At 38.6% G+C, this 72089-nt stretch overlaps 2 protein-coding genes across 3 annotated transcripts in view; both read right to left on the reverse strand.

Moving 5' to 3' along the window:
* Window positions 1-21191: 21191 nt before the first annotated feature.
* On the reverse strand, window positions 21192-48052 carry HAVCR1 (hepatitis A virus cellular receptor 1). The gene is made up of 8 exons (XM_030834236.2): window positions 47954-48052; window positions 45760-46092; window positions 42247-42588; window positions 39040-39138; window positions 35481-35536; window positions 32330-32444; window positions 31435-31471; window positions 21192-23816 (listed from the first exon to the last, which is right to left on the reverse strand). The coding sequence occupies exons 1-8, from the start codon at window positions 47997-47999 to the stop codon at window positions 23714-23716; spliced, it is 1131 nt and encodes a 376-aa protein (XP_030690096.1). The 5' UTR covers window positions 48000-48052; the 3' UTR covers window positions 21192-23713.
* An 18349-nt stretch (window positions 48053-66401) lies between these two features.
* The window catches only part of HAVCR2 (hepatitis A virus cellular receptor 2), a 21107-nt gene continuing 15419 nt past the window's right edge, over window positions 66402-72089 (reverse strand). For both annotated transcript variants that reach the window (XM_060296537.1, XM_030834239.2), the window contains one exon: window positions 66402-70577. In XM_060296537.1, coding sequence (XP_060152520.1) covers window positions 70418-70577 — 160 coding nt within the window. In that variant the 3' untranslated portion in view covers window positions 66402-70417. The remainder of the gene's footprint in view (window positions 70578-72089) is intronic.

The raw sequence follows: 72089 nt of genomic DNA on the forward strand, positions 1-72089 counted from the left end.
AGATGGCTTCACAGGTGAATTCCATCAAACATTTAGAGAAGAGCTAACACCCATCCTTCTCAAAATCTATCAAAACACAGCAGAGGTAGGAACACTCCCAAACTCATTCTACAAGGCCACCATTACCCTGATACTAAAACCACAAAATGATGTCACAAAAGAAAAAAACTACAGGCCAATATCACTGATGAACAGATACAAAAATCCTCAACAAAATACTAGCAAACAGAATTCAACAGCACATTAAAAGGATCATACACCATGATCAACTGGGGTTTATCCCAGGAATGCAACGATTCTTCAATATATGCAAATCTATCAATGTGATACACCATATAAACAAATTGAAGGATGAAAATCATATGATCATCTCAATAGATGCAGAAAAAGCTTTCGAAAAATTCAACACCCATTTACAATAAAAACTCTCCAGAAAGTAGGCATAGAGGGAATTTACCTCAACATAATAAAGACCATATATGACAAACCTACAGCAAACAACATACTCAACTGTGAAAAACTGAAAGCATTTCCTCTAAGATCAGGAACAAGACAAGGTTGTTCACTTTCAACAAGTGGGCAACAAGGCAACAAGGTTGCTCACTTTCAACACTATTAATCAACATAGTTTTGGAAGTTGTAGCCACAGCAATCAGAGAAGAAAAGAAATAAAAGGCATCCAAATCAGAAAAGAAGAAGTAAAACTGTCACTCTTTGCAGATGACATGATACTATAGACAGAGAATCCTAAAGATGCTACCAGAAAATCACTAGAGCTAAACAATGAATTTGGTAAAGTAGCAGGATACAAAATTAATGCACAGAAATCTCTTGCATTCCTATACACTAATGATGAAAAATCTGAAAGAGAAATTAAGGAAACACTCCCATTTACCACTTCAAGAGAATAAAATACCTAGGAATAAACTTACCAAGGGAGACAAAAGACCTGTATGCAGAAAACTATAAGACACTGATGAAAGAAATTAAAGATGATACCAACAGATGGAGAGATATACCATGTTCTTGGATTGGAAGAATCAATAGTGTGAAAATGACTCTACTACCCAAAGCAATCTACAGATTCAATGCAATCCCTATCAAATTACAAATGGCATTTTGTACGAAACTAGAACAAAAATTTGTTTGTATGGAAACACAAATGACGCCGAATAGCCAAAGCAATCTTGAGAAAGAAAAACGAAGTTGGAGGAATCAGTCTCCTGGACTTCAGACTATACTACAAAGCTACAGTAATCAAGACAGTATGGTACTGGCACAAAAACAAAAATATAGGTCAATGGAACAGGATAGAAAGCCCAGAGAAACACCAATGCACATATGGTCACCTTATCTTTGATAAAGGGGGCAAGAATATACAACGGGGAAAAGACAGCCTCTTCAATAAGTGGTGCTGGGAAAACTGGACAGGTTCAAGTAAAGTAAAACATTAAAATTAGAAACTTCCTAATACCATACACAAAAATAAACTCAAAATGGATTACAGACCTAAATGTAAGGCCAGACACTATAAAACTCTTAGAGGAAAACATAGGCAGAACATTCTATGACATAAATCCCAACAAGATACTTTTTGACCCACCTACTAGAGAAATGGAAATAAAAACAAAAATGAACAAATGGGACCTAATGAAACTTCAAAGCTTTTGCACGGCAAACGAAACCATAAACAAGGCAAAAAGACAGGCCTCAGAATGGGAGAAAATATTTGCAAATGAAGCAACTCACAAAGGATTAATCTCCAAAATATAAAAGCAGCTCATGCAGCTCAATATCAAAAAAACAAGAAACCCAATCCAAAAACGGGCAAAAGACATAAGCAGGCATTTCTCCAAAGAAGATATACAGATTGCCAACAAACACATGAAAGGATGCTCAACATCACTAATCATTAGAGAAATGCAAATCAAAACTACAATGAGATATCACCTCACAGCAGTCAGAATGGCCATCATCAAAAAATCTACAAACAATAAATGCTGGAGAAGGTGTGGAGAAAAGGAAACCCCCTTGCACTCTTGGTGGGAATGTAAATTAACAGAGTCACTATGGAGAACACTATGGAGGTTCCTGAAAAAACTAAAACTAGAATTAGCATATGACTCAGCAATCCCACTACTAGGCATATACCCTGAGAAAACCATAATTCAGAAAGAGTCATGTACCACAATGTTCATCGACAGATGAATGGATAAAGAAGATGTGGCACATATATACAATGGAATATTACTCAACCATACAAAGAGATGAAATTGAGTTATTTGTAGTGAGGTGGATGGACCTAGAGTCTGTCATACAGAGTGAAGTAAGTCAGAAAGAGAAAAACAAATACCATATGTTAACACATATATATAGAATCTAAAAAACAAAAAAAGTGGTTCTCATGAACCTAAGGGCAGGACAGCACTAAAGATGCAGAGGTAGAGAATGGATGTGAGGACGTGGGGAGGGGGAAGGGCAAGCTGAGATGAAATGAGAGTGGCATGGACATATATACACTACCAAATGTAAAATAGATAGCTAATGGGAAGCAGCCACATAGCACAGGGAAATCAGGTCAGTGCTTTGTGACCACCTAGAGGGGTGGCATAGGGAGGGTAGGAGGGAGACACAAGAGGGAGGGCATATGGGGATATATAGTCACATATAGCTGCTTCACTTTGTTATACTGTAGAAACTAACACAACATTGTAAAGCAATTATACTCAAATAAAAATGTTAAAAAGAGAAAGAAAGAAAAAAACACTATAGATAAATCAATTCTAAAAAATGTTCAAGTAAGCCACAGAAGGCAAGAAAAAGAAAATAGAAAGAGGGCTCTCCTGGTGGCACAGTGGTTAAGAATCCACCTGCCAATGCAGGGGAAACGAGTTCGAGCCCTGGTCCGGGAAGATCCCACATGCCGCGGAGCAACTAAGTCTGTGCGCCACATCTACTGAGCCTGTGTTCTAGAGCCCACGAGCCACAACTACTGAAGCCTGCATGCCTAGACCCCATGCTCCACAACAAGAGAAGCCACTGCAATGAGAAGCCCGTGCACCGCAACAGAGAGTATCCCACGCTGGCCGCAACTAGAGAAAGCCCACAGCCAGCAACCAAGACCCAACACAGCCAAAAATAAAATAAATAAATTTATTAAAATAAAAAAAGAAAAACAAAGAATTGGAAAACATATATAAAATGGGAGGCTTACACAATTTTGTAGCCTGTGGAAGGAAAAACACATTCACAGACAGATGGACAAAATAAAAAGGCAGAGGACTTTGTACCAGATGAAGGAATAAGATAAAACCCCAGAAAAACAACTAAATGAAGTGGAGATAAGCAACCTTCCAGAAAAAGAATTCAGAATAATGATAATGAAGATGATCCAGGACCTCGGAAAACGAGTGGAGGCAAAGATCATGAATATGCAAGAGATGTTTAACAAAGACCTAGAAGGATTAAAGAACAAACAAACAGAGATGAACAATACAATAACTGAAATGAAAACTACACTAGAATGAATCAATAGCAGAATAACTGAGGCAGAAGAACGGATAAGTGATGTGGAAGACAGAATGGCGGAATTCACTGCTGTGGAACAGAATAAAGAAAAAAGAATGAAAAGAAATGAAGATAGCCTAAGAGACCTCTAGGAAAACATTAAACGAAGAATATTCGCATTATAGGGGTCCCAGGAGGAGAAGAGATAGAGAAAGGATCAGAGAAAATATTTCAAGAGATTATAGTTGAAAACATGGGAAAGGAAATAGCCACCCAAGTCCAGGAAGCACAGAGAGTTCTAGGCAGAATAAACCCAAGGAGAACTATACTGAGACACATAGTAATCAAACTGACAAAAATAAAGACAAAGAAAAATTATTAAAAGCCACAAGGGAAAAATGGCAAATAACATACAAGGGAACTCCCATAAGTTTAACAGCTGATTTCTCAACATAAACTCTGCAAGCAAGAAGGGGGTAGCATGACATATTTAAAGTGATGAAAGGGAAGAACCTACAACAAAGATTACTCTACCTGGCACGGACCTCATTCAGTTTCACCAGAGAAAACAAAAGCTTTATAGACAAGCAAAAGCTAAGAGAATTCAGCATCACCAAACCAGCTCTATAATAAATGCTAAAGGAACTTCTCTAAGTGGGAAACACAAGAGAAGAAAAAAATCTACAAAGCAAACCCATAAAAATTAAGAAAATCATCATAGGAACATACATATTGATAATTACCTTAAACATGAATGGATTAAATGCTTCAACCAAAAGAAACAGCCTTGCTGAATGGATACAAAAACAAGACCCATATATATGCTGTGTACAAGAGACCCACTTCAGACCTAGGGACACATACAAATTGAAAGTGAGGGAATGGAAAAAAATCTTCCATGCAAATGGAAATCAAAAGAAGGCTGGAGTAGCAATACTCATATCAGATAAAATAGAATTTAAAATAAAGAATGTTTCAAGAGACAAGGAAGGACACTACATAATGATTAAGGGATCAATCCAAGAAGATATAACAATTACAAATCTATATGCATCCAACATAGGAGCACCTCAATACATAAGGCAACTCCTAACAGCTCTAAAATAGAAAATTGACAGTAACACAGTAATAGTGGGGAACTTTAACACATAAGTTACACCAATGGGCAGATCATCCAGACAGAAAATTAATAACGAAACACAAGCTTTAAATGACACAATAGACCAGATAGATTTAATTGATATTTATAGGACATTCCATCCAAAAACAGCAGATTACACTTTCTTCTCAAGTGCACACGGAACATTCTCCAGGATAGATCACATCTTGGGTCACAAATCAAGCCTCATTAAATTTAAGAAAATTGAAATCATATCAAGCATCTTTTCTGACAAAAACACTATGAGATTAGAAATCAACTGCAGGGGAAAAAAACGTAAAAAACACAAACACATGGAGGCCAAACAATACGTTACTAAATAACCAGGAGATCACTGAAGAAATCAAAAAATACCTAGAGACAAATGACAATGAAAACACGACGATCCAAAACCTATGGGGTGCAGCAAAAACAGTTCTATGAGGGAAATTTATAGCAATACAATCCTACCTCAAGAAACAAGGAAAATCCCCAATAAACAATCTAACCTTACACCTAAGGAACTAGAGAAAGGAGAACAAACAAAACCCAAAGTTAGTAGAAGGAAAGAAATCATAAAAATCAGAGCAGAAATAAATGAAATAGAAACAAAGAAAACAATAAAAAAAATCAATAAAACTAAAAGGTGGCTCTTTGGGAAGATAAGCAAAATTGATAAACCTTTAGCCAGACTCATCAAGAAAAAGAGGGAGTGGACTCAAATCAATAAAATCAGAAATGAAAAAGGAGAAGTTACAACAGACACAGCAGAAATACAAAGCATCATAAGAGTCTACTACAAGCAACTCTATGCCAATAAAATGGACAACCTGGAAGAAATGGACAAACACTTAGAAAGGTATAACCTTCCAAGACTGAACCAGGAAGATATAGAAAATATGAACAGACCAATCACAAGCACAGAATTTGAAACTGTGATTAAAAATCTTCCAACAAAGCAAAGTCCAGGACCAGATGGCTTCACAGGTGAATTCTATGAAACATTTAGAGAAGAGCTAACACCCATCCTTATCAAACTCTTCCAAAAAAATTACGGAGGATGGGACACTCCCAAACTCAGTCTATGAGGCCACCATCATCCTGATACCAAAACCAGACAAAGACACTACAAAAAAAGAAAATTACAGACCAATATCACTGATGAATATAGATGCAAAAATCCTCAAAAAAATACTAGCAAATAGAATCCAACAACACGTTAAAAGGACCATACACCATGATCAAGTGTATGGTTTACCCCAAGCATGCAAGGATTCTACAATATACGCAAATCAATCAATGTGATACACCATATTAACAAACTGAAGAATAAAAACCATATGATCATCTCAATAGATGCAGAAAAAGCTTTTGACAAAATTCAACACCCATTTAAGATAAACATTCTCCAGAAACTGGGCATAGAGGGAACCTTTCCTCTAGGATAAAGAACAAGACAAGGATGTCTACTCTCGCCACAATTATTCAACATAATTTTGGAAGTCCTAGCCAGGACAATCAGAGGAGAAAAAGAAATAAAAGGAATACAAATTGGAAAAGAAGAAGTAAAACTGTCAGTGTTTGCAGATCACATTATACTATACATAGAGAATCCTAAAAATGCCACCAGAAAACTACTAGAGCTAATCAATGTATTTGGTAAAGTTGCAGGATACAAAATTAATGCACAGAAATCTCTTGTATTCCTATACACTAACAATGAAAGATCAGAAAGAGAAATTAAGGAAACAATCCCATTCACCAGTGCAACAAAAAGAATAAAATACCTAGGAATAAACCTACCTAAGGAGGTAAAAGACCTGTACTCAGAAAATTATAAGACATATGAAAGAAATCAAAGATGACACAAACAGATGGAGAGATATACCATGTTCTTGAACTGGAAGAATCAATATTGTGAAAATGACTATACTACCCAAAGCAATCTACAGATTCAATGTAATCCCTATCAAATTACCAGTGGCATTTTGTACAGAACTAGAACAAAAAGTCTTAAAATTTGTATGGAGACACAAGAGACCCTGAATAGCCAAAGCAGTCTTGAGGGAAAAAATGGAGCTGGAGGAATCAGACTTCCTGACTTCAGACTATACTACAAAGCTACAGTAATCAAGACAATATGGTACTTGCACAAAAACAAAAATATAGATCAATGGAACAGGATAGAAAGCCCAGAGATAAACCCATGCACCTATGGTCAACTAATCTATGACAAAGGAGACAAGAATATACAATGGAAAAAAGACAGTCTCTTCAATAAGTGGTGCTGGGAAAACTGGACAGCTACATGTAAAAAATGAAATTAGAACACTCCCTAACACCATACACAAAAATAAACTCAAAATGGATTCGAGACCTAAATATAAGATCGGACACTATAAGACTCTTAGAGGAAAACATAGGAAGAACATTCTTTGACATAAATCACAGCAAGATCTTTTTTGATCCACCTCCTAGAGTAATGGAAATAAAAACAAAAATAAACAAATGGGACCTAATGAAACTTAAAACTTTTGCAAAGCAAAGGAAACTACAATCAAGACAAAAAGACAACCCTCAGAATGGTAGAAAATATTTGCAAATGAATCAATGCACAAAGGATTAATCTCCAAAATATATAAACAGCTCATGCAGCTCAATATTAAAAAAACAAACAATCCAATCCAAAAATGGGCAGAAGACCTAAATAGACATTTCTCCAAAGAAGACATACAGGTGGCCAAGAAGCACATGAAAAGCTGCTCAATATCACTAATTATTAGAGAAATGCAAATCAAAACTACAATGAGGTATCACCTCACACCAGTTAGAATGGGCATCATCAGAAAATGTACAAACAACAAATGCTGGAGAGGGTGTTGAGAAAGGGGAACCTTCTTGCACTGTTGGTGGGAATGTAAATTGATACAGCCACTATGGAGAACAGCATGGAGGTTCCTTAAAAAATTAAAAATAGAATTACCATACGACCCAGCAATCCCACTACTGGGCATTTACCCAGAGAAAACCATAATTCAAAAAGACACATGCACCCCAATGTTCATTGCAGCACTATTTACAATATCCAGGTCATGGAAGCAACCTAAATGCCCATCGACAGACCAACGGATAAAGAAGTTGTGGTACATATATAGAATGGAATATTACTCAGCCATAAAAAGGAATGAAATTGGGTCATTTTTTGAGATGTGGATGGATCTAGATACTGTCATACAGAGTGAAGTAAGTCAGAAAGAGAAAAACAAATATCGTATATTAATGCATATATGTGGAACCTAGAGAAATGGTAGAGATGAACCGGTTTGCAGGGCAGAAATAGAGACACAGATGTAGAGAACAAACGTATGGACACCAATGGGGGGAAAGTGGTAGGGGGGTTGGTGGTGGAATGAATTGGGAGATTGGGATTGACATGTATACACTAATATGTATAAAATAGATAACTAATAAGAACCTGCTGTATAAAAAATAAATAAAATAAAAATAGAAAACAAAGGGAGACAGGCTTTAATGTATCAATAATTACATTAAGTGAAAATGGTCTAAATACATATTTTTAAGAAGAAAGATGGGAAAAGTGGATTAAAAAGCATTACCAATTTATACGTTGTCTACGCTTCAAATATACAAATATAAGCAGGTTGAAAATAAAAGGATAGAAAAATACACTGTTATGGGCTGAATTATATTGCCCCAAGTTAATGCTGATGTTCGAATCTGCAGTATCTCATAATGTAACAGTACTTGGAGATAGGGCCTTTAAAAAGAAAACTAAGTTAAGAGGATCATTAGGATTGGCCCTAATCCAATATGGCTGGTGTCCCTAAAGAAGAGTGAATTAGAACACAAAAATACACAGATGGATGACCAAGTGAAGACACAGTGAGAATTTGCAGCCATCTATAATCAAAAGACAGAGGCCTCAGAAATAAACAAACATGCTACTACCAGGTCCCAGACTTCTAGCCTCCAGGATTGTTAGAAAATAAAGTTCTATTTTTTTAGCCCCCCAGTCTATATTTTGTTATAGCAGCCCTAGCCAACAAATATAGATACCAAGCAAATACCAATCTAAACATTAATCAAAGAAAGCATGAGTTGTTTTAATACCATCACATAAAGTAGATTTCAGACCAAAGAATATTACCAGACACAGAAAAGGACATTATATAAAGATAAAAGGACCAGCCCAGAAAGACATAGTAATCCTAAATGCATATGCATCAAACAGTAGAGCTGCAAAATATGTGAAGCAAAAACTGACGGAACATAAAGAAGTAGAATATTTCACAATTATAGTTGGAGACTTCAACACCACCTCTCAATAACTGAAAGAATAACTAGACAGAAAATCATCAAGGATACAGAAGAATTCAACAACATTATCAGCCAACAGGATATAATCAACATTTATAAAACCCATAAATAGCAGAATACACATTCTCATCAAGTTACCACAAAACACATTTCAAGACAGACTATATCCTAAGCCATAAAACAAACTTCAACACATTTAAAATAATGGAAATCATATAGAGTATGTTCTCTACTCACAGTGGAATCATACCAGAAATCAATAATAAAAAGATAACGGGAAAATTTTCAACCACTTCGAAAATAAACAACAGACTTCTAAATAAACAATGGATCAAAGAAGTATCAAAGAAATTAAAAAATATATTGAGCTGAATAAAAATTATGTCAGAATTTGTGGGACACAGCTAAAGCAACATGAATAGGGAAATTTATAGAAATTTTACGCATACATTAGAAAACAGGAAAAAACTCAAATTAGTAATCTAAGCTCTAAACTCAAGAAGGTAGAAAAAGGTGAGAAAAGGAAACCCAAAGGAAGCAAAAGAAACCCAAGCCAAAAGAAGGAAGACAATAATAAAGACAGGAATTGAAATCAATGAAATTTAAAACAGAAAAACAATAGAGGAGATCAAGGAAACAAAGAGCTGGTTTTTTGAAAGGTCAACAAAATTGAAAAACCTCTAGCAAGAACAACAAAAAAAAATAACAGAAAAGAAACAAATTGCCAATAACATAAATGAAACAAGGGCTATCACTATAGGCCCTGTAGCCACGAAAATGATAATAAGAACAAACTAAGAATAACTTTACAGAGTTAAACTTGACATTAGATGAAATGGACAAATTCCTCAAAAAACACAAACTATCACAACTCACACAATTTGGAATAGATAATTTGAATAACTCTACAACTATTATGGAAATTGAATTCATAATTTAAAAATGCCTCCAAGGGACTTCCCTGGTGGCTCAGTGGTTAAGAATCTGCCTGCCAATGCAGAGGACATGGGTTCGATCCCTGGTCTGGGAAGATTCCACATGCTGCAGAGCAACTAAGCCTGAGCGCCACAACTACTGAGCCCACGTTCAACAATTACTGAAGCCCATGCCCCTACAGCCCATGCTCCACGACAAGAGAAGCCACCACAATGAGAAGCCTGCATACCACTACGAAGAGCAGCCCCTGCTTGCCACAACTAGAGAAAGCCTGCGTGCAGCAACGAAGACCCAATGCAGCTAAAAATAAATAATTAATTAATTAAATATTTATTTATTTATTAAAAAAATGCGGGCTTCCCTGGTGGCGCAGTGGTTGAGAATCTGCCTGCTAATGCAGGGGACACGGGTTCGAGCCCTGGTGTGGGAAGATCCCACATGCCGCGGAGCAGCTAGGCCCATGAGCCACAACTACTGAGCCTGCGTGTCTGGAGCCTGTGCTCCACAACAAGAGATGCCGCGATAGTGAGAGGCCCCTGCACTGCAATGAAGAGTGGCCCCCGCTTGCCACAACTAGAGAAAGCTCTCACACAGAAACGAAGACCCAACACAGCCAAAAGTAAAATAAAATAAATAAATAAATTAAAGAAATGCATTCCATTAAAAACAAATACCTACAAAAGATTTCCAGGCACAGATGATTTCATTGGAGAATTCTACCAAACACTTAGAAGAGAATTAGCATCAATTCTACACGATCTCTTCCAAAAAATGAAAGAGGAGGGAACATTCCCAATTCATTTCATGAAATTGGTATTACCCTGATACCAAAACCAGGTAATGACTACAAAAAGGAAACCACACTCAAGAGTACAGATACACAAATCCTTCATAAAATATTAGAAAATACAATTCAGCAACATATAAAAGGAATTACACATTATTACCAAATGGGGTTAATTTCAAGGGTGCAAGGCTGATTCAACATTAAAAAATCAATGAATGCAATCTACCATATCAATAGGCTAAAGAAGAAAACTCATAAAAGCACATCAATTGATCCAGAAAAAGTACTGGATAAAATTCAACACCCATGTGTGAATAAAGCTCTCAGACATGTAGGAAGAGAGGAGAAATTTCTCAACTAATAAAAAGCATGTACAAAAGAAAAAAAATCCCTACAAATAGATCATACTAAAGGGAAAAGACTGAATTTTCCCCACTAAGATTGGGAAGGAGGGAAGAATGCCTACTCTCTCCATACTTATGCTACATAGACCTAAAGTTCTATCCAGGTCAATAAGGCAAGACAAGGAAACAAATGATATACAGATCAGAAAGGAAGAATTAAAACTGTCCCTGAGAACCCTCTTGCACTGTCGGTAGGAATGTAAATGGATACAGCCACTCTGGAGAACAGTAGGGAGGTTCCTTAAAAAACTAAAAATAGAACTACCATACAACCCAGCAATCCCACTACTGGGCATATACCCTGAGAAAATCATAATTCAAAAAGAGTCATGTACCACAATGTTCATTGCAGCTCTATTTACAATAGCCAGGACATGGAAACAACCTAAGTGTCCATCAACAGATGAATGGATAAAGAAGATGTGGCACATATATACAATGGAATATTACTCAGCCATAAAAAGAAATGAAATTGAGTTATGTGTAGTGAGGTGGATGGACAAAGAGTCTGTCATACAGAGTGAAGTAAGTCAGAAAGAGAAAAACAAATACTGTATGCTAACACATATATATGGAATCTAAAAAAAAAAAAAGGTCATGAAGAACCTAGGCTCAGGACGGGAATAAAGACGCAGATGTAGAGAATGGACTTGGGGACGCAGGGAGGGGGAAGGGTAAACTGGGACGAAGTGAGAGAGTGGCATGGACATATATACACTACCAAATGTAAAACAGATAGCTAGTGGGAAGCAGCCGCATAGCACAGGGAGGTCAGCTCGGTGCTTTGTGACCATTTAGAGGGGTGGGGTAGGGAGGGTGGGAGTTAGATGCAAGAGTGAGGGGACATGGGGATATATGTATACATATAGCTGATTCATTTTGTTATACTGTAGAAACTAACACAACAGTGTAAAACAATTATACTCCAATAAAGATGTTAAAAAAACAAACAAAAATACCTGTCCCTATTTGTAGATAACATGATTGATTATCTATGTAGAAAATCCCAAGGAATCTTAAAAAAAAAAAAACCTCCTAGAACTCCTAGAACTCATAAGTGAGTTCAGCAAAGATGCAAAATACAAGATAAATATACAAAAAAGTTTTTATTTCTATATTTTATTTCTATTTACTAGCAAGGAACACAGAGACACCAAAATTTAAAATATACCATTTAAAATTGTTCAAAAAAGAGAAATAGGTGCAAATCTAACTAATATATATGTGTGTATATGTATGTGTATATATATATATGACTTGTATGCTGAAAACTACAAAATGCAGAGGAAAGTGATCAAAGAAGATTTTAATATATTGAGAGATATACTGTGTTAATGAGTTGGACAACATAGTAAAGATGTCAATTCTCCTTCCCCAAATTGCTATATAGGTTTAATACTATTCTTATCAAAATCTCAGTAATATGTTTGTAAAAATGAAGATTATTCTAAAATTTACATGGAAAGGAACTAGAATAGTTGAAAAGATTTTGGAAAAGTAGAATAAAGTGGGAGGAATTAGTCTACCCAATCTCAAGATTAATTACATACCTACAAGATTAATTACATAGCAAGACTGTGCAGTATGGACAGAGGGATACAAACACAGACCATTAGGACCAAATAGAGAACTCAGATATCTGATTAGGGGTTAATATCCAAAATATATAAAGAACATATAATAACTCAATAGCAGAAAAAACAAATTTTTAAATGGGCAGAGGATCTGAATAGACATTTTTTCAAAGACATCCAAATGGCCAACAACTACAGCAAAAGAAGATTAACATTACTAATCATCAGGATAATGTAAATCAAAACCACAATGTGATATCACCTCACACCTGTGAGAATGGCTGTTACCAAAAAGATAAGAAATAACAAGTGTTGGAGAGGAGGTAGAGAAAAGGAAAACCTCGAGCACTGTTGGTGGGAATATAAATTGGTATGGTCACTATGGAAAAATGTATGGAAGTTCCTCAAAAAAATTAAAAATAATAAAACTAACATATAATCTAGCAATTCTACTCTGGAAATTTATTTGAAGAAAAATGAAAACACCAATTTGAAAAGATATATGCACCCTCATGTTCACTGCAGCATTATTTTCAATAGCCAAATATGGAAAAACCTGAGTCCATCAATGGAGGAATGTATAAGAAAATGTGATATATATCTACATATAACTGTGATATATACTACACACACACACACACACACACACACACACACACACTGGAATACTATTCAGCCACAAAAAAGAATGAAATCTTGCCATTTGCAACAATACGGATGGACTTTGAAGGCATTATGCTAAGTGAAATATGTCAGAGAATGACAACGTATGATCTCACTTCTGTGTGGAATTAAACAACAACAAAAACAACAAGCCAAGCTCACAGATACAGAGAACAGATTGGTGGTTGCCAGATGTGGAGGATGGGGGACAGGAGAAATGGGTGAAAGTACAAGAGCTACAAACTTCCAGTTATAAAATAATTAAGTCATGGGGATGTAATGTACAGCATGGTGACTATAGTTAATAACACTGTACAGTTTATTTGAAAATTGCTAACAGAGTAGATCCTAAAAGTCCTCATCACAAGAAGAAAATTATTTTCTAACTGTATATGCTGATGGATGTTAACTGGACTTATTGTGCTGATCATTTTGCAATATATACAAATATTGAGTCATTATGTTGCACTCCTGAAATTAATATAATGTTATATGTCAAGTATACCTCAATAAAAATAAATAAAGGACCTAGAAATAGACCCACACAAATATGCTCAGTAGAGTTTTTAACAATGGTGCAAGTGCAATTCAGTGGAGGAAAGATAGGCTTTTCAACAAATGGTGCTGGAGCAATTGGATATCCATAGGCAAAAAGATGAACTTCGCCCTAACGTCACACCTTATACAGAAATTAATCCGGGGGATGCAGCTGTGGGAATGGAAAGGAGGTGATGGATTACAGAGACAATGAGGGGATATAATCCACAGGCTGGACTAATTTTTTATAGGGGATGGATTAAGAGCTTTAGGCAGGAGTGAAGCAAGAGGGAAGAATCCAGGATGAACTTGGTTGTTGGACTAGAAGCTATTTGGGAGAGTGGGGCTAAAAGATGATATGTCCAGATCTGGACATAGAAAGCTCCAGCTGCCTATAAGATATCCTGGTGGAAAAGCCCAGTCAACAGTTCACAACTGAGCCTAAAGCTCAGGAAAGACATGTGACTGTACTAGAGATCTGGGGGTCGCCAGTAAATAGGGAGAGGATAACAAGAAAAAGGCAAGCAGTGGATTGAGTCCTGGGAACATTAACACTTAGGGAGATAGAGAAAGAGGATCCAGCCACAGGTAGTAAGAACAAATGCAGAAGGATAGGAAGAAAATCAGGATAAATGGTACCACTTCCTGAGAGCAAAAGGGAAGAGAGAGTTGTAAGAAGCATGGCTTGGTCAGTGGGGTCAAATGCTACAAAGAAGTCAAATATGATAAGAATTGAGAAATAGCCACTGCACTAACATTGAACTTTTGCTTGATAGCTTCAATGGAGGAGTAGAGCCAGAAGCCAGTTGCATTAATTTAAGGAGTAAATGGGAGGCAGGGAAGTGGACATTTGGGACAGAAAAGTTTGGCTCAGATATAAAGGAAAGAGGAAGGGGAGTAGCTAGAGATTGTGAAGGCATTAAAGGGTCAAGGGAAAGTTGTTAGGGGGCATTGTTTGTTGTGCTCACAGGCAGAGGGGACGATTCCAATAGAAAGCAGAAGGCTGGAGATATAGATGAGACTGGAATGCACATATATCAAGATATCTTATAAAATTCTCATAGTCATGGCTTTTGTTCAAAGCCTGAACTAGGTGCTTTTCCACTAAGATCAGAAACAAGGTAAGGATACCCCTCTTCTTTTCAACACCATACTGGATTCAAGCTAATGCAAAAGGACAAGAAAAGGAAATAAAAGGTATACAGATTCAGAAGAAAAGCAAAACCCTTTGTTCACATGACATGATAGCCCATATAGAAAATTCCACAGAAGTGACCCAAAAAAATCATGAAACTAATAAGCAATTAAATCAAGATTGCAGGATACAAGGTTAATATCCAAAGTCTATTGTTTTCCCAAATAACAGCAATGAAAAATTAGAACTTGAAATTAAAAACATAATACCATTTATATTAGCGCACGTGAAAAAATACTTAGGCTTAAACCTAACAAAATACGTTAAGATCAATATGAGGAAGTCTACAATATTCTGATGAAAGAAATCAAAATTGGGCTTCCCTGGTGGCGCAGTGGTTGAGAGTCCGCCTGCCGATGCAGGGGACATGGGTTCGTGCCCCGGTCCGAGAGGATCCCGCATGCCGTGGAGCGGCTGGGACCATGGGCCATGGCCGCTGAACCTGCGCGTCCGGAGCCTGTGCTCCGCAATGGGAGACGCCACAGCAGTGAGAGGCCCGCGAGCCGCAAAAAAAAAAAAAAAAAAAAAAAGAAATCAAAATTAAATAAATGGAGAGCTAGTCCATGTTCATGGATCAGGAAGCTCAATATTATTAAGATGTCAGTTCCTCCCAACTTCATCTGTAGACTCAATGCAATTTCAATAAAAATCCCAGAAAGTTATTTTATGAATAATAACAAACTGATTCCAAAGTATATATGGAAATGCAAAAGACTCAGAATAAGTCAACACGCTATTGAAGAACAAAGTCAGAAGACTGATACTACCCAACTTCAAGATTAATTATAAAGCTACAGTAATCAAGACAGTATGCTACTGGCCAGAGAATAGAAAAATAAATCAATGGGGCAGAATAGAGAGCCAAGAACGAGAACCACACAAATAAAGTAAAATTATCTTTGACAAAGGAGCAAAGATAATTCAATGGAGAAATGATTGTTTTTTCGATAAATGGTGCTGGACTAACTGGATATCTACCTCAAAAAAATGAATCTAGATGCAGAGCTTATAACCTCCACAAAAATTAACTCAAAATGGGTCATACTCCCAAATGTAAAACACCAAACTATAAAACTCCTAGATTATAACGTAGGAGAAAATCTAGATGACCTTGGATAGGGCAATGGCTTTTTAGGTACAACACCAAAGACATGACCCGTGAAAGAAAAAAATGAGAAGTTGCACTTCATTAAAATTAATAACTCCTACTCTGTGAAAGACACTGTCAAGAGGATGAGAAGACAAGCCACAGATTGGGAGAAAATACTTGCAAAAAAACATATCTGATACAGGACTGTTATGTAAAATATACCAAGAACTGTTAATACTCAGCAATAAGAAAATGAACAACCTGATTTAAAAAATGGTCAAAAGACCTAAATAGACACCTCACCAAAGAAGATATACAGACAGTAAATAAACATATGAAAACATGCTCAACATCATATGTTATTGGGGAATGCTAATTAAAATGAGACACTACAACATACCTATTAGAATGGTTATAATCCAACACCAATTGCTGGTAAGGATGTGAAACAACAGGAACTCTCATTCATTGCTGACGGGAATAAAAAATGGTATAGCTATTTTGGAAGACAGTTTAGTAATTTCTTACAAAACTAAACAAACTCTCACCATACAATCCATCAGTCATGCTCATGAATGTTTACAGCAGTTTTATTCACAGTTGCCAAAACTTGGAAGCCACCAAAATATCTTTCAATAGGTAAATGAACAAACAAACTGAGGTACATTTAAACTATAAAATATTATTCCACAGTAAAAAGAAATGAGCTATGAAGCCACAAAAAGAAACAGAGGAACCTTGAATGCATATTGGTAAGTGAAAGAAGTCGACCTGAAAAGCCTATGTGTTGTATAATTCCAGCCACATGAAATCTCGGAAAAGGTAAAACTATGGAGTCAAAGGTCAGTGGTTGTCACAGGTTTGGGGGGAGGAAGGAATGAATAGGTGGAACATAGAGCAGTAAATAGGGCAATAAAACTATTCTGCATGATACTGTAATGGTGGACACGTGTAATGATACATTTGTCAAAACCTGTAGCATGCACCTCACAAAGTGTGAACCCCAATTTAAACTATGGACTCCAGTTGATAATGATGTGGCAATGCTGGTTCATCAATTGTACCAAATGTACCACGCTTGCGAGAGATGTGGATGGTGGGGGAGGCTGTGTATTGTGGGGAGAGGAAGGCGGCCATACGGGAACTCTCTGTACTTTCCGCTCAATTTTGCTGTGACCCTGACACTGCTCTAAAAAATAAAGTCTATTGAGAAATATGAGCAGCGTTCATCATCCAAGTGTCTTGTTTAGGCTCCAGCAGGTGCAGGAACCGCCAGACAGAGCATACCCCATGTCAGCAGTTGAGAGCACAAAACAGAGAAGGTTACCTTAGAGCACTTCCCCAGAGGCCAAAGGGGACTTTCTTCTTTGCTTATTTTTACAACTGGTGGAAGAAAACATTTAGTTCCTTGGAGGCCCAGGGACAGTCAAACGAGGCAGCTGTGGGCCAGCTTTCCGAGAAGCCTTACAAAAGCATGGCAGCATCCAGACTTCCTGTTCCCAGGGCTGCCATCAACATCATGCCATTGCCAAGGAAGCCAGATGGAGGACAGATCAGCTGGCACCCGGCGTCGGGCCATTTCCCTACTTGGTCGTTCACCTGCCCCAGCCCACTGTTGATGTGTTCCTGTTTTGGTTGTATCTTTTAAGCTTTTCCAGAGCGCTTGTCACACACAACAAGAAAACATGCTGTCCCATTCCCTCTCCAACTCTCTCTAGGTCAGTGGTGCTCAACCTAGGCTACACATTGAAATCATCTGGGGAGGCTGAAAAGGCTGACACTACCTGGGCCCCACCTGCTGAGATCCTAATTTGATTGGTGTGGCAGTGGGTTCCCACGTGATTCTAATTTGCAGTCAAGGTTGTAAATTACTAGTCTCAGCGGGTCCGTGGGGTTTACACAGACTCCTACACTCCACCCAGCCATAGGAAGGGGGTTGTTTCTGGTTTCAGAGACATTCTTCCATGCCCCATCCCATCCCCAGCACACACAACAAGGCTCTAGGAAACATTCTTTCAGTTGATGTATTCACTAATCGTCATGGATATGTATTGAGCACCTACTACGTGTAAGCTAGATGCTGGGAAACTACATACACTTCCCTCAAAGAGCTCAGTATAAAAACATCATCAACCTAAAGACCTCTTATACAAAAGATTAAGTTCTAGGGTCACTATTTAAGGTGACAGTTTGTAGAGATTCAATTTGACAAGTCTCCGCCCTGGCTCAGGGCTCTGTCAGCCAGAAGGAGGAGGAGGCCTCTTTGTAATTCACCCAAGGTACCACACATGCTAGCTGGGGTGCTGGCCTCAAGCAGAAGGACCTGAGTCAGGCACTAGCACCATGCCTGGTGCATGGGAGGTACTCTGTATTATTCATTGAGTGACTACAATGGGCTGCACAGAAGCGTTCATAAGAGGGATTAATTCTGTCTACAGGGATGAGGTTGAGAAAGTATGAAGAGGTAACAGTTGAGCTGAACCTTGAGGAACGGCATGCCTGGTGGGGAGACAGGAGACACGCATCCCCCCAAGATGGGTTGAACTACGGAGTGGAGAGTGGGTATCTGAGGCATTTATATCTGCCGGAGCACCGCATGGAGGGGCTGCGTGAAGCAAGCAGACAAGGGAGAAGTTGTGAAGGGCTTATGATGGAGTAGGGACTTGTACCCACTGGGGAGCAGTGGGAGGATTTTCATCTCACATGTAGCACAATCAGACCTTGGTTTCTTCGATTACACTGGTAGCCATGTGGAAAAGAACGTAACCAAAGACTCCAACTCAGAGTTGCAAAGGCCCTTAGGAGCCTTGAGAATTCCCAAGGGAAATTTAAAGTTAGATCCCCAGGAATTCTCAGGATTCAACTCTTCCTCCCTCAGTCTCCATACACCCTGCTCACACTCTACACCAAGGCTACTAAAGGCGCCATCTGGGTTTTTGTTGGCTATTAGTACCTTTGCAGTGGGTGCAGCAATGGCTTTGTCTATACTTCTTCAGATGATCTGAGGTGATCAAGAGTCAAAGAAGAAACAGTCTTGAGAGGATTTGTATCCTGAGACTTCCCCCATCAAAGCTGTCCACAACTAACTGACAGAAGACCTTGACCAGAGGGAGAACAAATGATAAATTTTGACGAGTATTCCATTCCTCCTAGAGAGCGCTATGAATCTTGAAGAAACACTTCTGCAAAACCAGAGAGAAAATATGCTACCCTACATTTCTTAGGGTGTTCCTATATTTTAGGGACTCAAGAGTGAGCAATTTCTTTTACCCTCAAAAGCCCATCAGATACCCACACAGTCTAAATATAAAGTTGTCATGTTCATTTCATGAAATGTACTGCTCACATAAGTAGAAATGGAGGATTATCGCATGCTCTTCTTTCTATATATTCTTTCATGAATTCTGAATGTTTTTGTTGAAATGTAAAATAATTTTTAGTAGCTTATCTTCTGTAATTTAAACCAACAAAAAATAAACTCCTAGGGCCCACCTCTCTTACTGAATCAGAATCTCTAGGAGCAGAGCCCAGGAATCTGTATTCTAAGGAGCTCCCAGTTGATCTAACTCATTGCCTCCCTGACTTCAGGCATCTACATAACCTTTGCCATAGTCACAGTGCCCTTTTGCTATTGTTCACTCAAGTTGTTTTAGGTCAACTTTAAAATTGTATTCATCCTAAATAATATCCATTAAATCACGGTTTTGATGCATCGTGTTCTAAAAATGTACATTAAAACACCTAACTATTTAAAAAATCCATTGTGGACTAGCTGAAGGCAGCCCCTGCTCCACCCCACTAATTCAAACTAATTAGAAAGAGTGGGTTCAGCTGCGTCCGGGCCCATGTGATTCAAACTTTGGAGTCTCTTCTTCCAGGACCCCTCTTCCTAGGCATGGGTGCCCTCACACAGCCCTGTGGAAAGCCCCTCACTGCCAGGATGCACCCCTGTCCTTCCCCCAGCTACCCTCTCCTGTCGCTCCAACCAAACTGGCTTTTTACATCTGAACTTCGGACGGTATCACTACAGCACGTTAATAAATGTTAAAATAAAATTTGCAGGTTCAACCCCTAGTAGCAAAATTGCTTTGTTTTCCAAGAATGGGATTCTTCTCAAACGGATATGTTCATACAGCCCTTTGCATCAGCACCTAAAAACGGCACCCGTTTCTCCAGCTTCATTTCTTTTCAATCTTCCTCACTCACTCTGCCTCAGCCACACTGGCTTTTTTAGTCCTTGGAACACACCATACTTTCTCCCTCTTAACATACAAGCTTATTCCTACCTCAGGGCCTCTGCGTTTGCTGGATTTCTTCACGTCACTGCCACCTACACATTCTTTCGGTTTCAACTCAAACGTCACTGCTTTCCCAGAGGCAGCTCCTGACCAACTCAGCAAAAGTTACACCAATTCCCCACAAGCGCTCCCCTCCAGGCATCCTCTATCACAGCAGTTTTCAACCAAGGGTATTATTGCCTCTCAGGAGACGTTGGTAATGTCTACAGACATTTGTAGTTGTCACTACCTGGGGGTCACAAGTGTTCTCTAGTGAGTAGAGGCCAGGGATGCTGATAAACAATCATGTAATGCACAGTACAGCCCCCTACCACAAAGGGTTATCTGGCCCCAAACGCCATGTTTGAGAAGTTCAGCTCTACCGGTGTATATCTTTTTTTCCTTATCATTACCAGCACCAGAATTGATGGTGTGGGGTTTTCTTTCCTACTGAATTGGAGCTCCTTGGGAACTGGAGTTCAGCGCTGTTCTCTGTTCCACCCACAGCACCTAGAGGAATGTCAGGCACACCTGACTCTCAAATCGTGCCCCATTTGCCCTTGTCCTGAGAGTCCACAGCAAGTTGAAGATGGCTGGCCTTGACTAAATGATGAGAATAAGAAAACAAGTCAATTTCCAAAATGAAAACAAAAATGTGTTTTATTAATGAGTGTATGTACAAATCAAGCTCATGATGAGGAGTCCCTCACACTTGCATGTACTCACAAAATTATCTTCACAGCCATCAATGAAAGATTGGTTCCTCTACTTTTAAAGATGTGCAGAATTTCCTAAGTTCAAATATATAGCTTTAATTATACCAGTGTCCTAAAGCCCCAAGATCGATTGTAGAAAATGGAATCTCGATGGTCTCAAAAGATCAAAAACAAAAGTAAATTCATTATATAAAATTGGTACTTTTACAGAAAAGAATTTAATATTAACTAAGTACCTCCCCTTCCTTCCCTCTAACCCATGCTCCCTCTCAGTTATTGACAAATTTTTGTACAGTTTAAAATGATAGCCAAATTACCCAATATCAACTTTTCAAAAACAGAAACATTATTCAGAAAAATAATAAAAGGTACCATATAGCAAGAGACTTATGAATGCAACACCGTTGAAATTATTTACTGAGCACTGATGCTAGATCTATCACTACCAACTCCACACACACACAAAAGAAACCTTTGCATTTCTGTAGTGTTTTTCACTTTTATTTTTCTCACAAAGAATATGTCATTGGAATTACCACTATACACCAATGTATGTTTGGAAATAATTCTAAGAGGTGTAAAAAAAATTTAGCACAACATTGTAAATCATCTCTACTTCATTAAAAAATATATTAAAAACTTAGGCATAAAGAATGATTTATCCTAATGTCATCAATGTTACTGGTAAGAGTTAGGATTAGAACTCAGGTCCTATCTCTAATTCTGTGTACCATCCGCTTTCTCCCAGTTTCCCCATCTTGTTTCACAGAATGCTACTGGGTATGCCAGTAGTCATGGTGCTCAGGGATTTTAAACAAATTTTGGAAATGCTGGATTGAATAAAGTCGATCAAATTCCCACAACCTGTAATGTGTCATCACAAAACTCCAGGAAGGATATGGAGAATAGAGCACGCATCAAAAAATTCAAAGCCCCACAAGCCACAAAGCAGGTAACAAACGTGAGCCTGCAGGCAAGGCAAGGGCTGGGGCGGGGCCGAGGGATGTGGCGCCATCTAGTGGGGCCCTGGCTGCATAGGGATGCAGCCCGATGTTGTTAGCTCTTTCCAGAGAAGTTATCCATCTTGACATTAATTTGAAATCACTGTGGTTATGCATGTTGTCTTGAATTTAAAAAAAAAAAAAAATCCCTGTAGTTGGAATATAATTTTTTAAACTAGATCAGCCTGGTCCCACTTGTGAAAACTAGTATACAATGTTTAGCAATCTTCTTTGCCCCATAACCTTTATTCAGAGGTCCTGTTAATTTCCCAGAACTCCGCAGAAGTGTCAAAAACATTGCCTTCAAAAACGAGCATCCAGCCCTCATGGACCACTTTGGTGAGAGTAGCTCTGAACACCTCCCAAATAACTCAAGCATGAGTTGTTTCAGGGTTTGCTCAAATTGAAATTAATTTCCAGTCTTGTTAACTGTTCATGTAGAAATGCTCCTAGTGATTAAAAATATCCTTACCGTTAGCCTTTCTCTAACTCTTCTGGAAAAACCAAAAATTTAATTGAGCTGTGAAAAAGATATAACACAGGAATTGATTCAATATGAAAAAGACCCTTTATCCTTCCAAAACAATTTTAAAAATCAAAGTGGTTCGAGGACAATTTAGCATTTCGGTTGAAACTGGTAACACTCTCAAACAACACTATTATATTTGCAAACTAGCTTTTCTAAGTCAGAAAGCCTCTTTTACTACTCCCTCCCCCTCTTTTTTCCTTTTATTTCCACCCTACCTCATTCTAAAAATTACATCAGAGAGTCTGCCAGTTGTCTGCATAAGTGCCTAGAACTGTGGCACCAATGTAGCAGAAACAGCATAAATCATGTGGCAATTGATTTTCTTCCCCTGGTGTCTCCATGGTCCACTCACTACGCTAGCTTCTTCTAACTGCTAAAATACCCATCCTGGTCCCAGGGAAAGCAATTCTATTTCCAGAGCCCTGAGAAACCAGATCTACCTATAATGGCAAAATCACACTCACATTTTCCCATTGTGTAAATAAAAACCTGTACACTCCCATGATTTGAAACCCTTGGGGGCCCTAAGGAATATAACATTTGAAGTTACTTGATTAAAAAAAAAGACAATCATGAAATGCTTCCAAGTTAAGTCCTTTAAGTCCCAAATTGGATTTGCTGATTTTAAGTGGTATTCAGCTCTTCTTGACAGCTTTGGTAACTGAGGTAGTAGTGTTTATTCTGTCTCCCCAAGGAGAATTCTTGATAGAAAACAGGATTCATAGGGTCTAAAGAGAATGTACAATTCTAAGGAATAAATTTCATGTTTTGGAGAGAGCTCTGCAATGACCAGAAAGATTGAACCAGTTTTAGTATAAAAAATTAGGACAATGTTACAGAGGTTGACGGTACACAGATGAGCTACACTCACTCTACCCAATATCACCGACTGGTTGGAATGCCATGGGAAACTGACGGAAAAATTGTCCTGCTTCATGAAAGGACTCTGGCACAGTGATATCTGGTCACTGTCTTCCACAGTCAAGGGCATAATGCCTTAGAAGGCCACTGGATCCATGACTTAATGAAGGTCATCAATAATGTAGATATTGTCTTCTGCTCGGACAGGCTTCAGAGCTGCATTTTTCAAAGCTCCAATGTGAGAGTCCCTCAACGGAATCACACTACAGAAAGAATAACATGAGTAAGAGAAAAGCAGACCACTTCTCAAGTATGAGCAGTGCATTTGTTTATATTCAAGTAAGAATGGGTATTTGCATTTCCCAGAACCCCATTCACACAGCCTATGAAATAAATAGAAGCTTTCAGAGTTGTGAATATGAAATTTCAGGAAAGTCTGTTTAATAAGCAGGTAGAAAACCTCAGCAGTAGTTTCAGAAACCTCAGACTGGTCTCCTTCTAGAGTCTCATGTAATAGAATACAAAAATTAAAAATCTAGGGACTTCCCTGATGGTCCAGTGGTAAAGAATCTGCCTTCCAATGCAGGGGACGCAGGTTCAATCCCTGGTCGGGGAACTAGGATTGCACATGCCATGGGGCAACTAAGCCCGTGTGCCAGAACTACTGAGCTTGCAGGCCTCAGTGAGAGAGCCCTCATGCTGCAAACTACAAAGCCCACACACTCTGGAGCCCACGTGCCACAACTAGAGAGAGAAAACCCGTACACCACAACTAGAAAGAAGCCCATGCACTGCAACAAAAGATCCCACATGCCTCAAAGAAGATCCCATGTGCCACAACTAAGACCCGATGCAGCCAAATAAATAAATAAATATTTTTAAAAAAAACAAAGAAAGAAAATCTAAGAAGACAAACATCAGACATCAAATTGAAGTACTAAACCAGTATACATATTCTCAAAGACGGCTAGGAAATGGTTTGGCTAGTGTTTTTCCAACTGTGGACTGTGACCCTTTAGAGAGGGTTATTAAATCTATTTAGTGCTCTATATCCTGTTTTTAAGATAAATATATATAAGTATACAAAATATCAGAGCATACTGGTATAGTAAAATAGTATTGTTTCATCAAAGTGTATACTAGATCATGGAGTCAAAAATCTTACCATGCCTTAATGGTCAAAATTAGAAAGCCATGGGTTAAATGACTTTTATAACACATATGCTCACACATCAATATGAATAGGTCATTTGTGGAGTTTTGATATTGCTACTCTTTTATAATTTGTAGTGTATACAGTTACTACTTTTTATTAGTTAAGCCTGCCCAGAAATGATATGAAATGTACTACATCTTCATTCAGCTCTGATCTTTAAATGGATTAGTCACACATGTGTGGAAACCGTTTAGGTGTCAGCAGCTCAAAATGAATCAATGTGATATAGGTGCACCAAAAATAACTTCATGGGGAAATGCTCAGTTTTGGTTTTGTTTTGCTTTGCTTTGCTGTATTATACAGTATTTCCTACAATGAATATTTTCTTTTCTAATTAGATGACAAAAAGTGAAACTTTAAAAAAACGTTAACAGCAAAAGGACAAAAATAAACTAAAAGGATGCTATCTTTCATGCTTTTCTGCCTGTAGGGAGTATTTTTTTTCTGCCATTCCTGGAAGCAGATAGTCAAAAATTTCTATAAGTATAGGTTTTGGACTCTAAGAGACATAAGACTGAGTCTTTTACCTGCTGTGGTGTGTGACCTTGGATGTTGCTTAACATCTCTAAACCTGTTTTCCAATCTGTAGACTAAGAATAATAATAGTGCCTATGAAGGGTTTACAGGTTCACTGCTGTGAAGGGCATGACTGCAATAATAAAAGCCAATGTTTATGGAACACTTGCAATATGTTTGGCATAGTTCAAGGCATGTTCTGTGGATTGGCTCATATGATTAACTCAGACATAGGAAAGACTATGTAATAACATCCAATGAAAGAGAACTAGGAATAACATCTGGCAGCTTAAGAGGGATGGATTTGGAATCGAAGAAAGACCTGTTTAAAGCCCAAGCTGGACAATCACAGAAAGACAGACAAAATGAAAAGGCAGAGGACCATGTCCCAGATGAAAGAACAAGATAAAACCTCAGAACAAGATAAAACTAAATGAAGTGGAGATAAGCAACCTTCCAGAAAAAGAATTCAGAATAATGATAGTGAAGGTGATCCATGACCTCAGAAAAAGAATGGAGGCAAAGGTCAAGAAGATGCAACAAATGTTTACCAAAGGCCTAGAAGAATTAAAGAACAAACAAACAGAGATGAATAATACAATAATTGTAATGAAAAATACACTAGAAGGAATCAATAGCAGAATAACTGATGCAGAAGAACGGATAAGTGACCTGGAAGACAGAATGGTGGAAATCACTGCTGTGGAACAGAATAAAGAAAAAAGAATGAAAATAAATGAAGACAGCCTAAGAGATTCTCTGGGACAATATTAAATGCAACAGCATTCGGATTATAGGGGTCCCAGAAGGAGAAGAGAGAGAGAAAGGACCAGAGAAAATATTTCAAGAGATTATAGTTGAAAATATCCCTAACATGGTAAAGGAAATAGCCACCCAAGTCCAGGAAGTGCAGCGAGTCCCATACAGGATAAACACAAGGAGAAACACACCAAGATACATAGTAATGAAATTGGCAAAAAGTAAAGACAAAGAAAAATTATTGAAAGCCACAAGGGAAAAACGACAAATAACATACAAGGGAACTCCCATAAGGTTAACAGCTGATTTCTCAGCAGAAACTCTACAAGCCAGAAGGGAGTGGCATGATATACTTAAAGCGATGAAAGGGAAAAACCTACAACCAAGATTACTTTACCCAGCAAGGATCTCATTCAGATTTGATGGAGAAATCAAAACCTTTACAGACAAGCAAAAGCTAAGAGAATTCAGCAACACCAAACCAGCTCTACAACAAACGCTAAAGGTACTTCTCTAATTGGGGAATACAAGAGAATGAAAGGACCTACAAAAACAAACTCAAAACAATTAAAAAAATGGTCATAAGAACATACATATTGATAATCATCTTAAATGTGAATGGATTAAATGCTCCAACCAAAAGACACAGGTTCACTGAATGGATACAAAAACAAGACCCATATATATGCTGTCTACAAGAGATCTACTTCAGACCTAGGGACACATACAGACTGAAAGTGAGGGGATGGAAAAAGATATTCCATGCAAATGGAAATCAGAAGAAAGCTGGGAAAAAAAAAAAAAAAGAAAGCTGGAGTAGCAATACTCATATCAGATAAAATAGACTTTAAAATAAAGAATGTTACAAGAGACAAGGAAGGACACTACCTAATGATCAAGGGATCAATCCAAGAAGAAGATACAGCAATTATAAATATCTATGTACCCAACATAGGAGCACCTCAATATGTAAGGCAAATGCTGACAGCTATAAAAGAGGAAATTGACAGTAACACAATAATAGTGGGGGACTTTAACACCTCACTTACACCAATGGACAGAACATCCAGACAGAAAATTAATAAGGAAACACAAGCTTTAAATGACACAATAGACCAGATAGATTTAATTGATGTTTATAGGACATTCCATCCAAAAACACCATATTACACTTTCTCCTCAAGTGCACATGGAACATTCTCCAGGATAGATCACATCTTGGGTCACAAATCAAGCCTGGGTAAATTTAAAGAAATTGAAATTGTATCAAGCATCTTTTCCAACCACAACACTATGATATTAGAAATAAATTACAGGAAAAAAATGTAAAAAACACAAACACATGGAAGCTAAACAATATGCTACTAAATAACCAAGAGATCACTGAAGAAATCAAAGCAGAAATCAAAAAATACCTAGAGACAAATGACAACAAAAACACGATGATCCAAAATCTATGGGATGCAGCAAAAGCAGTTCTAAGAGGGAAGTTTATAGCAATACAACCCTACCTCAAGAAAAATCTCAAATAAACAATTTAAACTTACACCTAAAGGAACTTGAAAAAGAAGAACAAACAAAACCCAAAGTTAGTAGAAGGAAAGAAATCATAAACATTAGAGCAGAAAAAAATGAAATAGAAACAAAGGAAAAAATAGCAAAGATCAATAAAACTAAAAGCTGGTTCTCTGAGAAGATAAATAAACCTTTAGGCAAACTCATCAAGAAAAAGACTGAAAGGACTGAAATCAATAAAATTAGAAAAGAAAAAGGAGAAGTTACAACAGACACCGCAGAAATACAAATTAGCATAAGAAACTACTACAACAAACTCTATGACAATAAAATGGATAACCTGGAAGAAATGGACAAATCCTTAGAAAGGTATAACCTTCCAAGACTTAACCTGGAAGAAATAGAAAATATGAACAGACCAATCACAAGTAATGAAATTGAAACTGTGATTAAAAACCTTCCAACAAATAGAAGTCCAGGACCACATGGCTTCACAGGTGAATTCCATCAAACATTTAGAGAAGAGCTAACATCCACCCTTCTCAAACTCCTCCAAAAAATTGCAGAGGAAGGAACACTCACAAACTCATTCTACGAGGCCACCATCACCCTGATACCAAAACCAGACAAAGACACTACAAAAAAAGAAAATTACAGACCAATATCACTGATGAATATAGATGCAAAAAATCCTCAATAAAATACTAGCAAACAGAATGCAACAACACATTAAAAGGATCATACACCATGACCCCATGGGATTTATCCCAGGAATGCAAGGATTCTTCAATATATGCAAATCAATCAATGTGATACACCACATTAACAAATTGCAGAATAAGAACCATGTGATCATCTCAATAGACGCAGAAAGAGCTTCTGACAAAATTCCACACCTGTGTATGATAAAAACCCTCTAGAAAGTGGGCATAGAGAGAAGGTACCTCAACATAATAAAGGCCATATACCACAAACCCACAGCAACATCATTCTCAATGGTGAAAAACTGAAAGCATTTCCTCTAAGATCAGGAATAAAACAAGGATGTCCAGTCTCACCACTATTATTCAACATAGTTTTGGAAGTCTTAGCCACAGCAATCAGAGAAGAAAAAGAAATAAGAGGAATACGAATTGGAAAAGAAGAAGTAAAACTGTCAGTGCTGGCAGATGACATGATACTATACATAGAAAATCCTAAAGATGCAAAGTAATCCTTATCAAATTACCAATGGCAATTTTTAAAGAACAAGAAAACTACTAGAGCTAACCAATGAATTTGGTAAAGTTGCAGGATACAAAATTAATGCAAAGAAATCTCTTGCATTCCTATACACTAACCACGAAAGATCAGAAAGAGAAATTAAGGAAACAATCCCATTCACCATTGCAACAAAAAGAATAAAATACCTAGGAATAAACCTGCGTAAGAAGGTAAAAGACCTGTACTCAGAAAACTGTAAGACATTGATGAAAGAAATCAAAGATGACACAAACAGATGGAGAGATATACCATGTTCTTGGATTGGAAGAATCAATATTGTGAAAATGACTATACTACCCAAAGCAATCTACAGATTCAATGTAATACTTATCAAATTACCAATGTCATTTTTTACAGAACTAGAACAAAAAATCTTGAAATTTGTATGGAGACACAAAAGACTCTAAATAGCCAAAGCAATCTTGAGAAAAAAAAAAACCAAAAAACAGATCTGGAATCAGACTCCCTGACTTCAGACTATACTACAAAGCTGTAGTAATCAAGACAATATGGTCCTGGCACAAAAACAGAAATTTAGATCAATGGAACAGGATAGAAAGCCCAGAGATAATAAACTCATGCACCTATGGTCAACTAATCTATGACAAAGGAGACAAGGATATACAATGGAGAAAAGACTGTCTCTTCAATAAGTGGTGCTTGGAAAACTGGACAGCTGCATGTAAAAAAATGAAATTAGAACACTCCCTAACACCATACACAAAAATAAACTCAAAATGGATTAGAGACCTAAATGTAAAACCGGACACTATAAAACTCTTAGAGGGAAACATAGGAAGAACATTCTTTGACATAAATCACAGCAAGATCTTTTCTCACCCACCTTCTAGAGTAATGGAAATAAAAACAAAAATAAACAAATGGCACCTAATGAAACTTAAAAGCTTTTGCACAGCAAAAGAAAGTATAAACATGATGAAAAGACAACCCTCAGAATGAGATATTTGCAGACGAATCAACGGACAAAGAATTAATCTCCAAAATATATAAACGGCTCATGTACCTCAATATCTAAAAAACAAACAACCCAATCCAAAAGTGGGCAGAAGACCTAGATAGACATTTCTCCAAAGAAGACATACAGATGGCCAAGAAGCACTTGAAAAGCTGCTCAACATCACTAATTATTAGAGAAATGCAAATCAAAACTACAGTGAGGTATCACCTCACACCAGTTAGAACGGCCATCATCAGAAAATCTATATTACCATATGACCCAGCAATCCCACTACTGGGCATATGCCCAGAGAAAACCATCATTCAAAAAGACACGTGCACCCCAATATTCATTGCAGTGCTATTTACAATAGTCAGGTCATGGAAGCAACCTAAATGTCCATCGACAGATGAATGGATAAAGAAGATGTGGTACATATAGAGAATGGAATATTACTCAGCCATAAAAAGGAACGAAACTGGGTCATTTGTAGAGACATGGATGGACCTAGAGACTGTCATACAGAGTGAAGTAAGTCAGAAAGAGAAAAACAAATATCGTATATTAATGCATATATGTGGAATCTAGAAAAATGGTATAGATGAACCAGTTTGCAAGGCAGAAATACAGACACAGATGTAGAGAACAAACATATGGACACGAAGGGGGGAAAGTGGGGGTGGGGAGGGATGAATTGGGAGATTGGGATTAACATATATTCACCAATATGTATAAAATAGATAACTGATAAGAACCTGCTGTATAGCACAGGGAACTCCACTTCGCTGTACAGTAGAAACGAACACAACATTGTAAAACAACTATATCTCAAAAAAAAAAAGTCCAAGCTGGACCAAATGAAGCAGGCTATTTGGATTTGGAAGTAGGCAGATGTTTCCTACCATTACAGACAGGTGTTTGGGGAAATGACTACATGAATGCATATAAAGAGGATTTCACTTTCCCTGGACAATGGGGTAGATTTGCAAAAAATTCAAGTGCTATGAGGCCCAACAACTAATGTAAAGGAACAGAGCAGGCTGGGCATGTAACAATGGGGATGGTGGGAAGGGGGGGGAGCTGGAAGCACGTGCCTTAGCCTGTGCCTTTGTATGTCTTCAGCCTGGAGTCATCTTCCTCCAGATCTTTGCAGAACTGCCTTCTGCTCCGTTGGGGCTCACTCACATAGCCTATTGCCTTGCTCTGTATTCCCCATGGCATTTCTCTGCAAGTTCTAAAAATACCCTGCTTATTCATTTATACGTTTCTGTCTGTTTTGTCCATCTCTTTGGAATTTAGTAGGCATTCAATAAACACTCAATAAACAAAGCCCTGAATGAAATCAAATAACAAACCAAACAACCCATTCAAATGTCCCATCAAACAAAATCTGCAATTTAGTTCTCTTGCTCTAGCGGTCACGTTTGAGGTACTGTTTCTGGAGCAGTTCTGGCGCAATTCCAGGGAAATACAGAGATGCTAAAAATATCACTGGAAGGTTGGACGGCAATGGAGGTGTCCTATATACTAGATTTTTCAGGATCCAGAGTATAAAATGGAGAGTTCAGAAGGAAAAGAGAGGGAGAGAGAAATTATCCTTATTTTTACTAGAGTAAGAATATCAAAAAGCATTGACATAAACTTTCAACCTTACCGTAGTAGCTCCACCTTGCTACTCAGGCAAAAATATCCTAAATTGGGGAAGAAGTGAGAGAAAATTAAACATGTAAGACACAGAGTTCATGAGATTTTTTTTCCAAACAAGTATATTATTACTGTTATTACTTTGATATGAACAAAATCTGTACAGACCTCAGAAGCTGAAAAAATTAATTTACAAGAAAATATTTTTAAAAAGAAGGGGAAAAAACCCAATCTGGACCCTCGCCTGATAACTCCAGGTAACTTTTTTTGAATCTGTAGGAGCCAAATAAGCCCCTTAGTGTAAAGTATCTCATGTTTACTAATAGTTTAGTGTATTCACCCACATGTCCCAACTTACTTTAATGCAATTATATTTCACTGTAAAAAAAATGGGGGATTGTGTTTCTTCCATAGGTGACAGGTTTTACACACACGCACAACTGGTGGAAGGAGACCAGGAGGCCCTGGATGGCTGCCTTGTGAACCCCTTTGTTCTACTCTTAGCCCTGAAATCATGTATCCCTCTCAATGTCCCATTTGCTTCTTCTGTTAAGTGGGTGTTGTAACACCCTCAACAATTTCACCCCCTATAGGGCCAAAACTTGGTTCTTGAGGGAAGGGGGAAAGGAGGAGTGAACACATCTTATATATTACAATGGTTTGCTACCTTCCAAACCCCAACTCTACCCAATCAACACTTATTTCTCCATATTTAATTTCTCCTATGGAGAATTTAAATATCATGTTTCTCTCTATGGGACAATAATTTTAAGATAAAGAAAAAATAAAAAAAGAACAAGGTAAAAACCAAGGAAGTTATGTGAAATTCAAATCATGTGGTGTGTAGGGCTACAGGCAGTTTGGCTCAAGAAAACTCCCGCAGGTACAGTCCTGAGGTGACTTACTTTTGCTAATCATGAAAACCAAAAATGTGAGCAATGATACCAAGGCAGTAACACAGACTCCAATGTAGACTCCCTTATTGGTGCTCATCCATGGATCTTGTGCCAGCGTCACAAGCTAAGGAAACATCAGCAGACCAAAAAAAAAAAAAAAATCTTCTTAGAATTATGGGTAGAAAACATTTCTGAAAATAATGTACACAGACACACTTATCTTTATTGGCCTTTGGCTAGTTCCGGATCATGAGGGGAAGACCAAATGATTTAAAGTTATAACCATGTGGTGAAATTCTAAGACAATTTAGAATTCAAAATGTATTTGGGGATGGTGGAAATGTTTTATCTCTTGCTTGCGGTGGTATTTACAGAGGTGTATACATTTGTCAAAACTCAAACTGTACACTTCAAATGAGTGTGCTTTATTATATGTAAATTATACCTATTTTAAAAAATTAATAAGCTATTTTCATAAATAATCCTCTTATGATATTAAAAAAGAAAACAACAATTTTTGTTCCTATATAAGTTGACGTGGTGGTGTTATCTCAAGCTATGTGAATGTGTTCAATTATTAAAATTGGCCCTTGATTACAAAACTTTTTTTTTAACTAGAATTCAAGATTCCATCTATGTATTTATAAATGGACTTGAAAGTAGATGCTCATATACATGGCCCTGCTTAACAATTAAAATGTTGCACAACTGGAAAGAAATACAACTTTATTTAAATCTCCTAGTATGGTTCATAAGGGATCATCACCTCCCGGAATAAAACTGAAATACGCCATGCATCATGTTCAGCCCCTTTACATAACTTAACTCTAATCCTAAAGAGGCCCCATGGGGTAGGTATTTTAACAGAAAGGAAGTGAAGATCAGAGAAAAAGATTAAGTCTCAAATCTCTTCCTGCATAAGAGTTTAATCTCTGGAGTCAAAATTCCAGCTCTTTTACTTAGTTGCTGTGTGACCCTAGACATGTTATTTATCCTCTCTGAACCTCTGTTTCTCTGTCTGTCAAATGCAGATTAAATAGGGTTCTTGGGAAAGATAATTTAGGTACTTCCTGATCAACACTATGAGGAACACAAAGGATGGTGACTTACAATATGAGCTGTCCTTGCTTAAAGGGGGAACAGCCAGTGTCTTGGGAGGAAAAAGCTGTGTAATTACCTTACTTGTGGGGGGTAAAGGGGTTACATGGAACATGGAGTTACAGGAAGCAGGCTTTGCTTCCTTTTTAAAAATATTATGTTACATGAAAACTGCAGTTTCATTTTAGAATGTGCAGCTAAGCATAAAGAAAGGAAAACAAAAATCAACCATAATCCCAACATCCAGAAACAGCCACTATTACCATTTTTCATTACATACTCTTCTAGAATTTTATCCTAGTGTTTTTCTTAACAGAAGTAGTTACTATATTCAATATATACTACAGTATATACACTACACACACACACACACACACACACACACACACACACACACACATTTTTTGGTCGTGCTGCACGGCATTTGGGATCTTAGCTCCCCAACCAGGGATCGAACCAGCACCTGCTTCATTGGAAGCACAGAGTCTTATTAACCACTGGACTGCCAGGGAAGTCCCTACACTATTTTAAAAGTTAGTTTTTTCATTTAACAATCAACACTGTCTTCTCATGTCAGTAAATGCACTGCAGTGACAACATGTTTAATGGCAATAAGCGGGCATGCTTAACTGACTAAGTAATTAATCCCTTATTATTGAACATTTAGGTTGTTTATAACATTTTCATGAGTACAAATAACAGCAATGAACATCTTTTCTTATACATCTTCACATATTTGTTCAATTCTCTCCCTAATATGGAGTTCAGGATGTTGATTTACTGGGTCGAAATATATGCTGCTTGGTTTCAGGATACCTGGGAGACACCTTGACATCTTCAGAGTCAAGACACAAAAAGCCCACGATTTTGCCTGTTGTGAACTTGCTTCTACTTGCTGCTAAACATACCTGTCCTGCCGGTAACTGAGGTAAAGAACAATCTCATCGTTCAGAATGTTTGTTTCTTTTTTCTTAATCCAGCTATAACAATATAACAGTCATTTACGTTGTGGCAGTTCTGCTATTTAACAGGCATATACAAATTCAGCACATATCCATCAGATCAATCAGGGCCCATACCATAAGAGCTGTTAAAATCTTCAATATCATTCCTATGTAGTGGTGCTCTCGTTGTCACTAAGGTATGTAACATAAGGCCATTTGACCTCACACTAATAACCCCACTTGCCTGAGCTTGAATTTCTCTTACAATGGCCATGCTGCAACTTCTCACCAATTGTGATCAGGATGACGCTCATACCTGAAGCTCTTTAGGTTTGTTGCTTCTAAGAATTATTTGCACGTGGTCAAAGGAAAGTTGGTTCACCCAAGGGAGCCAAAAGTAAAGGACCTATTGATAAATTCTTCTAACTTAGGAAGATGAGGTTTTGATGAACATTACAAGAATAAAGCCCCTTAGATTTTTCTCAATCTAACTGTGGAAAAAGTATGACAACATCCTACAGAATCACAAATTTTTTCAAGATGTTAGGACCTTAATAAGTCATCATATGGGGAGGTTTATGTATAGAAAGACTCAGAAGTGGCCTCAAAATTTCTATATAGGAGGACAATTGGGTTGGAAAAGGATATTAGGGGGCCTATGTTTAAGCAAGCACACTTTCATTTATGTAATACTTTTAGTTGGGATGGTCCCCATTCCACCACATCAATTCAAAGCGCGTTACTTCTCTAACGATCACTGAAGCCGTCCTTGGTATGTAACATTAACGCACGATCCTTGAATTAATTCACTCATTTTTTCTAATTTTCTGGGCAGGAGAAAGTCTGTAGTGTGTGTGTGTGTGTGTGTGTGTGTGTGTGTGTGTGTTTGTGTGTGGAGAGAGAGAGTAAAATATCACTTTTCAGGTATTTCTGACAACTAGTGCATCTATATAAACTTTTTAAGTTAATTAAAGCATCCTTATTTAAGAGTCAAATTCTTTTCTTCCTTTATTTGAAATGTGTGGACTAGTCTTACAATAACAATCTCTAAATGTAACTTGCTTCCAGGGAGACATACAAGTGAATCTGGCTAATAAAGTAGGAAGGAATATGCTTACAGTTTGATTGTTATGCCAAAGGGCATCTGGAGACTGGGTCACAGTGCCATACCCATCTGCTCAACAAGAAGGAAAATGAATTAGAAAGACAAAAAGTATTGAATTTTCACTGCAAACACCAAATATATTCACATTGCCTTCTGGTAATGAATGAAAAGTTGAATAATCATATAGCTAAATGTTGTAGACTTGCAAGAGTTATACCAAGTTACTAACATTTATTAATTTAACCTGTAAGGTTGTGCTTCTTAAACAGTTTTGTCATGGACCCTTCCAAAATGAACCCTTTTTTTTCTCTCTGTGGAAAAAAATGCACGTACACAGAAAGTTTACCTACAATTTTAGAGCAGTCATAGTGGCCCATCATCAGAAGTAGGTTAAAAATTGCCACTTAAAGTTATGTAATTAATATTTTCATGACAGCTAAGAAGCTGCCAGTGAGGATGCTCAGAGGCCATTGCACATCCAAAGAGCAGAACCACCCCGTTCAAAATAGTTGTTACATTGGTTTTATATCCAAAATGTGTGTGAAATGTACTAAGATATCTGAAATAGGTGGCACCCAACTCCTACATTATATGCCACAGTGCCTAGACATTGTTGCAGAAGTGCTTTGGAAAATACGTTATATCAGCCCCAAGGCCAAAGTATCTTATACTACCTAAAACCCCAATATAAAAGGATATTATGCCTTAAAGTTTTGAATATCCAAATTTTAATAGTGTTTAAAATATCTCGTTTGTCATACAGAACATATACTGTTGGCCCTCCTAAGCAACTATAGGTCAAATACAGGTTTCTTTTTACTGACCACTTTACATCCTTATACCAATTTTTTAAACCCCATTTTATAGATGAGGAAACAGATCTGAAATGGTTAAAGTTTCCAACTCTAGTAAAAGACAATAGCCTCAGCTCATAACCACCACACACATTGCATTCCCATTCAGTGAAAATACTGCAGGTCTTACGAATTCCCTAACTATTGACAACGCTATAAAAATGTCACTGTCTGGGCTTCCCTGGTGGCGCAGTGGTTGAGAGTCCGCCTGCCGATGCAGGGGACACGGGTTCGTGCCCCGGTCTGAGAGGATCCCACATGCCGCGGAGCGGCTGGACCTGTGAGCCATGGCCGCTAAGCCTGCGCGTCCGGAGCCTGTGCTCCGCAACGGGAGAGGCCACAACAGTGAGAGGCCCACGTACCACAAAAAAAAAAAAAAAAAAATGTCACTGTCCAGTGGCAATGAAACTGGACTAACTATATCCCCTCAAATTTTTACACTTTACATTACTGTGTCTACATTTTATTCATTCCGACACTACTTCTTAGAGAGCCAAAGACAATATCTACAGTCTAGGCTCTGTGTATGACTTGTGTTATAACCTTAAGTAAGTACTTCAGGTACAGAATGGGTGATGTTGCAAAAACAGCATAAAAAATAAATAAATAAAAACAACATGGACTTGGGTCAGATAAAACTTGACTTCAGTGCTGACAATGTCCCTTGGCAATGTGACCTTGATCAGGTCCTTTGCATATACATTTATGTATGTATGTATGTATGTATATATATATATTTATATTTCTAGCTGGGGTAACCTTGAACTACAAGCTGTTGATAGCACTTGTCTGTCTCATAAAGTTGTCACATTAGAAGATGCACTAAACACCATATTAGACAAATATCAGCTATTACTATTATGTTATAATGAAAGGAGCAATAGGGGGAGGAACACAGTGCAATGGACTTTCCAAACATCACGTCCTTCCTTCCTCACAAACACGCAAAATGAGGAATGCAACAACTGCCCATGGGCATGCAGCCAGTAACTGGCAGTTGAATTGGAAGCTATCAATCCCCAAAGCAGAACTAAAGAGCCTCCCCAGTCTGGCAATGGCAGTAAGGAAGGTCTGCCCTGAAAGAATTAAATGAGGTAATATATGACAGTTTGCTGGCACATCCATCTGTCAAAAGGTGGGTAGCAGGCCATATGATGCCCAAACTTCCTTCCAGATTAACATTCTTTGCTTTGTGAGGCTTTAACCCACGGAATTCTGACTGGGGCACTGTAAGGATTTGGCTGGAGAGCCTCACAGACACTGACAAGATGGCAGCAGTCACAGAAGTCATGGGGACACAGCTGCTCCAATGTCTGTTCCATTCTGGAAAGCTCTACCCTGATCAGGTTTCAGTGACATATTTTAGAGAACGATTCTCCACTCCTACTTTCTTCTTCCTCATCGCATAAAAGTGTGGGTTGCAGCTGCTCCTACTGCTGTTACTTTGTATTTTAATCTACTTTCACTTTGTTTCTGTGCCCGGAAACAGTTCACACTAAGGAGTCTACTTTCAAAACCAAATGTCACCATTAGCTAATCCCAAGTGAATTGGTCCCTCTCTGAGTTTCACTTTGGCTCCATTTTAAACTAGCTAGCTTGCAGGAATGACTGGCAAAAGGTAGGCCATACTGGGGGTCCACTACAGATTGGCAACTCCTGAGCACGATGAGTCATGTGCACGGGGAGTCTTGCAAAGCTTCACCTTGTTTGGATGTATCACAGGCACAAGGACACATAAGCTAGCTCTGCATTACAAAGGGGTTCTGCATGTGGCACTCCCCAAATTTACCACCATAGGTAACAGAGGTAGCTGGTAAAGATGACAGGACTCAGCATCACCTTTCTCCATCACAGGAAAGACAGGTCAATCTTACATCTCAAAAGAATATGTACCTACCCAAATTGGGGAGAGTGGGGAAGACTTTTGTTAATTATTAATTAAATTAATATTTAATTCCTTGAGGTCCCTTTAAGGTGACAGTACTGTCCAATGTCTGAGTCTTGGTAATGAGCCCCAAAGCAATGTTCTTGGTACCTTGGCTCCTTCTGCAGTGGGGTGGAATAGCAGAATCTCAGCGGGGCATGCCTCTTTGGTGCCAGTGTCATGTGTCCTCAACCCATCTCAAAGTGTCCATGTGAAATGAAAACTTGACAAGGCAGAAGGGGAGCCTTCTGGCTCTACATAGCCTCTGGGTCTTAGAGGAAGCATAAACACAGGTGACCAGTTTGGTCCGGACCAGCGTAGTTTGGATTTAATTGTTTTAAGGCTCTGGCCCAAGGGAGTAAGCCCAATACTAAGTTTGAAGTCAAAGCTGGTTCATTTAATTTAGAAAAATACTGATATGCATGTGGATGTTCCCAAATCATATAAGCTGTCTATGCCGCTCAGTTGTATGTATTTCTGGACATTCTAAGTAATAGTCATAATTGCCACTAAATCTATCACTTACCTTTTAACTGTGTCCCAAGATCTTTATCTTATTTAATCCTTGCAAGAATTCTACAAAATCAGTAACATTCCATCCATTTTACAAAGGATAAAAACTGATTGATTCAAAGAGGGTAAGATGTTTGTTCAAGTCGCATAGCTGACTGGAGTAGCCAGTGTTGGCACTCAAGGCAGATCTGTCTTATTCCAGAATATGTGTTCTTAACAATGTGCCGATGTTCATCAAAATTTGAAAGCTCCCAGGTGTTCAGGAAAGAAACGGAAGTTACCTGTTGAGCAAGAGTGCGATGGGGAGCCGGTTATATTTGTTTCTTGCTGTGTGGTAGGCTGGGTTTCCGTTCTCTGCGTAGGAGAAGATAAAGAAGCTACTGGAATGACAAGAATGGAAGAATGGTGTTCAATTTGTGGAGGAAAATTTCCACCCCCAAGAAAAATAAAAAACAAAACTACAATCAGGAGTTACCCTTTGACTTTCTTAGAAAATATTCAAGGATGGCCTTCAGGCAGTATACTGCCACATAGGTATTTCATTATCATGAATAAATCTGATCTAGAGAATGATCTGGAGAGCTTATCAATAGACAGAATTATTTCACTTTTTATACTCCTAGGATCCCCCTGAAGCCTACAACAGTGCATCTTATGTAGGACAACCAATTAAACTTTTATTCATACCAATGGCGTTGCACTTTTGTGGACCAGGGCCTTGAGGTGGGCACTAATCCACTCTCCCCGCTTCACAAGAACCCCAATCTGGTTTTCCTCACCTTATTCAAGTTCCTAATTATCCATCCGCACATCTTTCCAGGGAGATGCACACACTGACCAGCATGGAAAACATACTGAGAATATTTAATTCCTTGAGGTCCCTTTAAGGTGACAGTACTGTCCAATGTCTGAGTTTTGGTAATGAGCCTCAAAGCAATGTTCCTGGTACCTTGGTTCCTTTTGCAGTTGTGTTTTGGTCACTCTTTTTTTTTTTTTTTTTTTTGCGATACGCAGGCCTCTCACTGTTGTGGCCTCTCCCGTTCTGGAGTACAGGCTCCGGACGCGCAGGCTCAGCGGCCATGGCTCACGGGCCCAGCCGCTCCACCGCATGTGGGATCTTCCCGGACCGGGGCACGAACCCGTGTCCCCTGCATCGGCAGGCGGACCCTCAACCACTGCGCCACCAGGGAAGCCTCCAGTCACTCTTTTTATAAGACTGATTTCCTGTGTTATCTGATTCATCTTCCATTTCTCACCAAAAAGCTTCACCAAGAGTTCTCAGGGTTATGTTTCCTTTTCCTTTCTTGAAATCTCTTCTTTATTTTCTATCAGACATTTCACTTTACCTGCAGAGTTGACCACTTGCCTCTTAATAAGATCTTTACATCCCTTCCTCTTAGAGCACTACAGAAAATCAGAGCAAGTTAGTGGTGCTGGCTGGACAAGAGTTCCCAAACCTGGGCTTTACTCATTGCCTCTCACTGGTCTTTCTATTTCCACTCCCCCACCATGGTGTTCACATTTCAACATCATCTCTTCTCTTGTTTTGAACTGTCTTTTGTTTTTGGTGGGGTTTGTTTGTTTGTTTTTGCTTTCCTCTAATGCTCAAATCTGTAACAGGATGTGGCTCTCTTTAGGAACTATAGGAATTAAGAACAGGATGAATCAGAAAGTCAGATGATCAGCGTCTTCAGTCAACTTAAATCCATGCAAAAGACCTCTTGAGCTTAACTTCATCTGCTAGTTTGGGTCTTTGTGGTCATCTTTCTTTTCTCCTCTGCTCCTACAACTTTATATCCAACCAGTGCATGAATATTTTAGGCAACGAGAGGGAATGGATATAAAGATAAATTCCCCTGCCCTGGATCTGCTCCAGTGTTCACCTCCTTTCTATACTGTAAAGTTCAACTCTAAACTCAAACTCTTTAGGAAACTATCAGGATGCCTATAAGACTCAACTAATACTATCCCCCAGGAGGTCACATAAACCAACACTTTCCTTCTGAAACTCTGCTTTAAACAAAGGCTGTAACTTACACATGTTCACCAAACAAGGAGCACTAAGCCGTCCGCCTCTGCAGGCACAAACTATTAAGAAGCTAACTCAATATTGAGAAAGTCAACAGATGCTCTAGTGTGTTCGCTGCCTGGAACAAAACTATTTTTCTTACAAAGTTTTATGGCTCTAAAATCCCAGTTTTAACCTAAAGACGTCTCTTTGAAACTCAGTTCAAAGTCCAATCCTTCAGATCCCTCCTGGTTGAATATAGACATGGTTCAACGGGAATGAAGGGAAATCGATATGTTCCATCAGACTTTTTCGGCTAAAAGGTTGTGATATTTGTGTTATTCCCCAGGATCCAGAGCCACTTTCAAGTGCCAAAGGGTTGTGGAGGCTTTGAGAACCTCCACTAAAAAGTTACATTTTTAATCCAAAAAATAGAAAGTTTGAACCTAAACATGTCCTCAGAATGGCAAGCTATTTCCCCAGCTTTAAGTCAAATTATTTTCCACTTGTATTAACCTAAACTTTAATCTAACATAAAGTTGAACTCTGAACTATGTAGCCAGAATTGAAAAAACAAACGTGTGCACTCTAAATCCCATAAGCCCTTAAATCTGATGTTTACTTTGTCATCAGTATAAATAGCATTACTCTGCTACATAAATAAATTAAAGGATGCCAGAAGCAAAACTGTGTAAGTCACTGACACCCTGAAAAGGCAGGGTAATTGTATGAAGGCTTTTCCAGTGAGAATGCCAGATCAGGACAAATTCATCCAAACATAAGCTCTATGTTCATAATAGAAGGCAGCAAAGGCCCAACATTCAAATTAAAGGGGACAATCTTGACTCAACCATTTTCTATTCATATGACTGTCAACACTGAACTTAGACTCTGTGCCTCGGTCCTCACAAATGTAAAATAGGATTGAATCACACCTACAAGGCATAGGATTGTCGTAAGAATGAAGTGGCTTAATACTTGTAAAGCAGTTAGCATGGTTCTAGAGTAAACATGAACTTCAATGAAATCTTATCCTCAAGTGTTGGGTGAGACTTCAGAATGCATTAAATGATCTCTATTCAGAGCTCCTTGTAAGGACAGAATCTCATTCACCTGACCCTGTTCTGGCATTCCCTATTTTTCCTCATAAGTCTGTGTTCAACTGGGCCAAATCCCCACCATCCTCCTTAGATGTCCAAGATCAGTGGTCTGGCTTTTTTATTTCTTTTTTTTTTTTTTGCTATTAATGAATTCCTTTGAGAATCTGATAAAAAGTTATAGGGTCTCCTCACTCTGAAGATGCTTATACATACAAAAGGTGAATATAACATGGGACGGAGGTTCACAGATTCTGTGAAGCCAGGTTTGGAAGCCTATTCAAATCCTTACCCCAGATTGCACTTCTGCCTTAACACAACACCCTGGATGGTCTATATCCTCCCTTTTAAAGCCTTCTGGGCTCAGAAGCACATCTGTTTACCTGGCTGGAGGTTCTCTGTGGGTGCTGGCACTGGAAGAGCAGAGGTAGAGGCCCTCGTTGTTGTTGGAGCAGTGGTGACCATCGTTGTTGGTAGAGCAGTAGTGGTCGTCATTGGTGGTGGAGTAGTAGTAGTGGTAGTTGGTGGAGTAGTAATGGTGATTGTTGTTGTTGGAGTAGTATTAGTGGTGGTAGTTGGTGGTGGAGCAGTAGTGGTCGTCATTGGTGGTGGAGTAGTAGTGGTAGTAGTTGGTGGTGGAGTAGTAGTGGTGGTAGTTGGTGGAGTAGTAGTAGCAGTGGTCATTGGTGGAGTAATAGTGGTCATTACTGTTGTGGTAGGTGGAGCTAGAAATCAACATGAAAGCAAGGATTCATCAAGCAGCAGGAAACAAGAGTCATGTGCTGGGCCTGTGCACCAACACAACCACTGGGACTGTCCCCAGGCAGAAGTGAGCACTTATCTCCCATGAACTCGGAGTTCTCCTCATTGGTCAACTAGAATATGTGACTGAGGAGGGAGTGAAGACATGTTCACAACAAGGAAACAGCTGCATTGAAAGGAATATATATGGGGAGGTTTGGAGATAAAAAAAATGACACCTGGGATTTGTATCGAAGCCCTTTGAAAAGACTAGTCCCACATATCAGATTTATGTATCTTCATAAAGGTCTGTGGGGTAGGGAAAAAAGTCTAGAGCCTGAAGCCGTGTTTGTCCTCAGTGGCGTGTGACTAGGACCTAAATAGTAGTTCCCAAGAACCAGAATATTTACCAAACAAATAGCATTCCGTTCAGTCAGTCCTAAGGGTACCCTCCCAACAGACCTGCATCCTAAATGTGGATTAATTCACACCATTAACAAACGCTAGATAACACAGATGCCTTGTGCATTTGGTTTGAAGGTGGACTAGACCTTTTAAGGTTCCTTCCTTCCTAAGGGATAATAACAAAAGGTAATGACTTTGTCTCTTTCCAGAGTCAGAAATGGTATAGGACTCCAAACCACTTACTGAAGTCCTCAGAGCTACCCAGAGAAAGAACTGCAACTAGGATTAACCCAAAACACAGTGCCTGGCACAAAAGCAGAAATTGTAGGATTGAATCAAGAATGTGTACTTTTTTCTCACCAGGCATCTTTTTTGCCCACAAGAAGTATTCTTAAATTTCAACTCTACTAACTATAAATTAGAAGCTCAAAGCTCTTGAATAGGAGACAATTGGTGTGAAAACTCTTTTGAGGGATTGACGTCAATTTAGTTTGGAAACTAACTAATTTTTGCCTTAAAGAAGAAAAACGTTTTTTTCAACAAATATTTATGAGTGTCTATTATGTACAAGGCATTAGTAAATGTTTTAGGCTTTGGGGGTCCTGTGATCTCAGTGGTAATTGCTCAACTCTGTCAGTGTGAAAACAGCCATAGACAGTATATAAACTAATGGGTGTGGCTGTGTTCCAATAAAACTTTATTTATAAAACTGTTGGTGAGCCTGTTTTATAATCTGATCTGGTCCTAGGGCTACAGTTTGCTGACCCTGCTCTAACAGTGTAGTTAGAGGTTTTTAAGAAGAGTGCAATCCAATCCCCTCCCTTCAGTTTGAAATCAAATCTAGAGAAAAAAGGAAGCAAGCAAAAAAGTCTGATCAAAGGCTATAAAAAGGAAGAAACCTAACTGGCTTGTTTAACTAATGTGTCTTCCTCAGTGGTAAGTATTTTCTGAGGAAGAATCTAGGAAACTAAGGGTAGAGGAGCTGCTGAGGAAGAGCCCTAACAGAAGGTTGAAAAGTAAGCTGATTCTGTGAAAAGTGCAAGAAAACTTAAGCAAAAAATTGGATTGGAGGCAGAGAGTCACTTTGGCTCAGTTACGGACCCGTTTCCCACTGGACAGAGCAGTGGCTTTGTAAATATTCATCTATTAAAGAATTTCTAAGCACTCTAAAAGTCCCCTACTGGGACCTCCCTGGTGCTGCAGTGGTTAAGAATCCGCCTGCCAATGCAGAGGACAAGGGTTCGAGCCCTGGTCTGGGAAGATCCCACATGCCGCCAAGCAACTAAGCCGGTGCGCTACAACTACTGAGCCTGAGCTCTAGAGCCTGAAAGCCACAACTACTGAGCCCGCAAGCCACAACTACTGAAGCCTGCGTGCCTAGAGCCCATGCTCCGCAACAAGAGAAGCCACTGCAATGAGAAGCCCACGCACTGCAATGAAGAGCAGCCCCCGCTCTCTGCAACTAGAGAAAGCCCGTGCGCAGCAACGAAGACCCGACGCAGACAAAAATAAATAAATTAAAACAAAACAAAAAGAAACAAAAAAGTCCCCTACTAATTTCTTTCTCTATCCTTTTAAAAAAATATTCAGCCAGACCAATCAGATAATTTCACAACTCCAAGAATAATCTCTTCTCCACACGTTGCCTCGTCACATGTCTACATCTCCATCCTCTTTTGGTGTCTTTAAATTGCCTCCTACATATAGGTTCCCCAGAGTCAGCTATTTGCTGCATCAGAATTGACCTTATTTTACCTGCCTTTATAAAGGACACAAGCCAAGTACAAAAGTTGGGAGATTGCAATATCAAGTTCATTTAAATCAAAAAAGAGTCATAGCTTATGAAGGCCACAGGTATTGGATTCTGTTGTCAATAGAAGACTTTAGTGGGAGAAGATTCATTAGGAAAGAGCATCAGAAACCAGGAAATCCTGAAGAACCTGCTCCTTTCATCAAATGGCAAGAAAAATTAGGATGTCTACATCAAGATGGAAAAATGTAAACTTCCCAGATTTTTGGATTTTGTGAAATTCTTAAAAGCAACAGGTGAACGTTATTGAGATGCAAATGTTTTCATACTGCAATAAAGCCATTTTATTTTTTCAACAGTCAATTTAGTGATATGGTGTGAAATATGCTTCAAAAAATCCAAGACAGGACAGAGGGAGGGGGTGAAACTATATAGGCTTATACAATGTATATGCAACAAGACTGAATTGATGATTGTTAAAGCTAAATGATACATCTACTTGACAGGACCTTATATTACCTATTTTATATGTATGAATTCTCTATAAGTCTTAAAATGTTAAGACAGGACACTTGAGAATTCTTCTAAGACATAACCTCAGACAAAAGGGCAGTTCTTCAAGTGGAATAAATTTACCTCCATAAAAATGTTCACTGTGGAACAGTGAAAGCTTTTTCATGAACCAACTAGCATTTTTGAAGCACTGCTTTAGGAGATAGTTTGCTGACTGGGAAGATCTCTAGACTATGGTCTTGAATCAAGGTTAGTCTTTTTTTTTTTTAATTAATTTATTTTTTATTTTATTTATTTTTGACTGTGTTGGGTCTTAACACTTCATTCTACACTAATAGAAGTTATTCTATTCCAAAAGTTATTAGAAAACAAGATTATAGGAACCTCCTCTTTCCCTAATAAAGGAAGACAGTTAATATCAAACAGAAAACTCTTATCTCTGGGAACCCACAGGAAGTAATCAAAGAAAGGAGGAAGACAAGCTCACCTGGATTTATACTCAAGTCTAGGGTGATTTTTATATCATTGAACCACCCTCTCTTCTCAACACGGCAACAATACAAGCCACTGTCAGCCTGAGCTGCATTCTCTATGGTCAAAGACACATCCCCTTCACCAATGTTTCCGTTTAGCTTATAACGTTTGTCCTTCTGAAAGGTGACACTGTATCCATTAGTCCAGATAATGGCACTTCCACAGCGAGTTAAAGGACATGCCCCTTGGCCCCAGCACATGCGCTTGACTTCTCCACCATAGGTGCAGGGTAGCCTGACAGACTGACCCTCCACTCCAGTCACTCGTGGGTAAGACGTTACACCACCTGTAAATAAAGAGAAACCTGAGCATGAGGTCTCAATATTTTAACTTTAATTTCATTCTCATTTTTTTTCTTTATATAGCTTCTTTGGTTTGTAATCATCTGACTATATCTTGAGTTTTAAAATTTAGTATAAGCATTTTTCTGTGTTAACATATTCTTTAGCAGCGTTACTATTTACTAGATGTATTTGTAGATAAAACATCATATAAACGTTTTTCTGTATTCAGGATTATTTCCTAATAGGAAAAGATTTCCAAGAAAGAAAGTATCAGGATAAAGGGCAGAAATATATTCAGTCTCTTGGTGAATATGACCAAATTTCTTTCCAAAAGGTTTGAAACAAATGATACTCCAGTAATGCATGAGTGTGTGTGTACTTCATCCTGTGTTTGACAGGTATCTGCTTATTTAATAGGTAATACATACATGTGGCTTTTCCTCTCCCCTAGATTCAATCACTGTCTCAGTTGAAATCTGTTTTAAAAAGTCTATTGCATTTAAAGTTTTGATTTTCAATTTTTATTGCAATTTTAAAAATGGCTATTGCAAATAAAGTCATCTCACAACCCCTCTCTTATTTTTTAAAAAAAAAAAGCAGAGCTAGTGTTTTACTTAAAGCAGCATTGACTAGAAGGCAGAAGCCTAGTAAACTCTTTAGAAATCAGTTCTTAGAAAAAAGGGTTTATAATAGTTTCAGGAGGAACTGAGGCTTATCATGCTTTACGATCAATCCAAAAAATTTAAGCAGGGATCCTTTCTCGTGAGTTGATGACAGCCCTGCAATGCAGGTGGTAAGGTCCACTTACCCAGGTGAAACCAAAAAATCGGAGAATATTCGATCAAATACTAAATTTTGCCTCTTAAAAACACATAGGCAGGAAAACTCTCTCCTGTGGCAGTGGCTTAAAAAACCCTGCATTGCCAAATGCAGTCTGGGTGGTCCTTGAAAGAAATCTGAGATTCAACAGTTAATCATAGTTAGGACTGAGCTGTGAGTTTGGGAAATGCTCTGGGAATAAAACACTCATTGTTACATAAATTAAGAGTCTATATTTTTCACTGGAATTCTGATAATATTTAATTTTGCTTAATGTCATTTTTGGACTACAAAGGTAATACATGCTAATTATAAAAATTTAAGTTTTAGAAGTATAATTTTAAAATGTACTTTCCTCACATTCCCACCTCTAGAGATTGTTTTTAAAACTTAGGATATGTCTATTTCTAAAATTTTTCCCTATCTCACAGAATGTTTTGAATTAACATATTTTTCTTTTTAAATTTTTTTTTTGGCCACACCGGGAGGCATGTGGGATCTTAGTTCCCCAACCAGGGATCAAACTCTCACCCCCTGCTTTGCAGTCACGGAATCTTAATCACTGGACTGCCAGGAAAGTTAAAATATTTTCTTTTTAAAAGAAACAGTTGCACATGGTTAAAAAAAATCAAACGGCACAAAATGGTACAATAAAGCACTCGTCTCCTTGCCACCCTATCCCCTTTTCTTCTTCCCGTCCCCTTCCACACCGTGATAACAACTGTTACTCTTTGCTACATACACTTGAGTAGTTCATGCATACACAACCATCTACCTACTCCTTTTTTTGGTTTCAACACAAATGGCAGCACATGTCATCCTGTACTGCATGGTGCCTTGTTCACCTACCCATAGATTTTGTAATTCTTAGCATTTACGCAATTTCTTTGGTTTAAGGTGTCAGCCTGGTTCTTTGGTCACTAGTTGACCCCATTACCTTCCAACAAACCCCAAGAACACCTACCCTCCCCCACCACACCCACACCCCCACACACACTCCCCCTTCCTCAGCGCTTCCAAAGTACAGCCCACCTATTCACTTACCTGTCAGAAGGAGTATGAGGCCCAGGATGGCTACCCACGGATGCATGATGGTATCGGCCTGAAGGAAACACAGAGCACGCTGGTTGGTGTGCCCCCAAACCAGATGGTATCAGAACGAGTCTTAATTCTCAGATTGCAACTTCTCCTTTCACCCTGATGGGGGGAATCACATAAGACTACCTGCTGGAAACAAGACCATGCAAAGGCTTCAGGTCTGTTGGCTCCAGGTGACTGAGGGCTCTGCCCCTTCCAACAGAAAGGCAAAGGTGTCCTCTGAAGCAGTCCCCTCTTCCCCAGCTCCTTTCCTATACTTAGAGTCCAAACTGACTCCAGGTGCTGACAGAGGAGATAAGGGAGCAAACAGGAAGGAAACCAGAGGCCGGCTTAGCCAAGGACACCAGAGCAAAGACCAGACTTCCCGTGGCAAAGGTGCACTTACCCTTTGCCTCGAAGATGAGAGTCAGCTGGCCTTCTGGCGAGGGCAGGGGACTTCCTTCCTGCTCTGTGGCCACAATGGCTAGTCTCCAGCCTCAGTCAAATTGTCAAGCGCCCACTGATATAAAAACGCACAACATGAGAGTTGTGAGTTTCAGTTTTCTTTGGGGACTTACTGAGGACCGTCTTTGGCCCAGGAGACTGCCTTTCAGAGAGTTCTGAGGAACCTCTCCCAAGAGACAGAGGTGGAGAGATAAGCATATATATGATTTTGGAGAAGTACAATCAGGCACACATCTCGGTAGAAGGTCGCCGCTGGTCACAAGGAACAGATATCTCAGTTCTAGTGCTTTTCTAAGTACGGGAAGATGAAAGAAATTTGGATTCATAAAATTTTCTCCTGAAAACATCTAACTATCTGAAGGCCTGTTCAACCAGTTTTCCCAGAGCACAGAGTGCCATTCCTGATCACTGCCCTGAACTCCTTTCAGGGTGTATTGAACATCAGGGACTACAGTGGCTAGTGACTTAACTCTTATAGAATCAGATGGAGAGTGACACTGTATAGCTGGCAGTGCCCCCTCATGGTTATAAATTCAATCATTATTTGGGAGGCAATTCAGGACCATTTTATCCCATGGTGCTAAGAATACTCTTTCCTCAGTCAGGCCAGGATTCTGTTGATCCTCAGTTTGCTATTATTGGACTAGGCACGGCTAATAGTAGCTAAAAGTCTCTGGACCACCTGTCTTACTAGTCTGCTATGGTCCAGGCAAAGATTCCCTCTTGTTGCTTCTTCCCATATCGAGAGTTACACTATTACAATCTTGAGTTCATAAAGAAATATATATATGTGTGTGTCAGTCATTTCAAGTTGCCTAGTCATCATTTTTATCAGAGGCTCAGTCACACGTTTGGTAATGCAAGAAACAACAACCTTGTAAAATACGCAGAATACAAATAATATAGCTAGTAGCATTAATAGGGTCATAAGTAAATATTTAAGCCAAGCGCTTCCATTAGGTGCGGTCCAGTATATTCCCAGCTCATCTGACTCAGTCTCTCCTTACCAATCGCTATCTTAAAAGTAATGAAACATTGGTATTGTTCATAAGGCACCCGGCCTAATTTCCTAGTGTTATTAGGTTGATTAGCCTTAGTTTAACTGTTCCCAATATAAGGGAGCTTTTAAACTTAAATGACTTAAATAGTCCGGTGATAGTCATATAAATCCACCCCATAACTGAAGGAGGGTCCCTCCTAATAAATGGGAAGTTATATTTTTTGACTGAAATTTAGCTTGTTCTTATTGAGCTTGAGTAACTTTAAAAGAAAATTCATATGTATAGCCATGGTCAGAGCAAGTACCGTTGATTGGCCAAGTGAGAGGGTCCCATCTAGTAATACCAATATAGCTCAAACAGAACTATAACTTCTTTCTTCTAAAATAAATTTCCTAAGGGTCATCCAGTTAGAGCCTTGGAGAGGAGAAATTCACCAAGGTAACCCAGAAATATTGGATGTAGGTAATTGACCAGAAACCCAACAACTGGATTAATTTCTAAACTCTGTGTAGGATTTATGCCCATGATAGAAAAACATGGATTTATGCAAAAGTCCAAGAAATTAGTATAAAGAATTATAGTATATAATTATATTCATATTTCTATAATTTTAATTGTATATTATTATCTAATGTAATTATTATATTGAAAACATGATAAATAATCATATGGGTCAGGTCTGGCATCTAGGAAGAGCCATCTACTTCTGATGTTGTCTTCTTCTTGTCTTGGTGTGAGTGCAGTTTCTCCTCTGTTTGTGCATTGTTTTAAGGTGAGTTTGAGGTCAGCAGTTCTCTCTATAGGCCAGTCCAGTGCAGGGGCCCTTTCTAAGTGGAAAATATGAATCCAAGAGTCAATTTCCTTCAGTCTTTCTGTGCATGAGCTAGTTAAGAGTACCTGATAAGGGTCCTTCCATCTAGGTTGGAGATAATCCTTTAAATGATGCCTTTTCCAATAGGCATAATCTTCTGGTTATAGTTCATGGGGCATCTGATCTTCATCCAAAGATAGATTACTGTGATAAGCTTCAGAAACAAACTTAGAGTGTCCTTTTAATAATTCAGTTAAACTTTACAATAATGTAACGTTAACAACAGGGGGCTATCTGGTAAGTGAGTCTTAGGCAGTAAACACAGACCTCAATTAACAACACTAGAATTTAATATCCACTGAAACATAATTTTTCTCTCTAAAATTACCCTGATTTCTATCAAATATAGCCAAATTAAGAGTAATTTGTTGGCAAAAATAAGTCTGGTTTCAATAAACTTGGCCTGATTATTTACATAAGTGTAACTGATCATACGAGCTCTTTTTTAAAATTGGCTTTGCTGGAACTTTTTATAAAGAATCTCAGATTGAATTTTTTAAAGGCTTCTCAAGGCCAGAAAAGCCATCCCATGGGCTTGCCATCAGATCCCACCTACAATATCTACAGATTTGGGTGAATTCCTCTCTTCTCAAGGTCCCAAAATATCTTCAGATTCCTGCATCTATCAGGAGGTGGCCTCCCTTATTCACTTGATAAGGCTGCTAGTAACATAAGGGTTTACAGTTTTGGAGGAATCAGGTAGAAAGAAAAGATAAATGTTTCAGTTCTGCTTACGAAGGTATCATTTACCAAATTACTGTAAGTCATAATTAGCTTAAAGGGAAAGGTTTCCTTATATCTGGAAAACAGATTAAAAAGCAGTAATATTTCAGGAAAAAAAGGCAGTAATATTTCAGAAAAAAAATTATAACCATATTGATCAGTTCACTGAGTCCTATGTAATTTTCGATCTTTTGTTAACAGTTTTATGAAGAGTTTTACAAGCCTGTGCTTGTCAAAAGTCCTTTCTATGAATTTTCTTTAAGATGAAACATTTTTGCAAAGACATCAGAATCAAACAATAACTGTCTCTGAATGACAAAGATTTTAAAAGGCATGGTTAAAGATCTGATTGCAAAAACTACGATGAGATATCACCTCACACCAGTCAAAATGGCTATCATCAAAAAATCCTGGAGAGGGTGTGGAGAGACGGGAACCCTCCTACACTGTTGGTGTGAATGTAAATTGGTACAGCCACCATGCAGAACAGTATGGAGGTTCCTTAAAAAACTAAGGAACCATATGACCCTACAATCCCACTCTTGGGCATATATCCAGAGAAAAACATGGTCCGAAAGGATACATGCACCCCCAATGTTCATTGCAGCACTGTTTACAATAGTAAAGACATGGAAGCAACCTAAACGTCCATTGACAGAGGAATGGATAAAGAAGATGTGGTACATACATACAATGGAATATTACTCAGCCATTAAAAAGAACGAAATAGTGCCATTTGCAGCAACATGGATGGACCTAGAGATTGTCATACTGAGTGAGGTAAGTTAGACAGAGAAAGAGAAATATCATATGATATTGCTTATATGCAACTCTAAAAAGAAATGATACAAATGAAAGTATTTACAAAACAGAAACAAACTCAGACATAGAGAACAAACTTATGGTTACCTGGGAGAAGGGTGGAGGGAAGGGATAGTTAGGGAGTTAGGGATTGACATGTACACACTGCTATATTTAAAAAGGATAACCAACAAGGACCTACTGTATAGCACAAGGAACTCTGCTCAATGTTATGTGGCAGCCTGGAGGGGAGTTTGTGGGAGAATGGATACACGTATATGTATGGCTGAGTTGCTTTGCTGTGCATCTGAAACTACCACAACATTGTTAATTGGCTATACTCCGATATAAAATAAAAAGTTAAAAAAAAAAGATCTGATAGTGATGCAATTGGCAAAGAAATTTGTTTCATAACATTTTAAGATAATAATCAATTATGACTGATAACATTTTACTAAGACAAACCAGCTTTTTAAGAATTCCAATAATTTCTAGAATATCTATATTAATAACATTTCCCCCTAAAATATAGCCTAAGAATGTTTATCACAATTCATTTGAAATGCTTTCCATGTAATTTAACATACCAAATAAGCCTAATTAGTTTAATATTTCTCTGTTAAGGAGAGAAAACAATTCCCTTGAGGTATTCCAGGGCCTTTTGGAAGACCTCAAAGTTAGCTAGAGGTCAAATATAAACTTCAATTAGAATGTGATCTTTGGGAAGTTTGCCAAAAATATCAAAAGACTTTAAAACACTTGGCATCATAGGTCACTGTGAAACAATACTCATTCACTTAATCAAGAGACAATAAAAGATTTCAAAGGCAAATACAGAAAGTTATTACAAATTACTTAAAACATAAAGAAAATTTACAATCTGTTATAAAAAGCAGATCAATATTCTAAGAAAACACTCCCCTCTTAATACAGAAAAAAACAAAATCAGGTTTTGTACCATTTTACCTTTAATACTGAAATTCATTTGCTCAGTTAAATTTATTCTAATCTTAGTTCTGACCATACAAAAAAATTCCCCTCTAAAATTTCTTATTTTTTCTCTCAAACCTTCTAAAATTTTCTATACCCATATTAATTTGTCTCTTCTTTCCCATTTAGAAATAACTAGCATTAGGACAAAATTATTTTCTTTTTCCTTAACAAAATACATTTCTATTTCTTACACCTTCTTTTTTCTTGCATACAAAGATGTTTTCCATATTAACTTAGTAGTCTAATTACATATATTAATTAGAATTCTCAACTTTTAAAAACCTTAATTTCTAGTGAAAACTAAGAAGTAAGCAATTATAAACTGTCTTTTACATTAGCATTCTATAGATTGGCAAACTTTAAATACTACTTATAATTTCTAAGAAACGTGATTTCTTAAAGAAAATGTCTCCAAATGTATGTGGCACCAAATATGTTTATTAATAGTCCTAAATATCTTTAATTTCTCTGCAAAATGATGCCTATGTTCAGTAATTAATGTTCCAGTTACCTTATTTTATTTGGGAAGGACATCAATATTTAATAAATTTTCATCATTTAATTTGTTTTAGCAAAATTCTAAAGTTTCAAGTTACCAAATATCTAGAGAGACTATTTTCAAGTAGACATTCCTAAAACATAATTATTTCTAAAGAGTTTACCTAAAAGTTCTTATCTCACTTACATTTAATAGACTTATAAAAAATTTCATCATACCAAGTTATTTTTCTTGCTGACAGATATAAGAACTTATTCTAGTAAATCTAGGTACAATAAAAGTATTATATTTATGTTGATGGCTCTAAAGACATGTCTATATTAATTAAACCAACAAGCTCTAACTTTTATACCAAATATTAATTTAATACTGAATATTTCCCAGTTCACATGAACCTAAAATTCATCTGGGCTAGTTTATTATATATTTCTGAGAATTTATATAAGCACTTAATTTCCTTTAAGTCAATTAAATAGAGCTCATTCCCAAATTAGTTTTGGTAATACTCTCCAGAGGTAGAGACCTATCATATCTATAAGGCACACACAGACATGTAGCTTCATCTTAAAAACTTAGTTACAAATCAGTTATTACAATATAAAACTCACTAGTTTTTAAATAACAGTTGGAATAAGTTGTTTAGTTGCTGGTATTTTAAAAAGCCTTTCCCCCTTTTTTCTCAGTTTCAGGAATTGAAGATGGTCTAGATAAGATAATGGATCCTGAGAGCCCTGCTAGAACATTTACATCTCAAGTCACAGGGAGAGAAATGCAAGGTTCTCCTAGAAGGACTTGTTCCCTTAGAGTCAGAATTCTTTAAAGATGTAGGCTGACATTCTGAAGCCCCTATTTTAGGAAAGCCCTTAGGCCAGCTTCCCACCTAATCACCCAGTCCAGACTGCTCCAGTCTCTTTCAACCAAAGTCCTCCAATATCTTTCAACTGGGTGGGGGTGGGGACAGTTAGGGGCAGGTACTTATTATACACCACCAAATAAAACTCAGGATCATCCACCGATTATCAGGAGATCTGAGAACCAGAAAGGCCTACTCAAATTCATCTGGAGACGCTGAGGAGGCAGACAGACAGAAGGGCAATGGGTCCTGCTGGTACCAAGGGCTCTGGGTCCTAAGTTCAGGCAAAGGACAGAAGTCTGCTCTGCCTCCCTTCATGGTCCTCAAAACTGTCAACTGAAACAAAAATGTACAATGTGCCCGTGAGTTTCTGTTTTATTTGGGGACTTAATGAGGACCAGGAGACAAGCCTCTCAGAGAGCTCTGAGGAACTGCTCCAAAGAGGTGGCCTTGGGGGGAGGGGAGGTCGGCATGTTTGTGATTTTGGAGCCGTGCAGTCGGTAGAAGGTTGCTAGTCACAAGGAACAGCTATTTCAGTTAATGATTTTAGTGCTTTTCTAAGGTCGGAAAGATGAAAAAAATTTTGGATTCATAAAATTTTCTCTTAAAGATATCTATCTGAAGGCCTGTTCTGCCAGTCTCCACAAAGCATAGAGTGCCTCATTCCTGATCTCTGCTCCAAACTCCTTTCAGGGTGTGTTGAAGGTCAGCGACTGTAGTGGCTACTGACTCAATTCTTGTAGAGCCAGGTGGGGAGCGACATTCTTTAGATGACACAAGAATTGAGCAAAAATGCAAATCATTATACCTCACCATTCATGCTACAGGATGCAATGTCGCAGACCACATCTTACTGAGTGATATCAGGAGAATGTTTCAGGAAGCAGAGTGTGGACTAGACTTGGGTTCAGATCCCAGCTCTGCCACTTACAAAGCTGGGTATCCCTGTGAGTTATGGAGCTCCTCCAAGCCTTGATTTCTTCCTTTGGAAAATAGCACTAAAAATACTTGCTCTATCTCCCTCAGAGACTTTTCTTTATGAGCAAAAGGGCTGTGGGAGAACTTAAACTAAACTTAAATATGCACTGATATTAGCTAAGGTTTTTGGAGAACATACCGTGTAGCAGCCTCTGTGTCAAGCACCCACATGAATTTAATCTTCACAGAACCCCTTAGGCAGGTGCTGTTACTAACCCCATTCATGGAAGAGGAAGCTGAGGCTTCCAGAGGTTAAATGAGCCTAGATTCCAGATGAGGGCTTCTGACTTTTGCTCTTAATCATTAAACCATACAAACAAGTATAAGCCTGGCTAGTGTTTCATTAACTCTCCTTCTGGTCTAAAGATTCACTAATTTCCTCTCAGGGAGGCACTGGTGCTCCGTTTCTAGGCTTCTCGCAGCTCATGACAGGCTTCCTGGAGAAGCTGACGATGGCCTTGGCATCCTGTGGTCATGGGTCCTGTACTGCCCAGAAACGTGAACCCTGCTCTCTAGCAGCCTCTGAACTCGGAAGAGGCCTAAAGCCTGATGCTGTAAACTGGAGGCCCAAAGACTATATCTGGCCTGCAGAAGTACTTTGTACACAGTGTTTAAAATGTTATTTCTTAATTAATAGCCAAAATTAAAAATCCAGAGAGCTCACGTGAGAACTCAGCTTTTTGTGTTTTGTGAAATAAAATGAGATGTCAGGGCTTCCCTGGTGGCGCAGTGGTTGAGAGTCCGCCTGCCGATGCAGAGGACACGGGTTCGTGCCCTGGTCCGGGAAGATCCCATATGCCGCGGAGCGGCTGGGCCCGTGAGCCGTGGCCGCTGAGCCTGCGCGTCCGGAGCCTGTGCTCCGCAACGGGAGAGGCCACAACAGTGAGAGGCCCGCGTACCGCAAAAAAAAAAAAAAAAAAAAAAAAAGATGGCAACATGCGGCCTGTACCACACTTTCACCTTAGCGCATGCCCTCTCCAGCTTGCCCCTGCACCAGCCCTGCCTGGGGGTGCTTCAGTCTCTGAAGAAGGCCTTGGTTGGAGGAGGCCCCTGCCTTAGACCTTCCTCCACCTACTTGAATACAAGCCCCCTCCTGTTGCTGGGCCTTCACACAGGCTGTCCCCTGAACTATTTGCTGAAAATCACCTCTTTCATAAAACCAAGAGGTATGACCATATGTCTTTAATAGGCCTCCTAGCTTTACGATGCCATGCACTTGAATCCAACTAGGTAACAAGAGGCATTCTCCCAAGGAATAAGCATATTTCTGGATACCTGCTTTCATCTTGTTCTCTGCCTTTATACACTTGGAGGGGACACTACTGACCCCACTTCAATCACCACCGAAGGTCGGGGGGAAAAATTCTGAAATGCCTCATGCAAAAATAGGCCATGCCTTATTTATTTGGGAGACAAAACATTTTATGGCTACTTTTGTTACACTCTCAGACTTGGCCAAAGCCCAGTAGATCAGTGATAAAAATTTTCTAATTTAATTCAATTCTACCACACTTATTATTAATATATTGAGGCTAACAGGGCATGATTTAACACACCAAGGATGAAAAAAATCCAGAATTGTGCAATCAGGCAGAGACACAGGTAAGTAAGCGACTAATAAAATTGAGCAGAATGATGTAAACGATAAATATATAATCAGACTCTGTCACTCCTCAACTTACAACCCTCCTATGTTTCTTTCAGGGAAAAAAAAATCTAACTCCTTACCCAGATTTACAAAGCCCCAGTGATCTGGCCCTTGCCAACATCTCAGATTTCTTCTACCGCTCTCTCCCTGCCCACAGGGCTCCAGCCACATGGGTTTCCTTCAAATGTATCCTTACTTTAGGACCAGTGTTCTGCCTAGATCCCCATTCCTTCACCCCATCATTTTCAGATTTCTTCCCTTCATTCTGATCCCTGCTTAAGTGTCACTTTCTCAGACATTCCCCAGGTCCCTCTATCTAAAGTAGCCAACCAGTGACTGTTTCAGTTCTCTACATTTATTACCTTGTTTCCTGTGATATATATTGTGTACATGTGTGTATGTATGTGTGTGTGTGTGTGTGTGTATGTGTGTGCATGAGTTCCATCTCTCTTCCCTCTTGTACAGTGACATCCAATAGAACTGTCTGTGATGCTGGAGTTATTCTATATGGGTGTCATGCAAGCACTTGTAATGTGCCCAGTACAACTAAGGAATTAATTTTTTTCCATTTAACTTGATTTACCTTTAAGTTTAAATAGCCAAACATGGCTACTGTGTTGCACAGCACTCAACACTAGACCATAAACCCCTTCAAGGCAGGCCTCCCCCTTTCATTCTCTGCTCTATCCCTGAAAACTTTTTAGGGACCCAATAGGTATCGACTGAATAAATTATGGAAGCACAAAGGCACGGGGAGAGACTGTTCACTGACTGAGGGGGTGAGAGGGAGGAATGGGAGGAAATCTCTTTAAAAAGTGACATATAAGCTTCACAGCTGGAGAATGGGGAAGGGGCAGAGGGTGTTTTAAGTGGAGGAAATGATGAGCGAGCGCCAAGATAGGGACACAGAACCAAGGCTCTGAGATGTGAATTAACTGTACAATTCCATAGGATTGGATTTTCTGACAAGCCCATCTCCCACGAGAGCCCCCACTATGTCCTAAAGGCTCCCAAACAGCACAATGGATTTTTTTGTTTTTTAATTTGAGCTACTCAACCTCCATCAATCGCTACTCTTTAGAGTCAATTTTGTGACCCTTAGAAAGATACATCCCAGTTGAGGCACAGGCTCAGGCAGCAAACATGAATTTCCAGCTGCTTACTCCACAGGAAAACGAGCCCCAATGCAGGCACAGTGGGGTGATGGGGTCAGGCTCACCTCTGAGAAGGAATGCTGGGGCTGCTAGGGTGAGAAGCATGAGGACCTGTCAGGAGGCTATTGTAGTATTTCAGGAGAGAGAAGGGGAGAGCAGCTCAGGCTCTGGATGTTTCAAAACAGCAGGATTTCCTGCAGGGTGTGGAGTAGCAGCCTAAAGATGACTGCAAGCGATTTTGGCCTGAGCAACTGGAAAGACTGGAGGTGCCACCAGCTGAGACAGGGGAAGCTGTGTGTAACACAGTTTGGAAGGAAACACTGTGGATTTTGGACATGTTGAGTTTGAGATTTCTCAGACACCCAAGTGGAGACTGTTAAGAGTCCAGGAGAGGGGTCTGGGCTCAAGGTACATAGCTGAGAGTCATCGGCATAGAAATGGGATTTTAAAGCCGTGAACCAGAGTTGATGCTCAGGGAATGCCCTCGGCTTAGGGACTAGGTCCTGGGGCCTTCTGCAAAAGGTGGAGGTGGAAGAGGCGCCAACACACACACAGAAGCAAACCAAGGAAGCAGGAGGAAAAGTAAAAAGTAAATGGGATCCTTGTGCAGCCAAATAAAGCAAGTGCATTAACAGAGAGGCAATGATCACGAATCAAACGCTGCAAAGGCAAAAGGGATGAGATGTGCCTATAGGACAGAGCAACATGGACATCATTAATGACCTTGATCAAAGCAGTTTCGGTGAAGAGTAGCTGAATGATTGTTCACTTTCCCTATGTATGTTACATCTCAGGAAAAAGGTTTAATGGAATGTGAAAGTCAAAAGAGAATTAAAAATTGAAGACAGGGAACTCTTTCAAGGCGTTTTGCATCCAAAAAATAATAATAATAAGGAAGGGGAAGTTTGGAAGTAGGGTCAAGAGAAAGTTTTCTTAAGATGATAAAAATAACAGCATGTTTGTATTATCTGGAGATGACTCAGGGAAGAAGAAGTATTGATTTGGGAGAGGTAAAATGTGTGGAGCAATAGAGGGACAGAATTCATAGTCCAATTAGGGAATGCTGCTTTGACATGACCAGGAATAGAACATCGGACTAGGGACTCAAGCATGACCATGTGGAAGCACTGAGCTGCCACTGGATGTGGGGGTCATGAAAGCAAGACCAGCCCAAGCAGCCCACGCTCTCCAGCTACCTGCAGCTGCCAGCTGTGGGGGAGAACCCACATCTGAGGATAGCTATTTTTTAAACCTTCTCCAGTATCTAAATAATCCAATCAATTATCTTCCCCACCTTCAAGCATTTAATGGTTCCCCAAGGCCAAATTCCAAACTCTAAAAGCTGCCCACCTTCCCAAACTGGCTACACCCTTCTATGCCAAGCCTCACAAAACTCCAACCAAGTCAAACTTTTGTACTTGCTAATCTTTGCAAGGTCAAGTTTCTAACACATACAAGAATACTACCAAATCTGCAAAAGTCAGAAGCCAATACTAGGCTCCTCCTTCACACTTTACACATATTTTAAATGTACAAGTCACAGACGTCGATGAACAAAACTGCTACTATAGCTATGCTCCAGACACACACACTCCCATTTCCATGATATTGTATAACACCCATCTAACAGATGAGAGGCTCAGCAAATGGATGCATTGACTCTAAGTCACACAGCTTTTTTTTTTTTTTGGCCCTGCCACGTGGCATGCAGGATCTTAGTTCCCTGACAAGGGATCGACTCCATGCCTCCTGCAGTGGAAGCTCGGAGTGCTAACCACTAGACCACCAGGGAATTCCCCACACAGCTTTCAAGAGAGCCTCAATAAGAATGTCTTCCTCCAAAGGTACCACTCCATTCTGCTGAGGTTTCTTTTTCCCCTCTGCTCCCCTCAATGATGTTGCCCAGGAAAAGCTTCAACGATTCCGAAGTGTAAGTCCATGATTCCATTTAAATGAGAACCTATCTCCCAAGAAACCCAAATCTATTTTATATGAGTTACCCCAATTTCTATTGGCTCAGTCATCATTGTCCTAAGACCCCATATAATACCGAGAAAGTTCAAGCAGCAAAGTTCCAGTTTTCTCTTCAGCATAAGTTTCCAGAGGATTTACTTACCAGTGAGTTAGGAGGTAGTTTTCCAGCTCCTCTGGTGGTCTGTCACTGATTCCTTCTCTTTTCTCTTTACGGATAAAGATGGAATTCTATTCCTTATCTCTTTGCCACACCTTTACATAAGAATGTTGGGAAGTATCTTTAAAAGTCAAGCTTCTCCAGTCTGTCAGTCTTTTTGCTGGATTTGATCCGCTTACTAAATAGATTACCAGGAGATCTTAGTGAGCTGCAATAGTATTTGTTCTCTGCTAGGCTGCTTTTATTTTTTATTGAAGTATATTTGATGTACAATATTATATAAGTTACAGGTGTACAATGCAGTGATTCACAATTTTTAAAGGTTATAATCCATTTAGAGTCCTTATAAAATATTGGCTACATTCCCTGTGTTGTACAATATATCCTTGTAGCTTATTTTATACCTAATAGTTTATACCTCTTAATCTCCTGCCCCTATATTTCCCCTCCCCCTTTCCCTCTCTCCACTGGTAACTACTAGTTTGTTCTCTATATTTGTGAGTCTGTTTCCTTTTTGGTTATATTGACTAGTCTGTTTTATTTTTTAGATTCCACATATAAGTGATATCATACAGTATTTGTCTTTCACTGTCTGACTTATTTCACTTAGGATAATACCCTCCAAGTCCATCCATGTTGTTGCAAATGGCAAAATTTTATTATTTTTTATGTCTGAGTAGTATTCCATTGTGTGTGTGTGTGTGTATATATATATACACACACACACACACACACACACCATATCTTCTTTATTCATTCATCTGCTGATGGACACTTAGGTTGCTTCCATATCTTGGCAACTGTAAATAATGTTGCTATGAATATGGTGGTGCATGTTATCTTTTTGAATCATTGGTTTTTTTTTTTTTCAGATTTATACTAAGGAGTAGAATTGCTGGGTCATATGGCAGCTCTATTTTTAGTTTTTTAGAAACCTCCATACTGTTTTCCACAGAGGCTACACCAATTTACATTCCCACCAACAGGGTATGAGGGTTCTCTTTTCTCCACATCCTCACCAACATTTTTGTTGTTGTTCTTTTTGCCAATAGCCATTCTGATGGGTGTGAGGTGATACCTCATTGTGGTTTTGACTTGCATTTCCCTGATAATAAGCAATGTTGAACATCTTTTCATGTGCCCATTGGGCAACTGCATGTACTCTTTGGAAAAATGTCTATTCAGGTCTTCTGCCCATTTTTAAATATGGCTGTTTTTTTGATGTTGAGTTGTATGAGTTGTTTATATATTTTGGATATTAACTCCTTATTGGTCATATCATTTGCAAATATTTTCTCCCATTCACTATGTTGTCTTTTTGTTTTGTAATGGTTTCTTTTGCTGTGCAAAAGCTTTTAAGTTTAATTAGTTCCCATTTGTTTATTTTTGCTTTTATTTCTGTTGCCTTAGGAGCAGATGCAAGAAAATATTGCTATGTTTTATGTTAAAGAGTGTTCTGCCCATGTGTTCCTCTGGGACTTTTATGGTTTCCGGTCTTACATTGAGGTCTTTAACCCACTTTGAGTTTATTTTTGTATGTGGTGTTAAAGAATGTTCTAATTTCATTCTTTGACATGTAGCTGTCCAGTTTTCCCAGCACCACTTATCGAAGACTATCTTTTCTCCATTGTATATTCTTACCTCCTTTATCATAGATTAATTGACCATAAGTGTGTGGATTTATTTCTGGGCTCTCTCTTCTCTTCCATTGATCTATGTGTCTATTTTTGAGCCAATACCATAGTGTTTTGATTCCTGTAGCTTTGTAGTATAGTGTGAAGTCAGCGAGTGTGATTCCTCCACCTCTGTTCTTCTTTCTCAAGACTGTTTTGGCAATTTGGGGTCTTTCATATTTCCATATAAATTTTTAAATAGTTTCTAGCTCTTTGAAAGCTGCCATTGGTATTTTGGTAGGGATGGTATTGAATCTGTAGATTGCATTGGGTAGTATGATCATTTTAACAGTATTAATTCTTCCAATCCAAGAACACAGTATAACTTTCCATCTGTGTCATCTTCAGTAGTTTTCCAAGTACAGGTCTTTCACCTCCTTAGGCAGTTTTATTCCTAGGTATTTTTATTATTTTTGATGTAGGATGTTCTCAAAATATTCAATACAGGTCTTAATTTGGGGTCGGACTCTAGGCCTGAAAAGTCATATGGACTTTGAGACTGTTTATACATGAAGGGACCTTTGACTACCTGGAGCCAAACCCCTTGATTTATATGTGAATAAACTGAGGACCAAAGAGAGGAATAGAGAAGAGGACCCTTAGAAGTCACTCAGGGCAGATGCAGAAGTGAAAGCCAGGTTCTTCTCCCTCAACAAATATTATTTCACCAAATATTTATCGAGCACAGCATACTAAGCAATGGAACAGTCTAAGTAGACAAAGAAAACCCAGAGTCTCTACCCTTGAAAGTTTAGGAAAACAAGTCACCACCTTCAGTAAGAATGAAGTCATCATAGAAAATAAATTTAGGGTTACCAAAGGGGAAAGTGAGGGGATAAATTAGGAGTATCAGATTAACAGATACACACTACTATACATAAAATAGATAAGCAACAAGGATTTACTGTACAGCACAGGAAACTATATTCATTATCTTGTAATAACCTATAATGGAAAATAATCTGAAATATATACACACACATATATAATATATATATACTGAATCACTTTGCTGTACACCTGAAACTAACACAATATTGTAAATCAACTATACTTCAATTTAAAAAAAAGAATGGAGTTGAGCTACACTGTGCCCCGATACAATTTATATACCATGATATAAATTGTATATCAGATATTAATACCATGTCCATTGATGCTTGGGGTTTTGAAGTTGTGAGTGACAAGGATGCCAGAAAATGGAATGTGAGCTGAGCTCCTGCTCACACAGCTAGAGGGCACTGCCTTGTGTAAAGCAGAACGTCTCCCCAAGAACTTATGAGATGATGGGTCCTTTTCCTTCCTTCCCAAAACCAAAACAATGTTTTCTACTTAAAAACACTGACAACAGATTTGTTTTGGGATGAAAACTTTCAGTTTTAGCCAGTGTGCCTTGCTGCAATAACACATGATTGTGAGCCATTTCCTCTACAACCATTTTAGGGAAGATGGGTGGATCAAAAAACCATAATAGCATTGGGCTTTTATCAGATAGGGTTAGGGGAATTTTCTAAAGGTCTCAGCAGTCTCCCAAACCAAGACCACCGCATGACTTGGGCACCAGTTGAACTCCTGTGCTAGCAGCAATTATTGAAAATGTATGCTGAGCTCTGTCAAAACCTTTGTCAAGGCACCCTGTTGGTGGTGAGCATTGGGAATTACCACAATGTTGACAGAACCCTCTGCTTGTTAACTATCTATGTTGATAAAGAATGTCGACATTTTATTGGGACACTCACATGGAACTATTTCCAATAAATAGTAAGTGAGAAAAACAATTCTATTTCATGGGAAATCTATTTCATGGGAACGCGTTTTTGTAAAACACTGTGACAGAATGACAGTGTATGTACATGCATATGTACCTGTATGGAAAAGTCACAGGAAAGATGTATATGGATACCTATCAGACTATTCAGTGTCCTCTGTGGTAGGGAAGCATGCTGAGGCAAGGGGGACTTTCAGTTGAAGGCTATATATTTATGTATCATTTGAGCATTTTACAACAAGAATGTACCAATGTACTGCTTGTATAATACACGTAAAGGGTTTTGACTAAAGAAAACAAAAAACACGTCCCAAAACTGCAGGTTCTTACAAAAGTGGAAGTCTTTCACATTTGTGTAACATGTTTTTCACAGCCTAATTACAACCATCCTTTTCTTTATCCCAGATAGACAGAAAAGAAAGCAATTTAAGTTGCCTAAAGCAACATTCAGACATCACCAAGCCTCCAGAAAGGTGAACGATTATAAAATAATGCTTTAATAAATATACAAGGGCTTACACTGCAAATCGCATGTTTTTCTACAAAGTAGAAAATACATTGGGTCACTATATGTTTTTTGGAGGTCCGCTGTTGGAATCCATGTCACCTGTATCACTTAATTCATTCACCCAATTAATATTTATTGAGTGTCTGCTATGTGCCAGGCTATCCTTATTCAATGAGAGTCAGCTGGAATTTTATAGAGCTAAATTAAAGAAGTGGTGAAGACAAGAGTTAGTATTTTCAGGAAAAAGAAAAAGAAATCACCAAAAACTGCTTTTCTGCATCACTCAGAATCTAGTATGCAGGTCTGCCAAAGCTTATTGCCTTTTATTATAATCATTTGCTTGGCCATCATGCTGTCCTGATGGACTCTGACTTCCTTGAAGGAAAAACAAATCTTTGTAGTATCTGTGGTGCCTGTATTGTGGCTTGAGTCTGCAGTACAGCAGGCATACATTCATTCATTCAATCCATCTACAAATATTTATTTGGCACCCACTACAGGTCAAGCATTGCACTAGGTCCTTAAGATATAAGATAAGTGACAGTTACTTTCCAGTTGAGGGTTGGAGGAGACAAATCACAAAAATGTAAACAATTAGAATTTCAGATTCAAACAAACTACGCAGGGAATAAACTAGAATAGAGATGGGCAGGTTGGCACTTTTGATAGGGTGTTCAGGGAAAGCTCTTAGATGATATTTAAGATGATATTTCTCAAAGATGAGAAAGGCAGCTCTGCAAACAGTCTGAAAGAAGCATTCTAAACAGAGGGACACAAGTTCACTAAAAAAGGTGCTGGAACCGGAAAGAACTTGGTCTGTTCTAGAAGCAGAAAGGAAACCAGTGTGGATGAAACAAAAAAAAAAAGGAGGGGTTGGTGAGGTCAGAAGAAATTCAGGCCCTGGTGGAGCTGTTGAAAGGTTTTAAATAACAGAGTAATTGAACCTGGTTGATGAGTTTTAAAAAAGAAAAAGAAAATACTTAGGCTGCTGTGTGAGGAGAACAAACTATTAGGAAAGCAAAAGTGGAACTGGATGGATGGAATGTAGGGAGGGGAGTAGGGAGGGAGGAAATAAATGAGTGAATAAATATTAAATGTGACTACAAAGGAATAAGGCCTACGAGAGTCACTTGGCCTAGTTATTTTAGCTTAAACTGATTCTTAAGTCAAATTTCAAAAACCAAAACCAAATTACTTTGAGTGAAAGGAACACTGTTGAAATAAATTGCTTTCTAAAATGACTGCCTTGAGAAAGATAATATGCATTTAGTAATACACTGACTGGTATATTTGTTCAAAAATATACTACTGTTCTGAGGGCGACACAAGAGGGAAGAGATATGGGAACATATGTATATGTATAACTGATTCACTTTGTTATACAGCAGAAACTAACACACCATTGTAAAGCAATTATACTCCAATAAAGATGTTAAAAAATATATATATATGTATATATATACTACTGTTCTATTGTCATGATACTTCAAATACAATCACATCCTTTGACACAGCATTTCCATATCCAGAATCATATACATTGGAAGTAAACAAATGCACATAGGTTTTTGAATAAAGGATGTTCCTTGCAGCCTTATTTGAAATGAGGGGGGGAAAAAACCCAACCAAACATCTATGCTTGCGAAAGTGATTTAATAGGTTATGCACATTTGTTCTACTTAGTACTACATAGCTATCTAAGTAAAGGCTGTTGTCCCATTCTGACATGGAGCGATGGCCTTCTATAAGCAGTGGAAGAAATTAGGTTACTGTGTGTGTGTGTGTGTGTGTGTGTGTGTGTCTGTATATGAGAGAAAAAATAGAGAATGGCCAAGAACTTTGCTAATTCTAGAGCCAATAGCGACATGTGGTTGTTGAGCACTTAAAATGTGACTAGTCAGAATGGAGATGTGCTCTAAATGGAAAACACTCACTGGATTGTGAAGACTTAAAATGAAAAACAACAACAACACTGTATTTCTACTGGACAGTGCTGGCCTAGAAGGATTGTTCCTGGGGAGTAGGACTGGGGAGAAATTTTGATAGAGAGGACACGGAATAGGGACTTTCACCTTTAATTTAGCCTCTACCCTATTTTTCAAAAAGCACTTAATTTATAATTTTAAAAGCCAGTAGTAGGAATCCAAGCAAAATTTGTAGTTTAGTTAATAGTCATGTGCCAATGTTAAGATCTTAGTTTTGACAAATGGTACCACAGTTATATAAGCTGTTAACTGAAAAAACTGCTGAATACAGGAACTCTTTGTACTATCATTGCAATTTTCCAGCAAATCTCAAATTATTTCAAAATAAAAACCTAAAAAAAAAAAAAAAAGGGAAACAAGCACTCTAACAAGATGTATTTTCTGCTTAGAGATTCTTACTCGGAGTCTCAACGTACTGTAAAGCAATTGGCTCCAGGTTAGCTTGCCCACCCAGAGTTCCTTGTAAACACATTTGCTTGAAATAAGGCAGCTAGGATAACTAAATGTCATATTCCTTAGTTCTCACCTGAAATTCCATCTATTCAGAAAACTCCTTTCTTCCCTGGTGGTTAGAAGCTGTCTGGCTGCTGCTTAGCTACCAGGAATTTTTGTTGGAGTAGGAGGCTTGCTGGAGAGAACAGGAAAGGCAGCACCCCTCTGAGGACTTCACTGAGGCCTGGGCAGCTGGCAGCTTTCAAAGCCCCTCACCATTGGCTCCTTGCTTCAGCCCTCAGATTAAGGTCAAGAGATTTTTGCTAAGATCTTGTGGTGAACTTTGGGATAAAGAAATGAATAAAAAATCTACATTATTAGTATAGCAACCTTCACCTATATTTTTACAGTTGTTACTTTTTACTTAAGGGTTTCCAGAATAAAAACTAAATTCTGCGTGCAAGTGAACAGGAATGGCAAGTAAAATTGGGTAATAAAATTTAAAACAGATTCGATATAGATATATGGATATAAGGATATTTCAGAACTGACCAAAAGAAGATAACACTGCATTGGAGTGTGAAATATTTCTATTTTACACAAACTAGATGTAAAATGCATGAAAAAGTACAATTTCAAAATGTAGACATTACAAAGGACATGTCAACTTATCATGAAGCAGGTTGTTAAGTATAGACTATAAAGCTATAATAAAATATTTTCCAAAGGTGACCCACCCAGAAAACAATTATATTAAAATAATGTGGGTATTTAAACAGATGTCCCAGTGCCACCACCACACCTGAATAGCTTAAATAACTTTTTTTTTCTTTAAACATCACTGCTTTCTCTGGAAAAAGAGTCACACCATAAGCAGAAGGAGTTTGACTAAGAATTTACAAAAGAAAACTACTAATAATAAAAGAGTGACTTGGAATGACCTTTATAATTAGTCAATACAACTGAAAAAAAAGATATTAGAGGATCTAGAATCCTGAAACTCATATTGCTCCACTGCATAGGTTTTCCACTGAAAATAGGCCAAAATCTGAGCCCTCCTGAAGCTTGAGAACCCTCCAACCAAGTGTTCCAGCTGCCCCTCTCCTTTTTCCCACTTCCCAACTGAGCCCCAGAAAAGGATGACAAAAATCTTAAAAATTACAGCACGAAGGGCATCTCTACTTACCTCTAGAAAGACTTTCTCAGTAGAAATCTGGACAGAAAATTAATTTGTATTCAGTTTTTTTTTAATTCAAACTTAAATGAGAATTAAATTTATATGGGACTAGGCATGAAGGGATGCCCCCAAATAAATTAATGACAGGTTAAACCACTTGGAATTTCTGCCTGGGGAATTCTAACACTAGAAGTGATAGGCAGCTAAAACATGGTAAGACCTTAATTTTTCAGTCTGAAGAGATCAGGGAGCCTCTTCTTGTACTGTGGGTCTCTATGGCAGAGCTCTGGGAGAAAAATCCTAAGCACTTCTAAGAGCAAACCACACATTCAATCTTTTTACATTGTTTTTAATTAAGTGACCACTTGCCATTGCCCAGACCCTCTGGGGTAGCTTGATAGTTTGTTACCCTTTCTGCCATCTTCTGTATTACAAATAGTTGATGTAGAGTGGATCCTACCCTGAAAACCAGGGTTCCAATCTCTGCTGGACCACTCTAGACACGTCTAGAGTGCTGGCGCACTCTACTGCCCGCCTTGACCTTGAATTTAACTTATCCAAGTCTTAATTTCTTTCTATGAGGAGGAGGGTGGACAGGAAAATATTGCTACAGTATTTAAATCTATTTTTTATTACAAAAAATGGATAAAATAATTCAAATTATAGAAGCACATAAAAGCAAAAAGTGAAACTATCTTTTGACTATTTGCCCTTGTGGAATAACCATATTAATTTGGGAATATTCTTCTGGATTATTTAAAGGCAAAAAAAATTAGCATTAACTATATGTACTATTCTAGAACTCTTTTTTCTTTTGACTTAGCAATATAGATTTCTCCTTTGACAAGTAACACAAGGTCTGTGAGAGTCGGGATCTTGTCTGTTTCCTTAACTGCTATATTTCTAGGAACTAAAACAGTGTCTGGCACAAAGTAGTCGACAAAAAATGTTCACTGAAAGAATGACTGATTGAATGAAATCATCCTTCCTGTCAGATCAATCAGAAGTTCTGTGGGGTCAGGGATGTGTCTATTTGGTCTCTCTCTATGATCCCAGCACCAGAGAACCCGGCACAGAGTAAGCACTTAATGTTTGTTGCATTAGCAAAACAGCTCAATGATGAAACCACCTAATTTTTTTTACTTGTGCCAGTGTGTTGACATACCACAATAACCAATTATTCCCCAACTGATGGGAAACATCTCTCACAAACACCATTGCAATGATCGCTCTTGTATATATATCCTTGTGTAAAGATTTTTGCAGAATAAGAATCCCTTTTGTGGGGGAATCATTAATCTGGTTCATATGTTTTCTGTGGTCCCTTCCCTCTAGAATTTCATAAATTTAAAACACTTAATTTTTCAGCTTGTTTAAAAGCTACTGCCTGGAACTTTGCAAACTGATCTCCCTGTAGAAAGCCAGTGCTTCCCAATACTGCCCAGATGCAGCCCAAACACTGCAACACACAGGCTGCCTGCATCCTTGGTGGCCAACATCTCCTGCATGCAATGCAGTAGCAGCTCAGTCATCACCTGGGGAAGGCAGTTTTCAGGCAGTGACAGGTCCCTATTGTTGATTCATTCAGCAGAAAGGGGGAAAAAGACAATAACACACTTCCAAGGGTCTGAGAAGGGAGAGGATGCTGAGAAGAGCAGATGCTGGACAAGAGCAGAAAAGGGAGCTTAGGAGTATTTTCGAGTTCCCCAACAAGTGAAGCTCTATCTGAGCTCTCCAATGGAAAAGTCTTCCCAGGAATCTACCTTTCTGCTTCTTTAATTTTTTCACTCCAAAGATATTTAGTAAATTTCTATCCGTATTATGTGTCAGAGCTGTGCCAAGACTGGGGAGGAAGCAAATAGGCAAGATAGACCTACTCTCTACCATCTTGGAACTAAAGCTTAAGGGCCATTGTCTTTCCATCAGGGCATCTGACAGGGACAAATACAGATGGCTGGAGCCCTTTACCTACTTTCCACCAGGAAACAGAATTTGTGTCCCAGTCATTGCTTCTTCTTTTGTGAGACACACAGCTCCAGTTCTCTCCATGAATGGAGAAGTTGGTCAGAGATCTTTCCCTCTGAGTGCACCCCAAGCAAAACCTGTCAACACACACTAAGCATACTTCCTCTTTCTCCAGGAGCACCTGCCACACCACAGGCCTTGCTGGGCAGTCTTCTTAACTTAGGCCAAGGAGAGCTGTGCACTGGCACTTACTGTCACAGAGTCAACATTCAAAGAAGCATCAACCTTGAGACTCAAAGGGAACCTTCAAGACCATCTACTCCTACTCCAATAGTTTCCGAACCTGCTACGGTTCACAGAGCTCTTTGAGAATCGGCGGCCCCTTTAGACTTCCCGTACCGAAAAAGACACGCACGTATCTCAGCACATAATTTCCCCTGTATTTTCAGAAGCTTCATGGACACACCATATAACTGAATATCTGGAATTCCAGAGACCCCATATTAAGAATTCCTACTCTCTATAAAAGCCCATTTGAGCTCTAATGCCCTGATTAGCAGCCTCCGAGTTGGGTGGCGGGAACACAGAGGTAATGTTGTGCCTGTCTAAGTACAATGCTGGTACCAGTTCAATCCTCGGGTGAGCTCCTTATCTTTAGAACATGGAAAAACTCTGCTCGGTGGCCAAGGACAGAACCTCTAAAACCAGTCAGGTGAGCCATCTCATAGTTTTCAAAGAAGATAACACCAAACCCCAAAAGGAAGTGGTGAATCTGGTGGCGTTGAAAGACAACAGCCCAGGGGTTGTCAGGACTGCTGCCCGCTGCTGACGGAGCAGTAATACTTGTATGGATCCTCCATTTCATATACGTTCTCCTCAATGGTATAGATGTTTTCCTCTGGATGTGTCCTCTCTCCTGCTGTATTTGCTAACCCCGAGGGAGGGAGGTTGGCCAAACTGATGAGGCTGTGGAAATAAAGTGATGCAGTTGAGTTAAGCATCCCAGGCAACATGGAATAGAGTTAAAAGAATGGGCTTTGCTGAAGAGATAGCCACCAAGGCAGTATATGACCCTTGATCAGGTCCTGATTAGGCAGGGGAAACATAAAATAGTAATGAAAAGAGTCTGGGGAATAACTGCACAAATTCAAATTAATCTGAATTTTCTTAGGTATACAAATGGCATTGTGTTATCTAAGAGAATGTCCTTATTCTGAGGAAGTGCAGACTGAAGTGTTTAGGTGAAATGTCACGATGTCTGAAACACCTTTACAAATGGTTCAGAAAAAAAAATATGTATGTAAATAGAGAAACAGATAAAGCAAATGTGACAAAATATTAAATGACACGCTTAGGTGAAGGGTTCTACTGTTCCTTGCACTATTATTTCAATTATTATGTCAGCTTGAACAATTTCAAAAAGTAAAAGAAATGAATGTGTTATGGATCCAATGAGACTTGAGTTCGAATTCTGCCTCTGTTGCTTTCCACCCATGTGATCTTGGGTACGTTGGATTTGCTTTTTTCATTTATTCATTCAAGAACTATTTAACATGTTTATACTGTTCCATGCATCAAGAGATGCAACAGTGAACAAAACACAAAAATCCCCTAGAGGCTGTATATTAGTAAACTTAGTGTCTCAGGGTCCTCATCTATAAAATGGGAATAAATACTCTATCTCACAGGGCTGCTGTAAGGAACGTTTATTCATTCAATCCTCAAATATCAAATGCATACTAAGAATTAGGTGTGTGCTAGGAGATACAGTTGTTAATGTGGCAGACAAGTTCCTAATTTTCTATGGAGTTTACATTTATAGGTGGAGATGAACATTAACCAAATAATTTCATAAAGAATGAATTATTGCATGTAAATATTACCTATTGATATTACCACATTTCAAGTTTCAGCTCTAATAAAGAATACTGACACAGAAAATATAAAGCCATTGATAATTAAATATTTTATTTGATCTTATTTGACTTTTTTACTGCAGACTATTTTGTCTTCATAACTATACGATCTAGATTTAGTCTAAAATTATTAGTGGTTTAGAGAGTATGCAGTGGACAGAATCACTTTTTTCTTGAAAGTTTTTAGAACAATACCTATGGTTAGGCCTCATCCCCAAAGATTCTGATTTATTTGCTCTGGGGTTGACAATAATATGCTTAAGTGCCCTGGATGATTCTAATAGGCAATCAGAGTTAAGAAGAGCTGGGCTGGGTTGTAAAAGCCCTGAGAGTAGATTCTGAGTTTCTTGTTCACGTCTATAAACCAGTGGCCACCCAGAACCCGGATGTAGTAAGTACTCAATCAGCTGAAGGGTCAGTTCACTGAAAAAGCCCTTTAATCAGAAATATATAAGCATTTCCTATCAATGGGAGACAAATTCTCTACCTTAACTTTAGGACTAAAGAAGCTAGAGGGATTAGGGATCAAGAATAAAACCGAGCAGCATGTTAAATTTGCATT

Source organism: Globicephala melas, chromosome 3, assembly GCF_963455315.2.
Source record: "Globicephala melas chromosome 3, mGloMel1.2, whole genome shotgun sequence".
Lineage (NCBI taxonomy): Eukaryota > Metazoa > Chordata > Mammalia > Artiodactyla > Delphinidae > Globicephala > Globicephala melas.

What these genes read in the sequence shown, in the direction of transcription:
- HAVCR1 (XM_030834236.2), bottom strand. Translation starts at nt 47,999, where the DNA reads ATGCATCCGTGGGTAGCCATCCTGGGCCTCATACTCCTTCTGACAG. An exon ending in CACAGAGAACCTCCAGCCAG is followed by an intron (nt 39,139 to 42,246) that starts GTAAACAGATGT and finishes TTGTCATTCCAG; the next exon opens with TAGCTTCTTTATCTTCTCCT. An exon ending in GGTTTTCATGATTAGCAAAA is followed by an intron (nt 31,472 to 32,329) that starts GTAAGTCACCTC and finishes TCCCCAATTTAG; the next exon opens with GATATTTTTGCCTGAGTAGC.